Source organism: Magnolia sinica, chromosome 5, assembly GCF_029962835.1.
Source record: "Magnolia sinica isolate HGM2019 chromosome 5, MsV1, whole genome shotgun sequence".
Taxonomy (NCBI): Eukaryota; Viridiplantae; Streptophyta; class Magnoliopsida; order Magnoliales; family Magnoliaceae; genus Magnolia; species Magnolia sinica.
The window spans coordinates 76,029,264-76,101,352 of NC_080577.1; the positions used below are offsets into that span (position 1 = coordinate 76,029,264).

At 38.8% G+C, this 72,089-nt stretch overlaps 1 protein-coding gene across 1 annotated transcript; it reads left to right on the forward strand.

Moving 5' to 3' along the window:
- The first annotated feature begins 28,210 nt into the window (after positions 1–28,210).
- LOC131246165 (uncharacterized) lies at positions 28,211–34,972 on the forward strand. Its single transcript, XM_058246072.1, has 5 exons — positions 28,211–28,567; positions 33,481–33,517; positions 33,638–33,874; positions 33,983–34,030; positions 34,257–34,972. Exons 1-5 carry the CDS (start codon positions 28,266–28,268, stop codon positions 34,743–34,745), a joined length of 1,113 nt encoding a protein of 370 aa, XP_058102055.1. The 5' UTR covers positions 28,211–28,265; the 3' UTR covers positions 34,746–34,972.
- The last annotated feature ends 37,117 nt before the right edge of the window (positions 34,973–72,089 follow it).

Consider the following 72,089-nt stretch of genomic DNA (forward strand, 5'->3'; position numbering starts at 1 on the left):
ATGTGGTAGGACCCATTTGATGTATGTGTTTAAGGGTTGGAGAGGAGCTCATAGTGGCAGAGCTCCTCCCTCATACACACGTCTCTCTCTCTCTCTCTCTCTCTCTCTCTCTCTCTCTCTCTCTCTCTCTCTCTCCATATTTCGTGGCCCACCTAATGTAGGTGAGAGGGATCTAGACCGTCCAGCAGCAAGGATGTCCATGCTATCCAAGTGTTGGACGTCCAACGGCCGCACAGGCCTATTCTGAATGGAAAACCCAAGATTTGCTTGGTCCCGGGGACTGTGTGGCCCACCTACGTGGACACCACTGTGATGTACGAATTTTATCCTCACCGTCCATTCCCTGATCGCCTAAACAGTGGGACAGGCAGGCCACATTTTGCTGGATTGGCTGTTTTCCAGCAGCAAGCCCTGATGCATGTCTGGACGATTGGAAAACACGAATATCAGCTTGATTCAGCAACAAGTGGGCCACTCTATGGACCCTACCTTTTTGTACATGATCTACACCCACACCGTCCATCCTCAGATCATCAAGAACATGATCCAGCAGGTCGGATGGGCCGTGATCGGCTGCACCTGCTGCTGTTCAACAATAGTCATTGACGAAAGGTAAAAACAAATATCAGCTTGTATCCAAGCTAGTGGGCCACACGTGTGGACCCACCTGATGTAAGTGTTTTATCCACATCGTCCGTCCACTGGACGTGGCCCTCACATGATGTGAGTGTTTTATCCACGCTGTCCGGGCATAGTGGAATCCACCATGCTATATGTGTTTCATCCGCACCATCCATAGGATGGTGGGACCACCTTGATGTATGTTTCTATCCACGTCGTCTAGTCCCTGGACGTGGGACACACCTAGTGTATGTGCCTCATCTCCACCATCCAGCTGGGACGATGGGCCCCTGTGATGTATCTATTTTATCCACACCGTCCAGCTGAGGATGGTGGGACCCACCTGCTGTATATGCAAGGCCCACCTGCTGTATGTGTGGGACCCACCGTGACGTTTATTATATCTAGACTGTCCATTGGTTGGATGCCCGGCTAGCCCACATAATGTATGTATTATATCTAAACTATCCATCTTATGAGGCCCATTGTTATGTATATGAGGCCCATGTGATGAGGCCCATTATGATGTATGAGGCCCTTGTATGAGGCCCATTGTGATGTATAAGGCCCGGTATATGTGTGAGGCCTATTATATATGTGAGGCCCAGTTTGCTACATGAGTCTCATCCCGCCATTCATCCATTTTTTCCAGGTCATTGTTAGGCATGGTCCCGATCATCAGATGAGGTAGACCCCAATCATAGGTGGACCACCACCACCACAATGGTAGAGATTGAACCGCTACCATTGGAATCCATTGGGCCCACAATAGTTGTAGCATGTGAGGTCCCAACATAATGCATATTTACCACCAACCTGTAGGTAAGGCCACACAGACCTGAGTTAAGGGACCACACAATATCAATTTGATCCAAAGTACAGTGGTTCCCACCTCAAGTAGGGAGCCGTTGGGGTTAACCACTGTCAGAAATGTTCCAGGCCCACCTGGATGTAGCCCACTCTCATGTGGACCGTCTACAGGTGGGGCCCACCTTCTATTTATGATCATCCAGGCCATTCAAGTGTTGGACGTCTAGCAGGCCCAGATGGGCTGGACGTCCAGCCATTAGAGCCCACTTATTTTATGTATTCTATATACACGTTGTCCATTCTTTTTCGGGAGCACGTGGGCTACCCCATGAGGCCCACTATGATGTATGTGTTGTACACGTGGCCCACTCATTATTTCCAAGCCATAGGCCCACCTTAATTCATGTGTATTATGCTAGCCATGGGCTGCCTTATGCAGGCCCACCATGATCCATGCATTGTAGGTGCACTATCCACCCATTTTACAGACCACGGGCTGCCTTATGTAGGCCCACTATGATGTATGTATTATATACACACTACCCATCCATTTTTCCTAGGCTATGGGTTGCCTTGTAGGGCCCACCTTGATGTATATGTTATACACATATGTATCTACCCATTTTCCCAGATAGTATAAGGGTCGTGGGCCCCATTATGAGTTAGATCCCATATTCCAAATGGGTTGTACCTTAGGAGCAACGGTGGTTAAATGTCCATATTGTGAACCTCCTTAGGGCCCATTGTTAAGCCTATACCTTGTCGGGTTATCCCAAACCGTTGGGCCCCAATTGATGATTGTATTACCCATTTCCCTTATTGGGCTATCCCAAATCGTTGGGCCCCCCTTGATGTTAGAGATAAACACCATCCTGTATTGGGCTATCCCAAATCGTCGGGCCCCCATTAATGTAGTGATATCCATCTCGTTTTATTAAGTTAACCCAATCCCTTGGGCCCCCATTGATGCTAGTGCCTTCCACCACACCTTGTAGGGATATCCAAACCTTGAAACCTACCTTGCGTACCTATTGGGCCTCCATAGGGAAGCCTAGTTTATTGTATGATATAGGGTGAGGAAGCCTACTTGTTGTACTTAGTTTCACCCTCTTATCTCACCTTGTGGTAAACCCATTTGACTCACCCCATGAGGCCCTTCCTTGATGTAAGTATGTCATCTAGGTCATCCAATGTTTGTAAGAGAGTACATCATCACCCCTTGCCGTAGATGGAAGAATATGTGGTATTAGATTTAGTATATCCACTATTATAGTTTATTTTGATTCATGGGTTAGATCCACCGTCCTTTCAGTGGACCCCCGCCTTAAGATCCATGATACATTAGTACCTCAAGTAGGTTATGATAGTTTAACATGCGTCGTACCATATAGACTGTTTCATGCATAGTAGAGCATATCGTTCCGCTCCTACTCTTTATATGTGATATACCAGTTAAGGCCAATTATTGTTTGTTTACATCTGATAATCATGCTAGTATACTTAGCCTAGTAGGATGCACCGAGAACATGCTGAGTATTACATCATAGCATATGCCATTGGGCTGAGATGTTTATGGGACTCTCGGTGAGACGGAGTTGCCCCACATGATCGCATAGTACGCGCAAGTTAGATGCATGACTAGATGGTATGACTCATGCATCTCGCATTTTGTGTGACATGATTACTTTGTGCCCTAGCGACATCAGGGTTGTGGCCTCCATATGCATGTCGTGGATGGCCAAATGAAACACTAAAAATATTTGGGACTCAGCATATAGGCATTTAGTATGTTTATGAGTGAAAGCCTATAAATGCCCATGGCTAAGAGATGCTCCAATGTTTAGACCGAGTGGATACATGAGCACCCGGGTACGAATACCAGTAGGCGACGTCTCCCACTATGTTGTGGTTGGTTGGAAAGGGTGTGGCCTTATCCACCTGAGGGTAGGGGGCAAAGCTAGGCTGAGTTTGACCAGCTCGTAAATGGATCCGCTATCGATGAGCCAGGTAGGTATTGGTAAACTATTGTCCAGGTGGGTAGTGAGGTCTTTTCCACTCGCTAGGCTGTGCGGATAAAGAGGCGGCAGCCAGTTTAGAGTGTACTAGACCCCTGTAATGATCCCAGAGATGTACGATATTGATATTGTGACACCCCGTCACTGTTGCACACGTGAGCGGGCACACGTGGGTGAACGCTGATGTGGGTGGGATCTAAGGGCCTGGGCGAGCTACCAGTGGTTGGCAGGCTACTGTGTTAGTAAGCTACTATGCATATAGTGAGGTGGAACCTTATCCCACATCGAAAGTGTTGTGGCAGTCATATGTGGACTTGCTGAACAGGAGTTGCGTACTCGGCAATTCACTCATTCATTCACTATTCACTTGAGCTGGTGGTTCGCAACCAAATCATTATGTCTACCTTCGCAATGACCAGGATTTCGGTTAGTTGTGCGACCAACCTAAGATCAGGAGTTTACCACATTGAGTCTAGCTATTCAAATTTAGGTATAGGACTGGTTTGGAAAGAAGTTCCTTGTGATGAACCCCACAGCTTGCGATACCATGTACTATCATCCTGACTACACACTCCAGCTTCGTCATTTCTTTTGCATTGCATACTGCATTGCATCCTCTGTATATGACATTTAGTTTACTATGTTTCTACATTACATGGCCTAGATAAGGTTGATGGTATTCATGGACTTTTCAGGATTTGCACATTGCATTGCATCCTCAGCATATGACATTTAGCATGCTATGTCTTGCATCACATAGCCTTGTTATGGTTAACAGTATTCATAGACTTGCCAGTATTTTCGCTTACTCTGATATTTGTGTGCTTGGCACATGTATTGCAGACACACATACCACCCTCTAAGCTTCTCAGTAAGCTTATGCACGACCATTGCGTGCAGGTAACGTTAGGTTGTAGCAGCGTTGAGGCAGGAGCTTATGGAAGATCGTATTGGAGATTTTGTTATTTATGTATTTCCCTTTCAGCATTGTATTCTAATATTTATATTAGTGGATATGTGGTGATGATGTTGTTCTTGTGATTTGGGTATACTTGTGGTTATGCTTCTTTATAATAAAAAAAATCACTGAAAATCCTCCTTGTAGGATCCCAGGATCGGAATATGGCATATGGGTGTTGGGATCCAAAAATAGGGTACTACGGAAGCTGTCAGCACCAAATTCAGTGATCAGAAATTTTGTGAGCCCGGCTCCTAGGTTTGGGGCATGACACAAGTTAAAGAATACTCAAGTTCTATTGCTAGTAAAAGATCAAGCTCCTAATTCAAGTAGAAGAATCGTTCTATACACTTCAATGTCCAACATTGTAAGGTATAAATGACCCTAGAAAGACCTTAGGCTTAGGTTATTTTAAATGCCAAATTTATACATATTTTTATACTATTATTAGGATTTATTTCAACTAGTCTAAGCCTTAGTTTAATGACCAGTCCAAGATTCAAACTAAAAAATGGATAATTCTGGTGGTTTCTCGACCAGTTGAGCAGGGTGCTAGACCAGTCAAAGGGGGCTTGAGTCAAAGTCCAGCAACTGAATTTTTGTTCCCTCGACCAGTCGAAGGCAATGCTCGACCAGTCGAAGAGGGTCCTTGACCAGTCGAGCAAGGCCTTCGACCAGTCGAAGAACAGTTTTATCCAATCACGCTGAAAATTTAAAATTTTTTTGGATCTTAGATGAGTCGAAGGAGACCTTAGAGAAGTCAAAGCAACTGAATTTCAGCCTATAAATAGAGGCCTTCTCTCATTCCAAATGATTAAATTCAAGCTAGGAAAAGCCTCCAATGAGAAAGAGAGAAATCCCCCTTATCATCAAGCTATTATGTCGTATTTTAAATTTATGGTTATAACTTTTGTTTTGATTCTTTGATCTCTATGTCTATGAATCTTATTTTTTTAAAAAAAAGAGAGTAATCACTCTTCTTTTTGAGATCTAAAGGATTTAAACAAGTTGCCTAAGGTTTGATCTAATTTAAAATTAATTAGAATCTAGAACCCTTGATTGTATTACTGGACATTAAACATTCTACATCAAACGAAGTAGTTCTACGGGCTACATCAAGCAAGTCCTCAATAAGGAAGATAAGTATCTTACTGTACTTTTTGTTTTTGGTTTCTTGAGATATCCAAAAAATCTTTGTATTGGTTTTGATTGAGATAGCTAGAAAATCTTAGCGTGGGGTTTTGTTTGTGATAGCCCATCTGAAAACACAACTGTATATCTTTTAAAGTGAACCTGTGAAAACCTTGATTATTAGTGAATGGCAATATCATGTGGGTTGTGATTATTGGGAGTGGAGTAGGTGTGATTTTTTTAGAACAGTTAGTGTACACACCAAACCACTATAACTTCTGGTGTTTGTGGTGAATGGTTTAAATTCCTGTATATGTGGTGAATGATTGTAATTTGGTTATGTGGTGAATGCTTGTAATCAATAGCTCTCTATATTGTCTCTTGCTTAGTTTGTGATTTTGATCCTTACTACATTCATGAAATTAGGTTGTTCTACTTAAAACATTTGTTTTTGGTGTAAGGTTGTCCTATGAACAAAGTTTGAATCAATTACTCAATACTATTGCTATTGAGATCAGTGGTTTATTCTGATTCATTCATTGTATCTGTTATTTGAATTTTTATTTGGAATAGTCCTATTCACCCCCCACCCCCCTCTAGGACAGTTAGCTCTTCTCTTTCAAATTAGAATACCAAGTAAAGGCTACCCTAATGAGTGAATGGCTAAATAATCCTAATTTGTAAATTGGAATACCAAGTAAAGGCTATCCCCAGGCATCCCTTGATTCCTAGATTCATGAATCATATTCCTATTTTGACGTTTAGGACGTCTAAAATCTACTGGTGGTAGTGAATATCATACATCCTAGACAAGAACACGTTTAGGATGTCTAAAATCTACTAGTATTGGTGAATTTCACACATCTTACATCGGACCAAGGATAGGAACACATGGTATGTTTTGTTGTGCTAGAAGTGTTTGTGGCATCGGCTGAACTAGTGGCACAGGTGCCCGATTTCCCACAAAACTTGTATCGGCCAGCTGCTGAGGTGCAACAACTGCTTTATTAGTGAACAAAGCCATCAGGAAAATCATGCTTTCAGTGTGACCAACCATCCACCTATTGAAAGCCTCATCTTAAACTCGTGCTAGTTCTATGATGTACTAAATTCCCCTTTACACATCAACCATCCCAGATGACATAATCTCCAAATGTTCAAACCGGGATGTCGATGGTCTATCTGGATTTAGAGGAAAAAACACCAAATTAGGTGGTGGATCTCCTTGCTTAGGCACTTGTTGGACTTGGACCTCCTCCTTGTGAGTATGAGGCTCATTAGCCACAACAGTAGTTGTTGAAGTATTACAATCACCCGTTCGACTCATGATTCTGAATGATTACTGCACTGGAAAACGTACTTAAGTTAACCAAATGTTATGGTAACCAAGTAGTTTTTAGTCCCACTGGGCGTGCTAAAAAACTTAGCTCTTGCCAAAATTGTTGCACAACCGGTGTTTAATGAATTTTTCTAACAACTTGGTAGTTGTTAGTTCCACCAGGTGTGCCAAAAAATGTTGATCGCTCAATTTATTTTCAATTATGCAGGCGTGCTAGAATGGATTTGTTGAGAGTCAAATATTGCATATTATCCCCCATTTATATCTTGGTTTTATGAACATGATAATGCTTAATGTTCTATTTTACTCATGTTTGTGTTGCAAGGTGAATTTAAGAGCTTGGATTGAAAAGGGTGCTAAAAGCATGGATTTGATACTCAAGAATCATCAAGGCAAGGAATGGATCTTAGAAGATGAAGATTGGAGAATTCACATGCTAGAGATCTAAAAAAACTAAGTGAAAAATGAAGAGAATCAAATATTTAAAGTGAAGAAAATGAATCCTGAAATTGTCCTGAAAACAAACATATTCCTGAAATTGTCCTAAAAAGGAATATTCTGAAACTCTGGGTCATTCCGTGAAATTGCGCAGAGTTAAGTATATTCTGGGAAACTGCGCAGAGTGAAGTCTATTTTAGCAAACTGCATAAATTTAAGGCAGTTTCTAGAGTCTTCCAACTAGGTGCGAAAGTTGGAGTTCCACAACTATAAATAGGACTCCTTAGGATGCTCAAAGGCATGTTCTAGGGTTTAAGGAGTGGAGCAAAAGGATGGAGAAACCGTTGCTAAGAGTTTTTTTCTTCTTCTTCCTTAGTTGTTTTCATGTTTTTCTTAAGAGACTTTGGTCCAATCATGTCTATAATTAGCTAAACCTCTTTGCTAGGGCTAAGAGGTGAAGCTTGTAGCGTGATGGGATGTTTTTATTATTTCAATTCATGTTTATATTTAACTTTGATTCTAGTTTGATATTTAAGGAATACTTTCAGTTTTTAATGATTTATTGTGACTTAAATTACAGTAGATCTGCAATAGCTTTGAGTATCTTCTTTTCTTCTTTTGAGATTATGGGATTGGTAAATCCTGTTGTTTGTCATCGTCTCATGGGCATGGTTTGATGATGGAATCCCTACCAATTATCATAATTCTACTCTTTTGAGAATTAGGTCAAAGGAAGTTCAGATTTGATCTTAATTGCTATATCTTCCAATTGGATAGGATAGGACTCTAATTCCAATTGTGTTACTTGAATCAAGTATGGAATCACCCTTATTGCTACAAGTGGATCCTTGGAAACCCTAATTCCCACCTTTGAATTCTTAAGTTTCTAATTACACACTTCATAGTTACTCCATTTAATTCCAGATTTATATTAATATATTTTTGTAGTTCTACTTCTAGATGCTTTCAGAATACACAAGAGATTAGTCCCTGTGGATTTAACCTCGGTCTCACCAAGATTATTACTGTATCGTAACCCTACACTTGGGGTTGTGAACAAGTTTTTGGTGCAGTTACCGGGGACTAACAGTTGCATTTTTCTGATATTAACTAGTTTTGGAATTAGTTTAAAATTAGGGTTTTTCTACTTTCTATTTTTAGATTAAGGTCTTTTTTAAATTATTTTAGAAATTAACTTAGCTTTCTATTTCTAGGTTTAGAAACTTTCCTCTTTAAAAAAAAAAAAAACTAATTTACTTTCTAATTCTAGAATAGAAACTTTCTTAATTTGCGTTTAGAAACTAACTCATCTTTCTATTTTTAGAAACTTTCTATTTCTCTTTTTAGAAACCAATTCACTTTCCTTTTTCTTTTACAGGATCCTAACATAGAAACTTCTAATTTGGTAACTTTTTTCTAATTCTCGCTTTTTATATTTCTAGATTTTTATTTTCTTTTTTTTTAAGGTTTATGTTAGATTCTGAAATTGAGGGCTAAGAGTGTTTCATGCACAAGTGGGTTCGTGACAACACTCAATGGCTCTTGAGTGAAGGAGGATTGGTTGAGGGGTTATCTATCCATCACAAGATTAGACACCACTCGATATCCACAGAGTTATCGAAGTTATGGTTGCAAATTAACTAGCTAATCAACCTTTAAATCCACCCCAACCTAATGTGGAGGAAATCCAAGATGAGAACAAGGTGCATAGAGCACCCCCGCCTCGTACTTTACGAGACTATATACAACCAGCGGGGGTGAGCACCCTTTCTTATATGATTTTTCTAGAAAATACAGGAAACATGGACATCAAGCCAGGAGTGATCCAACTCCTTCCAAAGTTCCTTAGGCTTGAATCCAAAAATCCATATTTACACTTGAAAGAGTTTGATGAGATTATAGCAACTTTATACTTTCCTAATGTGTCTGAGGACACAATCCGGCTGAAACTCTTCCCTTTCTCCTTGAAAAAAAAGGCTAAGACGTGGTTACATTCACTACGTCCACAATCTATTGGAAAATGGAATGACATGACAAGGGAGTTCATAAAGAAATTCTTCCCATATCATAAAATAAACACCATCAGAAAGTCGATCATGAACTTCACCTAAAGGGAACATGAAACATTCTTCCAATGTTGGGAGCGGTTCAAGGATCTTGTCAGTTCATGCCCACAACACAGTTTTGAAATGTGTCGCATAACAAATTTCTTCCATAAAGGACTGACATCTTCCATGCACCAATTTGTCAAGACAATGTGCAATGAGAAATTCCTGAATAAAGATGTTGATGAAGTGTTGGATTACTTTCATAAACTTGATGAAACCGCACAATCATGGGGAATCTCCCTAAGAACGAGCATCACGTCTAAGCCTACTCAATCAAAGGATAGAGGTGGAATATATCTTTTGAAAGAGGAAGATGATATCAATCTTAAAGTGGCCAGTCTCACAAGGAAACTCGGGGCCATGGAACTTAGGAAGGATAAGGATAAGGAAGTTGTCTGCGGTATCTGTGCTTATAACATTCATACAATTGAAAATTTCCCAACAATGCCTGCATTTCAAGAAATATTGAATGAGCAATCAAATTTAGTAAACAACTACCAAAAGCCTTTCAAGGGACTTACTTCGAACACATACAACTCCAACTGGAGAAATCATCCGAATTTCAGTTGGAGGAATGGACAATCTATTACACCTTAAGGAATCCCTAATCAATTCTTAAATCAAGGGAAACCGCAAGAGGAATTGGTTCAAAATCCTCAAGAGCTCATCTAGCAAAGTACTCTTCAAGTCTTACAAGAACTCACAAAGGCTATATAAAGGATAGATTCACACATTACGGTTATGGAGAAAGGGATGCTTCCAGCCCAACCTATCCCCAATCCTAAACCACAATACGGAATTAGTGAACCAAGCTCTTCAAATCCAATGGAACAAGCAAAGCATATCACTACTCTTAAGAGTGGGAAGATAATCGACAAATCTATTCGAGCAAGGGCTGAGAAGCCTAGGGATTTGGATGTGGATGAGACTAATAGACCTAGCAATGCTCCACATGAGGTAGAACTAGAACTTCAAAGAAAATTGATTGCTCCATTTCCCCAACGGTTGATAGCACCAAAACCTCTTTCTAACTCTCAAGATATTTTAGAGGAGCTTAAGCAAGTGAAGGTCAACATTCCTCTACTAGATGTTGTGAAACAGATACCTTCATATACCAAATTTCTGAAAGATTTATGTACAACCAAAAGACGGCAAGACATTCAAAAGAAAATCTTCTTAACAGAAAAAGTGAGTGTCATCCTAAAGCAAGATGTGCCACAAAAGTACAAAGATCCTGGTATCCCAACCATCACCGATGTAATTAGGAATTACCGGATTAAGTATGCACTTCTTGACTTAGGAGCGAGCGTAAATCTGATCCCATACTTGGTCTGCGAACAAATGGGTCTAGGTGAATTAAAACAGACTTGGACTACATTATAACTGGCCAATCGCTCAATTCGTGTGCCGAGAGGGATAATTGAGGATGTGTTGGTCCAAGTTAATAAATTCTACTATCCAGTAGATTTTATCATCCTAGATACTCAACCCATTGTGGATATGAGCACTCAAATTCCTGTCATCCTTGGTCACCCATTCCTTGCTACATCAAATGTAATAATCAATTGTAGGAATGGAGTCATGAATTTATCTTTTGAGAATATGACATTGGAGCTCAATATCTTTTTCAATATGAGCAAACAGGAGAGGATGATGACGATGCCCACAATGTTAACTTGATTGATTCTTTCGTGGAAGATGGAACTCTGATGACCTTATCCTTTGACCCTCTAAAGACGTGCTTGGCTCACTCCCATAATTTACATGATGATATGATTAGGGAAATGGGTGCTATGCTTGATACTGTGCTAGTACTGGAAGTTAACCGATAGAGACCACAATTTGAAGAATTACCCTAAACGGATATAGTGCCACTACCGTCTAACCTCAAGGCACCGAAGCTTGACCTAAAACCTTAGCCCTCTGATTTAAAATATGTCTATTTAGGTTAAGATGAGACATACTCGGTAGTGATTTCTTCCCACCTTGAGTAAGAACAGGAGAGTATTCTTATTTCTACTCTCATTGAGCACAGAGGAGCCCTTGGATAATCGATTGCGGATTCAAGAGAATTGACCATTTGATTTGTACTCACCGCATTTATCTAGAGGATAATACGAAGACCTCCCGGCAACCACAAAGTAGATTAAATCCGAACATGAAGGAAGTGGTTAAGGCCGAGGTTCTTAAGCTATGGGATGTAGGTATCATATACCCTATATCCGATAGCTAATGGGTGAGTCTAACTTAGGTGGTTCCTAAAATGTCCGGAATCACCATCGTAGCCAATGCTGATAATAAACTCGCGCCAATTAGAGTTACTACTAGTTGGAGAATGTGCATTGACTATGGGAAATTGAATACCGTCACAAGGAAGGACCACTTTCCTTTGTCATTTATTGATTAAATCTTGGAAAGGCTAGCTGGTCATTCCTATTACTATTTTCTTGACGGATATTTGGGCTATAACTAGATAGAGATAGGCCCTGAAGATCAGGAAAAGACCACATTCACATGTTCCTTTAGCACTTTTTCTTACCAAAGGATGCCATTTGGACTGTGTAATGCCCCCGCCACTTTTCAGCGATGCATGATGAGTATTTTTTCTGACATGATAGGACAATATTTAGAGGTCTTCATGGATGACTTCTCTGTCTTTGGTCCATCCTTCAGCAATTGTTTGAAGAATCTTAAATGTGTGTTGAAGCACGCAAGGAAAAGAATTTGGTATTAAATTGGGAGAAGTGTCATTTCATGGTTCATAAAGGGATTATCCTTGGACATATCAACTCGTCCAAAGGAATTAAGGTAAATAAGGCTAAGATTGATCTTATTTCTAACTTACCTCCACCCAACAACATATAAGATGTGCAATCCTTTTTAGGACATGCCAGATTTTTACAGAAGATTCATAAAGGACTTTAGTCACCTCTCTCATCCTTTATGCAATTTACTTCAGAAGGATGTACCATACGAGTGGACTGAGCAATGCCAGGAAGCTTTTTCTAAGCTCAAGGACATGTTAACTACTACACCTATCATGCAACCACCTGACTGGAGCATTCCTTTTGAAATTATGTGTGATGCGTCCGATTATGTTCTTGGGGCAGTATTAGGCCAGAGAAAAGAGAAGAAGCCCTATGTTATACACTACACAAGTATAACTCTAAATCCTACCCAAGTGAATTACTCAACTATAGAGAAGGAACTCTTAGTTGTAATATTCACTTTAAACAAATTTACGTCCTACTTGATCGAATCCAAGATCATCATCTACACAGATCATGCGACGCTTAAGTATCTTCTTTCTGAGAATGATGCTAAGCCCCACTTAATAAGATGGATCCTCTACTCTAAGAATTTGATTTGGAAATAAAAGATAAGAATGGAGTAGAGAACGTAGTAGTTGACCATCTTTCCTACCTTGACCTCTCTGATTCCCTTGAGTCGATGAATATAAATGACATGTTTCCTGATGAACAACTATTTAAAGTATCCCATTCACCTTGGTTTATAGATATTGCTAATTATCTTGCCACAGGCTTCACGCCGACACATTAGACTGCGCAAGATAAGAAGAAATTTTTTGCCGAGGTACGCAAATTCTTCTGGGATGATCCATATTTGTTTAAATATTTCTCAGACCAAATCTTAAGGAGATGTGTGCCAAAAAATGAACACCAAAGTGTCATCTCCTTCTGTCATTCTCAGGCCTGTGGTGGTCATTTTTTGTTAAAAAGACCACAACCAAATTTTTATAGTGCGGCTTTTACTGGCCCACTATGTTCAAGGACACTCATGAGTTTTACAAAGCTTATGAGCATTGTCAAAAATTGGGAGCATTGTCCCGTCAAAATATGATGCCCTTAAACCCCATTCTGATCATTGAAGCATTTGATTGTTGGGGCATCGATTTCATGGGACTTTGAAAATTTGTATATTTTACTAGCAGTAGACTATGTCACTAAATGGGTCAAAGCGATCTCGTGCCGGAACAATGATCATCAAACGTTCATTAAGTTTTTAAAAGAGAGCATCCTTTCCTAGTTTAGAATGCCTCAAGCCATCATTAGTAATGGAGGTTCATATTTCTGTAACAGGCCATTTGCGAACTTAATAAAGAAATATGGCATCTCCTATAAAGTGAGCACTCCATACCACCCACAAACAAGTGGGCAAGCCAAAATTTCCAATAGGAAAATTAAACATATTTTGGAAAAAATGGTTAACCCTAACCATAAGGACTGGTCAATCCGATTGACCGATGCTTTATAGGCATACCGTACTTCATTTAAGACCCCTATTGGAATCTCTCCGTTTAGACTTGTCTATGGGAATACTTGCCACTTGTCTGTGGAGTTGGAACATAGGACCTACTAGGCGATTAAAAATCTGAACTTCAATTTAGACAACGCTGGCTCCTGCATAATCTTCAGTTGAATGAACTGGAAGAAATCTGAAATGATGCATATGAAAACTCGAGAATTTACAAGGATGAGATGAAGGTGTTTCATGACCAACACATTCTTCGAAAATCATTCGCACTAGGTTAGAAAGTCCTTTTATATAATTCTCAGTTACACCTTTTTCGGGTAAACTCTGATCTCATTGGACCAGCCCTTTCACTATTACTAATGTTTATCCTCATAGGACTGTCGAGATTCGGAATCCAAATAATGACAATGAATTCAAAGTAAATGGACATCGTTTAAAGCCATTTGTTGAAAATTTTGATTCAGAGGACATGTCAATACTTCTGATTGACCCTGTTTACCAGGATTGACCTCCTAATGTAAGCCCCGTATCCTAGACCGTACCGTTCCATAGGCTTCCGCGGTCGAATTCCAGCAACCTTCGACCCTTAATCGGTATTTACGCGCGACCTGGATTCTCATGCCGTCAACCCGAGTCGACTCAACCCAGGGCTTGTACCTTAGCGACCACGTCATCGCCGTGGTTCCGATGCCGCGACTCGCGCGCTGATGCGATGCTCTGGTCGGGAGTTGTGGGCCAGCATTCGGTGCGAGGAAACCCCGAGCGTACGAATTCTGAGGGAATCTCTACGAGGTGTCACATCAATCAATTAATTCCATCAATCCCATCATGTCAAGTACACATCACCTTTCACCCTTTCCCAAGCAAACCCCAAAGTCAAAAAGTTCTTACACCACCCATACCCTTTCTTACAACTTTTGCCAAAAAAGTCAAAAATCTCTTACACACCCATCCCTCTCTCTCCCATCCATCACTCCATCACCCATCACTCCCTCTCTCTCTCTCTCCCTTACAAGTCTCTCTCTCATTTTCAACTTTTCCAAGCAACAAAAATCCCATACGTATGAACCTCTCCAAGCCCTCCCATGGTGAGAAAAATGCTCATGTGTGGCCCACCTTTCCATCCCTAGATCTCTCATCTCAACCATCCATTTCTCATCTTCCTCCATCAAAGAGAAGCACAAGGAGCTAAGGAAGCCAAGGGAGTAAGAAGATCAAGCGGTGGGTGTCTTGATAGTGTAGATTTTGATGTTTTTAAGATAGGCTAAGTGAGGCCAACCGATCAATGGTTTGGATCTCACTTTGGACCCTAAGATGTGGCCGATGGCCCATTTGGATCATCATGATCATTCCATGATGGGGCCATTCTCTATGGACCCCATCATGATGTTTATTTCTTTGCATGCTTAGGGTCATCTAGACCGTCTATTTTAGTGGAGAAGGGATCTCCACCGTTGGATTTCGATTTCATGGACCCACATGTAATGGGACCCACTTGATGTATGATTTAGTGCAAGGGAGGGCCCATAGTGCCAGGGTCCCTCCATCACGCCGGTCTCACTCTCTATCCCTCTCTCTTTTATTTTATTTTATTTTTTTTTTGTGATGATAATGAGGTTATGTGGCCCACTTGAATGGACCCCACCATGAAGTAAGTATTTTACCCAAATTATTTATAAGTGGGGCTCACCTTATATGTGTAGTACCCCGCCATCCATCGGTGGTAGCCCTCATGAGTAGGCCCACCTTGCTCGGCCAGAGAGTCCAGCGTCCCTGGACGCTGGACGGTTGCTGAAAACACAAATACAAGCTTGTTTCCAAGCTAATGGAGGAGGCCCACTCATGTAGGCCCCACCTTGATGTATGTCTTCAATCCACGCCGTCCATTCCGTTCCAAACCTCAGGTTAGGCGTTGAACCAAAATATGGTGTCAACTCGAGCTCCTGGTGGGCCGTACCATAGCAAATGGTGGTTTGCACCATTGAAACCTTCCCTAACCCTTTTATACATCGAAATATGCCCAATATTGGGCTTGTTTTGCTTGTCGGGAGCCATGGAGGGCCATTGGACGGAGTGGATCGTTTAGATGTGGACCCCACCGATGAAAACCACATAAAAGCCAAAAATAAAAAAATAATAATAAGTAACACAGCAGCTACTGCTGCTGTGTCAGGACCGCAGCGGACGCTGCCTGCACACCAGCGCTCGGGCTGGCGGGCGAGCGTACAGCCACCACGGCTGTAGCCGTGGGCCCCACCTTGATGTTTATATGTCATCTAACCCATTCATAGTGTGGGCCACCCCCTGACGTGGGCCCACCCCAAAAATCAGCCTGATCCAAGACTCAGGCGGCCCACACCGTAGGAATCAGTGGGATTGAACCTCTACCTTTGAAACTCTTTTTGGGCCCACAGAAGTTTTGAATCAGGGTGAAATTTGTTTTCACCCTTCATCTAGGCCCATGTGGCCTTATCAACGGGTTAGATGGCATAGAAACATTGTCGTGGGCCCCACATGGAGCCCACAAAAATGTATGTGTTCCATTTCCACCGTCCGCCTGGACGGTGGAGCCCACTGTGATGATTGTGTACCCTTATGCGCTGCGTGTGTGGGTGTGTACGTGTGTGTGTGTGTATATATATATATATGGATATATCTAATATTATATTATATATAATATTTTATGTACTATATATATTATATATTATTTTATATATATTTTGCTGGTGATGGGAGGCCCATCTCAGTACTTGTGGCCCGTGGTCGAGGCCCACTTTGATATGTATTTAAGGCCCATCTCCACTTACCTATGGCCCATGGTTGAGGCCCACTTTGATTTATATGTAAGGCCCATGGGTCGAGGCCCATTAAGATGTAATGGGGCTAATGGGTTGAGGCCCATTTGATGTACATATGGGGGCCTAATTGGAGAGGCCCATTTGATACATATAAGGCCCATAAGATTAGGCCCATTTGATACATTCTAAGGCCCACGGGTCATGGTCCATTGCAATGCACATAGGGCCCATTGGTGCGGCCCAATGATGTGGCCCACTCGATGAATATAAGGCCCATATGATATGGCCCATTTGATGTATTTAAGGCCCAATGAGATGTACCTAAGGTCCATTGCAATGTACGATCCCAACATGAGTTATGTAATGATGTTTACGTCGGGCTATACCTTGGGAGCAATGGCGGTTTGACGTCCCCATTGCGAGTATAATGTTGGTTAAATGTCCACATTATGACTTTTCCTAGGGCCCATTGTTAGGCTCGTACGTGTTATGTGTAGGCCGTCTAGGCCCATCTTCGTTATGCACATCATCCATCCTATATAACATGTTTAGTTCCATGATTCATGATCATATGCATCATACGTATACTTGATATGAGAAATGACTGATCATAGCATATGCCTTCGGGCAGATTGTTTAGGGGCTCCCGTACAGGGGGTGTTGCCCTACATGAGCGCACGATACACGCAGGATTGCTGCATGACTGAATAGTGTGATTCATGCATTCGCATTGTGTGATATGGTTACTGTACGCCCTAGCGACATCAAGGCCGTAGCCTCCACAGACGTATCGTGGTTGGCAGGATTGGATACCGAAAATACTGTTCTACATGGGGTGCGATAGATATCCCTGAGTGAAAGTTCCTAAACCCTTATGGTACCAGGAGGTTGCTCCAACGTCTAGACCGAGTGGGTGCATGAGCGCTGAGTGCCGATTACCAGACGCTTGCGCTTTCTACTGTGTCGTGGTCGGTTGGAATGGGGTGCGGCCTTACCCGCCCGAGAGTAGAGGGCAATGCTAGGCTGAGTCTGACCAGCTCGAGGAATGGGTCCGCTATTGACGAGCCGAGCCCGATATTGGCAAGCAGATAGTGAGGTCTTTTTCACTCACCTTATTGCGCGCGATGGGGCGGCAATCTGGCTTGGAGTGTACTAGACCCCGGTGATATTCCAGATTTTGAGCTGTATTGATATGTGGACTTAGATGAGGATTTGTATGCTTGAGTTACATTTCGCATTGCATGGCCTTGGTATGGCCAACATCCTTCATGCTTTGCACCGCATGGCCTTGGTACGGTTATAGTATTCTTGGCATTCATCAGCATGTTCCGCATTACTCTGATACTGCATGGCTGCATTGCCACCTTGAGCATACACTTTCACCACCTTCTAAGCTTTCCATAAGCTTATGCACGACCGTTGCGTGCAGGTGACGTTGGATCGCAGCAGTGCTGAGGCTTGGACGCGTAGCAGATCTTTTTGGAGCTTTTGGTCTATCATCATTGTATTTCCCTTTATGCTCATTGTACTTGTAAAGTTTTTTATCATAGTGGAAATGTGATGGAGTTTTTGGGTTGTTGTTTGTGGGTTATGCCTTTGGTTATACTTATTATGAATTAAACTGATGTTGAAAATCCTCCTTGTAGCATCCCAGGATCGGAATCTGGCGAATGGGCGCTGGGAGCCGAGAATGGGGTTCTACGGAGGCTGTCGGCGCCGGATTCCGCGATCGGGAATTTTGTAAGCCTGGTTTCCGAGTTCGGGGCGTGACACCTAGTCTGACGGAGGTATAGGTAAATTTATATTACTTTCATATGATTTAGGATTAGGATAGTTTGTTTTCCACTATTTAGGATAGTTTGCTTTCCACTATTTAGAAAAGTTTATTTTTTGTTAGTTTAATTCTTGTGGTAACCCATCTTCACACTAAGATAATTCGAAAAGCCTCAAAATTTCTTCTTCAGGTATTATCTTTCCATCACTTCCCTTCTCTTTTCATTGCCTCTTTTGCATTACATGCTTATTTCTTTTACATTGAGGGCAATGTATATTTTTCAGTTGGGGATAAGGGATTATGTGAACTAATCGGTGTTTTCTCTGTTTTAAGCAAAAATTTTGAAAATTTTCAATGTTTCAAGTTGAAATCTGTTTGGGAAGCAATGAATTGTGTACTTAAGAATGCGTTGGGTATGATAAAAATAAAGATTGAATTTTGGATTGTTGGAGTTTGATCAACTAAGTAATCTATCACTTAAGTTCTTGTGCTCAATTGATTAAGAGATAGTTTGGAAATCATATTAATCTAAATCATAAGACACATTCAAGTTGTCTTCTATAAGACATGCTAGAAGTTCTGATTATTAGTATGTGAATCATTGATAGATGGTGAGAATCTACAAAATTTTATCCACCATAAAAGAAGAAAAGAACCAGTTAAAAAAAAAAGGAGATTGACAAAGAGGTCATGAAAAAGAATAAAAAGAATGAAAAATATGGAAAAGAATACAAAAATAAAAAGAATGAAAAAAAAAATGACCGTCGATATAAAATCAAAGACTGGAAAAAGAAGGAAAAGGGGATAAGTTCGGAATCAGTACTTGAGTTTCAAACTGATCTTGAAGTGATGAGTATGGCTAACATAATGAACTAATAGTATTCGTACAGGAAGTAAGTTGATTTTCACTGAGCACATTGAACAACTTGATATGTAAATTATGCTCGATTTAATGGACAAAGAATTTACTTGATTAGTTGCTTATGTGGTTCGGCTCTAAGTTTTCAAAACACCATTTTCGTATCTCAATTCTACCCATTCATACTTGAGTGTACAAAAGTGTAACGCCCTGAATTTCAGGGGCCAAGTAGGGAATCGGCTCCTGAATTTCCAGGTGTCACGTGTGCCCTAATGGCTTCAGATTTCAATTTCATTTAGATTATCTCATAAGCCATGGGGAGTTTAAAAAACCATGAAGCATAAGTAAGTCATAAAACAGTAATAAGTGCTGCTAGAAGTGTCTCAAAACGATTAGGGCCCTGGGCCATACCTGCGATCGTCCATACATAAGCTAGAAGGAGTTACCGAAGGTCTAGTAATACACCCGCTCCTCCTCATCGTCCACGCTGGCATCCTCCAGCGCATCCAATCTGTCGTCCCTGCATCTATGTCAGGTTCTAGTTGGTGTTTTGAAACACCGTCCCAAAGTGGGAGTGAGTGATCAACTCAGTGGTACCATTAATAATAAGTTACACAGATTATCATACACATGAATAAATTTAGTGAAAGACATACATTCACATAATCGGAGTTATATTGAAGGAGATATGAATTTCTGAAGTTCGTCCAAAATTTGAAATTTTTTGAAAAAAATCCGAAGGTGGCCCGCCGATCTAGCGGTGGCTCTACCACCCTCTGTGGTGGTTGGTAGTGGCCCCACCACCCTCTGTGATGTTTGGCGGTGGTGCGCCGTTTTAGTGGTGGCTCCACCACTCTTTGTTGGAAAATGGCGTATCTCACAAACCAGAATGAATTATTCAACTTGCCAATATGATTTTGGGGTAGGAGAAGCCACTTTATCCCAAAAAAAAAAACTAAGTTATTTTGTGAGATTCCATCAGGTTAATGGTCTAAAATCCATTTTATTTACATTTTTACTATTTATTGCAAGTTTTAGTTTAATTATAGCTCTTCATCCCCTGAGCTTTAGGAGTTGTGTCCAACATGAAAAGTTCTTAGAAAAATTAGAAGAATAAACTGGTGGAATGTTAGAATTTGTTGGCCTTGAGGAAGATGGGTTTAGGGAATAAGGGACAAGGTAAGAGGATGGTGTTTGGAAGGGAGTTTTTGTAGTAAGAGGACTTAGAGATGAAGGGAATGAAGGAAAGGAAGGCTTTAGGTGTTTGAAAATGGGGGATCTAAAAGAAGATGGGTTGTGGGTCTTGGGGAAAAGGTTTTGGATTGAAATGGGGTAGGGATGGAAGGTTTTTGGGGCTGTTGAGAAGGATAACTTGAGGAATTTTGAATTGGGTGCTTGCTTGGGGTGGAACTGGGTTAGAAAGGGAGGTTTAGAGTTTTAGGTGTTAGAAGGGGAAGAAAAGAGAGGCCCACTCGAGCTTGGTGATGACGACGGCCCATTCAAGCTTAAGGGGCCATTAGCTTGATTGTCTAGGTAAAGTAGAAGTCCTTCAATCTCAAGGTAGAGATGATCTGACCCGTCGGAATTGAAACAGACGTATGCCATATATTGGAGCAGGTTATCGGACATGCGATATATGAATTTGGGGTAGGGTGAGCTATCTTAGTCATTTGACTCTTCTATATCAGTTGGGATGATAAGAATTCTTTTGCATTCCTGACTAAGTGTGATTCAGATCATCGTTTAGCACTCTAAGCCTTGTCCTTAGTGTTATCCCCACCGTTCCTTCTAGCTTAAATCCCCTCTAAATCTAAATCCTAGACTAAGATCACAACTTTCTAAATAGCTAGAGGGCTCGGTCCTAGGGTCTGTACATATCACTAGGTTTGAACGCTCCCACCTAAGTCTAAAAAATTGTGTTATGACAGGCCCATTGCCCACGTCCCAGCTTATAATCTCAAATCATGCTTTGATACCAAGTTGTAATGCCTCAAATTTCAGGGGCCGAGTAGGAACTCGGCTCCCGAATTCCCGGGTGCCACGTGTGCCCTAATGGGCTTCAGATTTCAATTTCATTTGGATTATCTCATAAGCCATGGGGAGTTTAACAAACCATAAAGCATAAGTAAGTCATAAAACAGTAACAAGTGTCGCTAAATATGTAAAATATCTAAAATACAATCCCAAGGAAATCCAGGACAGGGAACTAGTCCCACCCATACAAGTGTCTCAAAATGACTAGGGCCTTGGCCCATACCCTATGATCATCCATACATAAGCTAGGAGCCACCGAAGGTCTGGTAATACGCCCGCTCCTCCTCATCATCCATGCTGGCATCCTCCAACGCATCCAGCTCCATCGTCCTTGTATCTATGTCAGATTCTGGTTAGTGTATTCAAACAACATCCCAGAGTAGGAGTGAGTGATCAACTTAGTGGTACCATTAATAATAAGTTACACAGATTATCATACACAGGAACAAATTTAGTGAAAGGCATACATTCACAGAATCCTAAATAGTTTGGTTAATGCAAATGCATGGTTCAATGATATGATGCATGCTCTCACCACAACACTCCCTCAAGCGACAATATCTAAAGATCGCAAATGACCAACACTCCAAATCACCAAAGTAACTAATGCAACGTAATGTGAATGTTAGCCAAGTTGACTAATTATGTCCATTCATCTAGCAATTTTGGGAAACTGAGATAGCCCGACAGATCAATACCCTAATCCGATCACGCAGCTCTGGCAGTCATGGTAGTATGGCTCACGATCCTTAGCCCGTTTAGGTTCATCATTCCCATAATTGAGATCATACGAAGACATTTAAGACAATTAAAGTCTTGCTCGTGGTCACTATGGGGAGGCTTGTCACCCCAATGTAGTCCGACAGCTCGGGCATAGTGTCTCATACCACTATCCCTGGCTCACGAGTTTAGTTTCTCACTGGTCACTAAGGGGAGACTCGTCACCCCAACGTAGGCCAACAGCTCGGGCATAGTGTCCCATTCCATCATCCCCAGCATGAGTCTTGTGGGCCGCAATTAATGGTTGTCAGTGGGCGCAAACGGGAACAGGGTGCCTCAGGTTCGAGCAGGCGTGTACAAACATGGTTAACATACAAGGATGACCAACCAGTGCGCCAAATCATCCGCATGATACGAACCATGAGTTGTACGGCTTGAGAGCAACGTCTCGCGTAGTCCAACTACAGCCGACAACTCGTAGTTTGGCTAGTTCGGCCAAACTTGCTCGTGGGCTGACCCGATAAAAGGGTTACCAAAGAAAATCCTGGTTAGCTGGTCGATCTGAAAAGGACGCAATGTATAAATATAAGACCAACAAGTCGAAGCCGATCTTCTCATAGTTGTGAGGGAAATCAAGCGAGTGTAATTATAGTCTGCATCCGAAATCAAGGTACAAGACATCGTTGTGCATAACTTGGGGAATTCTTAGTTATATACGTATGTGGGTCTAAGTTTCAAAGGATCGTGGTATGGGAATGAACACCACAGCTAGATATAGGGAGAATGCATCCTACGTGGTGTGGTGTGGGTAGTGAATTCTCCCATTTCAAATCTACGAGAAGCATGTGTACTAGTCTATAGTGTACATTCAGCAAATTCAGGGACATTCCTAGCTATGAGTTCCACAATTTCAGCAATTCTAGTACAAACAGCAATACACCAATCTACACGTGTAAGTTGCATGCAACAGAATCTAACTTATAAAATTAGCAAGATTGGGGATAATGCACATGCAACTTCATAATTTGATAGACAATTCAACAATGCATACATCAAGGAACTTAGAATTGAAATTCCTTTCCCAGTTTAGGGAAATTCTAGGCATAAGTTCTAAATCAGCAAATTCATACTAAAACAGCAACATGCAAGCAAATTTCCACACAAAATCACTAAATTTCACTCTAGGCATGATAACAGGCCACCTAGAGGTAATGGTTTGCACCTAGGTATGGTTCGACAGCTTGCGGAGCCGCTTCCAAGGTGCCAGTCCCACGGGATGGTGTGCCGAAGCCCTACGACGATAGTGTTTACATGTTAGATTACATGTAAGTGGTTTAGGACACATAAAATTGGAAGGGGCTGGACTAATTACCTTTCTATGGTTGGTGGGCTGCTCTTACGGCGAGGTGTCATGAACTCCAATGAGAGTTGATGCAAGAGAGTAAATTCCTCAAAAATCTAGCTCCTTAGAGCTCCCTCCCTCTCTACTCCCCCTCTACTCTCTCATCTCTCTCCCCACTTAGTAGGAAAATTCGTATGGGAGTGTGAGAAAGAGATTTTGGGTCTTTTATAACCTAGAAATTTGTCCAAATAGCCTTAAGAAGACTCATTCTAACATATATACCCTTAGTGGGTAGGTTTCTGGTCCGTGGGACCATCCTAGTGGCCCCCTGGCCCATCTATGCTATGGAACAAGTGTCTCATAGTCAGATGAAGGGTTGTCCCAAGTTTGGTGGTAAACGGATGAGTCAATTGATCGCAGGGGCCTGATTTGCGATCAACGATCACTGATGATCGATCGAGCCCACAATTATATGAATATGAGGAGGAAAATATCCCTAACTCATGGCCCAAGTTTAATTGCAATTCAACGGTTGAAAAGTCTCAACTTTGCCTTTTTAGTGGTGGGGCAACTCACTTAAATTTCAGGTTTCAAGTCCCAAAGAGTCTAGCCTTTTAAGCGCTACCTTCACGATCAAAGTTGTGCGGTTCGGGGCATTTTTTGGGCCCACCGTCCGCAGTGGACGTCAAGCCCAGTGAGATGGATATTATTGTATAATTTTTGAACTAGTGGCCCACTAACGAGAAGTATAGAGCTTGTTTAGGTGATCGGAGCATTTTTGAAATAAATTGGGTAGGGAGATTTCTTGGGCGTAGTTGTTAGGTTCTGGATTAATTGAGTTCACAGTGTGGCCTATTCAAAATTAGCGAAAATGGTGATTCAGTCATGATCACTCTAGATCATTGGTTCTTAGGCTAAATGAGTGACCGGGTTGATTTTGTCCATTAATCAAGATCTGGGCCATAGCTGACTTGGCTTTGGGTAGATCTTTAATTTAATTACGATTGTCTTAATTAGTTAGCGATGGGTCCATTAGATTTTGGGCCCTAGATGAATAAATCATAGGGCTAATCAAATGATCGGTTGGATTTGTTGGTTTTCTACAGTTGATCAATCTTATTTGTACGGTTCTTTATTAGTACCGGATGCATATAGGCTCACTTCAAGCGTCTAGGGTCAGTAAGTGACAATGTAGCTACTTATATATAATTAAAAAATTAAGGATTTTTGGCAATCCAAAATAGCAAAAATTCTAGGTGTTACGAAAAGATTATTTTCCTATAGAGGTTTTGAACATTAAGCATTGAGATTTATTTCACGCATACTTTGCTTGGGACTAACAAAATGCTGGTTTGGGATTGTGTTGAGGGTCAAATATTGGATATTATCCCCCATTTATTCTTGGTTTTATGAACATGATAATGCTTAATGTTTTATTTTACTCATGTTTGTGTTGTAAGGTAAATTTAGGAGCTTGGATTGAAAGGGTGATAAAAGCATGGATTTGATGCTCAAGAATCACCAAGGCAAGGGATGGATCTTAGGAAATGAAGATTGAAGAATTCAAATGTCAAAGATTCAAGAAAACTAAGTGAGGAATGAAGAAAATCAAATATTAAAAGTGAAGAAAATGAATCCTGAAATTGTCCTGAAAACAAACATATTCCTAAAATTGCCTTGAAAAAGAATATTCTGAAACTCTAGGTCATTCCATGAAATTGCGCAAAGTAAAGTATATTCTGAAAAACTGCATAGAGTGAAGTCTATTTTAACAAACTACGTAAATTTGAGGTGATTTCTAGAGTTTTCAAACTAAGTGCGAAAGTTGGAGTTCCACAACTATAAATAGGATTCCCTAAGATACTTAAAGGCATCTTCTAGGATTTGAGTGAAGTAAAAGGGTAGAGAAGCCATCGCCAAGATTTTTTCTTCTTCTTCCTTAGTTGTTTTTATTTTTTCTTAAGAGACTTTGGTCCAGTCATGTCTATGGTTAGCTAAACTTCTTAGCTAGGGCTAAGAGGTAAAGCTTGTAGCATGATGAGATGTTTTTATTGCTTTGATTCATGTTTATGTTGAACTTATTTTGATTTTAGTTTGATATTTAAGGAATACTTTCAGTTTTTAATAATTTATTATGACTTAAATTACAGTAGATCTGCAATAGCTTTGAGTATCTTCTTTTCTTATTTTGAGATTATGGGATTGGTAAATCCTGTTGTTTACCATCATCTCATGGGCATGGTTTAGTGATGGAATCCCTACCAATTATCGTAATTCTCCTCTTTTGAGAATTAGGTCAAAGGAAGTTCAGATTTGATCTTAATTGCTATATTTTCCAATTGGATATGATAAGACTCCAATTCCAATTATGTTACTTGAATTAAGTACGGAATCACCCTTATTGCTACAAGTGGATCCTTGGAAACCCTAATTCCCACCTTTGAATTCTTAAGTTTCTAATTACACACTTCACAATTACTCCATTTAATTCCAGATTTAGATTCATATATTTTTCTAGTTCTACTTCTAGTTACTTTTAGAATACACACGAGATTAGTCCCTTTGGATTCGACCTCGGTCTCACTGATTATTACTGCATTGTGACCCTACACTTGGGGTTGTGAACAAGATACATCACCTCGATTCAAACTGATCAACTTTGACCCCAAGCGCCAAAATAAGCAGGTACGTCCAATGTGAACATATATGACGAGATTATGAAAAGATTAGTCTCTTACTCAACGACCTGCAGAATTTGATAACAATCAGACAATAATCGAATGGTGGGATTCTTCCTCCAAAGATGGGTTACTTTTCATCTTCCACAAGAAAGGACTTTCAAAATACCAGTACAAATCAAATCAAAGGAAAAACTCACAATCGATCACTAAGAGCAACCGCAGGAATGTGTATCTTGAAATAATTGCTTGATATTGGATAAAGATCAAATCTATCGTATGAGCATGGACTTGGATTACAACTAAATATTATAACTAAGAATTACCACTACTTGATTACTACTACCTTACGATAAGCTGAGATAAAATAAATTGATAAATAAGTTTGTTTGTTTTTTAGATTATTGTGATTGAATTAAGTTCAGTTTTTCTCTGTCACATTCTTATGCTATTTATAGCTTTCTGTTGTAGCTTTTTCTTTCATATTCTTCTTCCATTACTACAACGATTCTTGCAGTCGAAAAGTCTCTTTCTGAATTTTTCTCTTATTATGTTTCTCTTTCATGAATGTTTTTCTTCCAAGTGCTTCTTAGCCACTTGCTTCACTTTTATAGGCCAAGGTTTTGTTTTTACTACCGTCCAGCGACTTTTATATCTTAAATAGCTTGACCGCGATTCTTGTATGTATACCATCCTCTAACGTATAAAAGTAGATTTACACAAACAGTAAACCTACAAAAAGTGCTCCAAGATTTTAAGATTTTTTTATCTACTTTCTATTTCTCTGCCACATGTCACTCATTTATTGGGGTTCAAAGAATTGCCGGAATTAAGGTATAGCGCGCGGATTAGGTACTACCCCACTTGTTCGAAGCTCGGGACCGGCGGAGGCTCCGACAGCCACTAAGGGGCAACCGTGATGTGTGAATTTTATCCACAACGTCCATCCGATTTTCAATATCATTTTAGAATTTGATCCCAAAAAATAGAGAAGATCAGAAGCTCAAATGGAGCACACAGTGGAGATTAAATTTCTACCGATGAAAAATTCCCAAGAACTACAAAAGTTTTAGATCAAGATGAAATTTGTTTATTTTTTTATTATTTTATTTTATTATTATTATTATTATTTTTTACTTCATCCATCTGTATATGACCATATCAATAGGTTGTATGGAAAATAAACAACACGGTGGACCCTACGAAGGTTTCAGTGGTGTATGTCCTTAGCACCGCTGCTTCCTGTGGTATGGTCTACTTGTGGATTGGATCTGACTTAATTTTGGTCCAAACTCTAAAATTATAACAAAAAATGAATGGAAGGTGTGGATAAAATTCATATATCACAGTGGCCCTTGAGCCTCAGCCTGTCCCGAGCTCCTAACGGACGGGGCATTTTACATAATCCGCGCCCAAGGTATAACAGTTCTAACATGAGTTGTTGCTGATGACGTGTAAAGTACACAGTCACAAAGTCATGGCACGCATGGGCTTCTTAATTTGTGGATTATGTAAGCTGCACATAAAAGAGGAAGAATGTGGGAGGGCACATGGAATTCAAGTAATTAAAATACACACCAAAGGGGCCACAGAAACTCAACTTTCCGTTTAAAATTGAAACTTTTTTTTTTACCTCTCTTTGTTGCAAGGATAAAATTCGCAAAACACAACTGGCAGCACAAATATTAGATATTATGGCAGTGTATCACGCCTGCCTCTGAAAAATGAAAAATTGTAAAACGTAATATATGTTAACTCAAAATAAACTGACTTAATTGACTGTGGTAAACTCACTATCCAAAATCAGACTGGGGAACCATTACTAAACTTTGATTTGTAGACATTTGTTTCTTGAAATAAGCGCATGGGTTATTTTACATTTTTAACTGTCCAGTAAACGTTCCATGAGCAGGTAATCAAATAATTACATGTTTTTTTTCTCTTGGTAACAGTTTAATTTAAACTACAAGTATACTCCGCATACAACTTGTAAGTAATGTCTAACTGCCTGGGCATCATCCAACACACTCCGCCAGAGTATAAAAAATTCTCTTTAGAATGCCACCTACAAGGCGGGACAGTTGTGATCATCCGCCCATATCTGGTGCGGGCCCCGCCGCCGCGACGAATGCCGAAGGAGCCTATGGTGGCGACGTTGGGAGGAACGAACTACAAGCAAGCAAATAATACCCTCTCTCGTGGCAGAGGAGAAAATAAACAGAGGAGAAGAAGAGCAGCTACAACTCAAAAGCAGCTGCAGGAGAGAAATGTAGAAGTAGAAGTAGAAGAAGAAGAAGAGCTGGAGTTATAGTCATACAAAGCTCGAGAGAGAGAGAGAGAGAGAGAGAGAGAGAGAGAGAGAGAGATGGGAGGGGTGACGTCAAGCATGGCAGCAAAATTCGCGTTCTTCCCTCCCAACCCACCTTCTTACAAGTTGGTAATGGACGAGGTTGCAGGGCTTTTCACTCTCAGCTGCTTCCCCCACCGAGAGAACGTCGACGTCCTCAAGCTGCCGACGCGCCGCGGGACTGAGATCGTAGCTGTCTACGTCCGCAACCCCATGGCCACTTCCACCCTCCTCTATTCCCACGGCAACGCTGCCGATCTCGGTCAGATGTATGAGCTCTTCGTCGAATTGAGCATCCACCTTAAAGTCAATCTCATGGGGTACTCTCTCTCTCTCTCTCTCTCTCTCTCTCTCTCTCTCTCTCTCTCTCTCTCTCTCTCTCTCTGTTTTCCTCTTTTTTCTCTTTTCCTTGATGGATTGATTGTTTGGGTATCTGGATCTTTTCTAAATGGGGAATGTGATAGTTTTGTGTTGGAGAGTGTTGGGTTTTTGGTGGATTTGATCTGCCCAGACTGATTTTGTAAATGGGTTTTAATGTAGTCTGTTGGGGCCTTTTGGTAATTAATCCAAAGGGAATGTTTTTGCTTGTTTTGGTTTCTGGGTTTTGTTTGGTTTATCTTTGTAGCTGAATTTGATTCAATGTATGGTTCTTTTGGAAATGAATTCAAAGCTAGTACTTTCTATGCTCTCTTTTTTCAGTATTTTCTGATTAGGTATCTGGGTATTGTTGGAAAATGGTGTTTTCGCAGAATTTAGATATATTTAGTCTTCTACCAGCTGTGGAAATTTTGTTGATTTCTTCACTGGGTTGCTTGTTTTAGTATATCAGTTTTGATTTATCGGGAGAATTAATGGATTTCATGTGAAGAATATTGAGATTGTGGTCAATTTGGTTCTACCCACTTCGAATCTTTGGATGGTTTTGAAACTAGCTTCTGGGGTCCTTTGGATATCATTCAGATAGAATTTCTATAAACTTTTCTTGATATCCTTTCAGCTTTTTTTGGCTTGATTATGTATCCTTTCTTTCTTTTTCTTTTTTCTTTGTTCTTGGTGTGTGTGTGTGTGTGTGTGTGTGTGTGTGTGTGTGTGTGTGTAGAACGATGTTTGATTGAAGGGATGTTGAACTCCTGCTGAAATTTTAGCTCTTTACCAATTTCAGAGATTTTGGTGATTTTTCTCAAAAAATTGATTATTTAATTATTTTATTTGATAATTGAATGTTCAATTATTTTGGTATGGTGCTTTTGTAGCAGACATGTTGGTATTCTGATGAATTTGGGTCCACTCAATTTGAATTATTTATTTTGACAGGAACGAAATTCAATCTTTGGGGTCATTTGGGATCTGATCCAAAGGATTGTTTACCAGTGGGGTTTTTTTTTTTTTTTTTTTTTGGGGGGGGCGGGGGGGGCGGGGTGGCTTTTCTGTTTCAGGATAGTCACGCTACACAAGCTGCCATTTTTCTTCTTAAAACATGCTTCTGCTTAAATCATGAGAGGTTATTTCTAACAGGACTTCAAACGACTCCTTTCATAATTCAGTGCTGAAAATTTCATTCCCTTTTGGATTTCAAATTCGAAAAAACCTGTGCTGTCCAAGCAGCACTTTTTGTTCAAATGCTAATTTAAAGAAAATGAGGGATCCCACTTAGTTGTTATTTGTGTCAACAGTAGGAATTGCCTTTTCTTGAACTTTTGTGCTCTGTACCGAGTGTCATTTTAGAAATTTGAGTGTCAGATACGAATGTTGTGGCATTTACAATACACTTAATAAGTATGATTTTGAAATCCACCATCCGATTCTGCATATTTATGTTATTTTTAAATTTTTATCTTACTAGAAATTGTTGATTACCATGTTATTCTGTTGCTGTTGTCAAATTCTGTAAAATATTACCCTTCAAAAAAAAAAGGAAGAAGAAGAAGAAAGAAAGAAAAAAGAAAAAGGAAGAAAAATCCTGTAAAATATTGATTCTTGAATCTTGCTTTACATGTTTCTTAAAATTACGTTGATATTGCATCCTATTTGGTTGTTACATACACTCAAGATACACTTAAGAATTATCAGACAAACTTTTAAGGATTTGATGGTTTCTAGTCAAGTTATTTCGAAATTAGGAACATCCGAAGTAGATAGTAATTCCAATATAATTATTATAATGCATGTATTTTATGATTTATTGTGTGAATGTTATGCACATGTTTCTGTGAAACATAAAAAGAAATAAACATTTACCAGAACCACTTTTCATCACTAGCAAGTGTTGGTCACTACGGGTTTTGCTGCCTCAGGTAGTGTTTAACAGCATCAAGAAATGCATCACGAAGGGGCTAGAGGCACTGGGAAAGTTGTGTGTTTAGGGTGTTAAAGTGTGTCTCAATTCCATAGCAAACTTTTATTTATTTTAAATAATAATAATAATAATAATAATAATAATAATAATAATAATAATAATAATCAATCTTTTGGAGTGGAGAATGAGTGCCCATTTTCATAGATGGACCTCAGATGCAACCGGTCTATATATGACAAATTTACACGTGATTAAATTTCTAGAATGTATTTAGCTTTATGTGTCCCAAATAGTTTAGCATGGTTGGTCTGTTGGTGGTTCCAGCTGTGAACTTGTAGAAGAACGAGCATGGAGAAGAAAGGCGTTGAATACTCCCTTCACAGTCACTTAATGGTTCATAAATAGAAATAATCAGATCGCTATACAAATGTGTATTGCCTTATGAAGATTGTGGGGACACTATTGGAGATTTTGCACTTGTGTGGGGATTTTGAGGTTTCTTTCCATCAGTGAAGCTAATAAGGAAGTGAATGCTAGCCAAAGGAAGTTTCGGAGATTTTCTTTAGTTATTGGGCTTCTTAGCCTTCACTTTGTTTGAATTTATTTTATTCTTTGCATCCTTGTCACTGGTCACTTTTAAGTCTTGTTATGATCCTCATTTATTTTCTAATGGTGCCTCTAGTCGTATCCAAGAAAACTGCCTGTCATTGTCTTATTGATTACAAGAAAAATCAATTCTTGTTACTCTTCAGTGTACATGCATTCCAAGAATTAGAGTACAGTCTTTGGTGTATGTGCGTTGCAAGAGTTAAGAGTACATTCTTTGATGTGTGGAAGAGAGTAGGGATTTGAGAGAGAACGTGTTCTCTTTTTCTACATGGTATCATAGCTCATCTGATGTCATTTTTGTTTTGAGAGTCCACCGTCCATTCCTCTCTCCTTAAATCCTATATGATGATGAAAGAGGAATAGATTTAGACTCATCATCATCATATTGGGTCCCCCAATCCCCTTCATTGCTTGTAGAATCTCAAAGGGTTTTTTTTCTCTTTCTTTCTCCTTCTGGAAGTGCATCAAACCACTGGATTTGTCTTCCCAACATCAGATCTACCAGCCGGCATATCTTCTAATTCTTAACAAGTCCTTGATTGGTCATTATTCAGATTTGGAACTTAGATTTGAAATCCGCTGTGAGTCCTTTATTTCTTGTAGCCTGGGTAGGCAGCTACAAGTCCATCTAAAGGTGAAACCCAGCTGCCTTGTTCCATGTTGCAGCATGGCTATGAGACCATCTAAGGTGTAACCCAGCTGTGATTTCTTCCTTGTCGCTACCTGGCTAGGGAAACCTCCTAGAGCCATTTGTAATGCTGCCAGATCATTCTTGAGCCACAGGAAGAGTTGCTGGAACATGCAAGAGCTGGAAGAGCTGAAGGAGCATGCTAGAGTTACCAGAAGTGTTGCTGCATACATAATATAGCTCACAGCTATATCCTGCAGCCACTGGAAGAATGATCAGTCCTTCCCATAGCCACCAAAAGTGTCTATGACTCACATCCCACCCGCCAAAGGCATTGTTAGTTGTTTCAGCAGCCATCAGAAATGTTGTGATTCAAATCCCAGTGACCAGAACCATTGTTAATCTATTCAGCAGCCTTCAAAAGTGCAAACCCTTCTTCAAGAAGTCTTGAAAGTGCAGGCAAGCCTCTTTCATAACCTCCGGAATCATCAGCAATCTGGGCATGTATGATATACATATTCCAGCTTGAAGGGGACTGTTAGAGTACACAATCTTCAGTGTATGTGTGTTGCAAGAGTTAAGAGTACAGTCCTCAGTGTACATGTGGTGCAAAATATTTTAGTGTGATAGTACACATATTTGGTAGTAATATGGTGCACCATATCCTTGGAGATAATGCTGTATGTTTTAGATTTCATTCGCATTTATTTTGAGGCTGTATCTCTTGTAGTCAATTTCTGTTATAAATGTGTGTTGGAGGGGATAGAGATTTGAGTGAGAGAGGAGTCTTCTCCTTTTCTTCTCCTTCACACATTTCTCTTTTACTACTAGTGCCACGCACTTGTAGGATTCTTTTTGGCTGGTCATAGGCATGCTTCTTTCAGGTCAAATATAACTAGGCTTGGTGTTCCTATTATATTCTAAAGGATACCTGTGGCTCAAAAGCATAGTGGTGTGATTTTTCTCAAGTCCCTAAAAGTTATGCAAGTGAAGGAAGCACCTGTTTCTAAATAACTTTAGCACAGCATGTAAGACTATCATAGATATGTATGTCAATGTTGGGTACAATGACTTCTTGTTGGACACTGCCACACCAGGAACCAAGAGAACTAAAATGTATATGCAGACCCAAATTGATGTTTAGGGACATGTTATAATATAAATATCATCACTGTCATTATCTTTCTCCCAACTAATTGGGGTCAGTTGTAAGAATCTTGCTCTGGAATTCCACTCTATCAAGGACTATCTGCAATTAGACCATAGGTCATCAACTCTTTTCTTACTACCTCCACCCAAGTCCTTTTGGGCCTTCCCTTTGTCCTTTTTAGAGCCTTCAACTTGAACCAACTCACACCTAACTGGTGAAGTACTTGATCTTTGTTGCACATGGCCAACTCATCTAAATATACTTTCACTTACTCCCTATTGGTGCTACTCCTAAGTTCCCTCAAATGCATTCCTTCCTAATTAATTTATTCATAAATATGAGCACATAAAAACAAGTAAAAATGGTGAATGATTCTTGAGCTTGGTTGCCATGTTGAAATGTGAGTAAAACACAGCTTTCTTTTTTATAAGCTAATCTGAAATGGTAACATATCTTTTGTTTTGCACATGTGTGGCTAGAAGTTATCTTTGCTGATATCTGTAACGTGTGATCACTTACTACAGTTGTTACATGTTGGCATTTCATGCAGGTACGATTATTCTGGCTATGGGCAATCATCAGGAAAGGTTAGTTGAATTTTGTCCTTGAAATAAGCTTGATGAGAATCGCACTTTATGTAAATCCTGTGATGCAAAATGATATTAAGTGAAAATGACATCTCAACTCATGCATGTGTTGTTTGGTAGCCAAGCGAACATAACACTTACGCAGATATCGAGGCTGCTTATAAGTGCCTTGAAGAGAACTATGGTGCCAAGGAAGAAGAGATTATTGTTTATGGTCAATCTGTTGGTAGTGGCCCAACTTTGGATCTGGCGACTCGCTTACCTCAATTAAGAGCTGTTGTTCTGCATAGTCCAATTCTTTCAGGCTTACGAGTCATGTATCCTGTGAAACGGACGTACTGGTTTGACATCTATAAGGTTATCTTATCCCAAACCTCTGGTTGTTCATGCTTTGTCATCGGTTGATAATACATGATATTAAACAATTATTTTCCATTGATTTTCCTTTTTTTTTTCTTTATACAGAACATTGACAAAATCCCATTGGTTAATTGTCCTGTACTGGTAATTCATGTAAGTATTTCTACTCCAGCATTAGATTGAGAAAGAACCAGTCATGTATGCATTTTTATCTTAAAACTACTGTCTCTATTTTGAAAATATCTGAAAGTACCTACATTACTACATGATCTTTGCATATGAATCCATTCACTCTTTACCAACTTCTTCGTGGGTTCTTTTTTGTCTTCCAATGTTTTCTAACTGCTACAAACATATATCTCTTTATTCAATTATTCAGGGAACCTCTGATGAAGTTGTGGACTGCTCTCATGGAAAGCAGCTTTGGGAGCTGTGCAAAGAGAAGTACGAACCACTGTGGCTCAAAGGAGGAAACCACTGTGACTTGGAGCTTTACCCGGAGTACATTAGACACCTCAAGAAGTTCATATCAACAGTCGAAAAATCGCCTTCTCAAAGGCACAGTTCGAGGAGAAGCACAGACCAGTTCGAGCCTTCCAGGCGGAGCACCGACTGCTTCGAGGCATCAAGGCGGAGCACCGACCGGAGAGAGAAACCAAGGGCTAGCACAGACAGGCCCGGAAAGCTGAAAAGTAATGACTTCAGGCTGACGAACGCTGACAGGCTAGAAAAACTAAGACTCTCTTTGGACCACACAGAGAAGTCCCGGAAAAGCATGGATTGCCACAAGAAGAGTAGGAAGAACATGGACCAGCTGGAGAGAGGACGGAAGAGCGTCGATCGGTTGGATAGAATACAGGCAGGGTAGATCTTCTCATAAAACTCAATTGTACAAATCAATCCATGGGTGTGGGTGTGGGGAAATTTATTTACATGTAGTATGTTAGGGAAGTCTCATAACTGTGTTATGAAATGAAGATGTTTTTAATGATAGGATGTATTATTATGGTATTTTACTTGGTTGCTTGCTTGATGGGAACCATTGTGAGAAAATGACTCATTTTGGTAATAATTCATCACAATTCTTATTCTCAAGATGAAGTTTCTAGTCTTTTAGGTGCACATTGTTTGGGCTTTATTTTCTTCCTTTTGAATATTTAGGACCTATTTGGTTACGATCAAAGATTTTCTTCCTTTTGAAGATTTAGGACCTACTATATAACCCCAATGTCTTTGGACATTTTTGTTCACCATTAGTTTTCAAAACATTGGGTAAAAGGGGGTAAATCCATCATAAAAATGTAGTTGCTTGGTAGGGAAGAGTTGAGATTTTACCGTGTACAGATTGCACTTGCTTCCTTTCGTTTCTTTTAATGTGTGTAGATTGCACTTGCTTCCTTTCCTTTCTTTTAATGTGTGTAGTTCGTGCCAACCTCTCCTCTTCCTTAATTAAACACATGACATGGAGACCCGAAGATAGGATTTATTGGGCCCTATCTTAATGATTTTCTAACATCTAATCTGTACATATGTTGTGTTGACTCATATGTTAGGACATTAGTTCAAAATTCAGGCAAGTTGAAGACTCAAGTCAACCACAACAAGGTAAACAATGAGGATGGGTTGCATATTGTTTTCCTTCTCTCTCCATATGTAACATGCACCAACATGTAGCCCCACCTTGCTCTCTACCTCTCTCTGTTTTTTTTTAACCTCCGAATACCTCGCCATTCTCTTCGTCTCCTCCATGCTCCATGTGTGTTGAGGTCATGCCTTAACCATGGTATATGGTGTTTACACCCATTTTTGGCACCCTGACGTAGACCAATGGAAAGCTGCCACGTGTAGACATTATAGGTTTAGTACTCACGGAAATCCCGCTTGTACTCAAAGATATATCCAACGGATCTTCCTTCGACAATACACATTCCGTTATTAATGCGATGACACAAACACTTGCGCATGCTACGTGGCCACGATTAGCGAGCCAATTAATATGGTAGTGTGCCCAGCATGTCTAACCCACCTAAAGAGAACTCCTATCATAGATTAGTTATAATATACTCAATAAGGTTGTCTCTCACAGTCCTAAAATGGGAGATTTTCTTAGAGACATTTGGAGAATTTACAAATGCTTCAAATATCTCGAATATCCAAATATCAAATCTATAACCAAGCAAATCTGGTTGTGGTTTGAACTCAAATAAGGAGAGATTAGATATCAAGCAAATCGGGTTCCAAGTTGTACAATAATTGAAATTAAGAAAATGGGAGAGCATGATGAAAGATCTAATCCAATCCATTTGATAACAGATCGGGATCAGGTGGCCCCACTCCATCAACCCCTCTAAGATCCCTATCAGAAGGGAGAGAGAGTTCAAGATAAATGCATGGGTGGTTTGATTGGGCCATCAAGACGCATGATCATGATTGATTGGAGGTTCGAGATCAATTAGAGAGATTTTCTTGATGGACTTATGAACCCAGATGCGGATAATATAATTGTTTTCTAAAAGGGATTAACTATGAGAAGAAGATCCGAGAAGCCAAAAATTTTAGATCTATTCGGATATCTTCTTATTTGGAATGCATGCCGAAAATGTAGAAGATCCATTATCAGCAAGGAAATCCAGCAATGGTTTAGTGTAACGCCTCGAATTTTAGGAGTCGAGTACACACTCGGTCCCCAACATTCCATATGTTAACTTTTAACTTTTAGAAGCATAGTTTAGTATAATAATCAAATTATATCAAACCCAAACGTTGAATATATAATTAATTAATTAATTAATTAATTAATTAAACCAACCTGTGTATTAAGTTTGAAAGTAAAAAATTGCCACATTAAACACAAATTATTCATAACTATTCTCCCAGCAGTCTGCAAAGTCTACTCAACTAAGAGCTCAATATACATGCCCATACTCTACTAAGTGTCCAAATACTCCAAATAACTACTACAAGGGAAACAGAGAAGCGGAAGCATGCTGGAACTATGCCTGCTCATCGAGAATCTAGAAGTATAGTACTTCCTCTACCGAGTCCACGTAAGCCTCATCTAACTTAGCGACTTCTATGACACCTGCATCAATGACATTTGGGTGGTATTTTAAAATACCATCCTAAGATGGAGTGAGTGATCAACTCAGTGTTATCATTCTCCCAAGTTGCTCGTACTATCTGTAAGTGCTATAGTTAATAGCCCCTTTTTTGTTGTCAAATTTGTGGTGCTAAAGGCACTGTTATGAAGCTTGCATATGTGATCTACTCAAGATCAGCTTTGATTGACAAGCACTGTTCACAAGTCAAGACTCGAGAAAGTGAGATTGTTCGGCTTAATTCAAGACAAAGATAATGCAAGATCTCAAGAAGCTTTCAAGTTTGAGCTGCATTAAGACTTCGAGCTTCATTACTTTCAAAGGTCACTTGTTTCTAAGTTTCAATGTCCTTACTTCACTATTGAGGTATAACTGACCTTAGGTTGACCTTTAAAGTAGGTCATTTATGATACATAATTCATATGTTTTATATAAGTGAGTTTAGTCAGTTCTAAGACTAGTCTTGGACTTTGTTCGACTAATCCTAGCACTGCTTCAACCTGTCTAAGAAATTTCTGGATCAGTCGTAAGTTTGTTGCAAAATTTGAAAATTTTCTGTTAGGCTTCGACTAGTCGTATGAATAGTGTCGACTGTTGCTTCGACCAGTTGTAGACCTACGACTCAAAGTACAGTGTTAAAATTCGGCTAGCTTCGACTACTCGTGAGTAACCTACGACCAATCGAAGAAGACCTACGACCAGTCGTAGACCACCTACGACCAGTCGTGAAACTGCCAGATCTTATTGCACCTGAATTTTCAAATATCTGTTGGTTCTACGACCAGTCGTAGAGATCTTTAGACCAGTCGAAGACGTGATTTACTCACCTATAAATAGAGCACAAATCTCAGAATAAAATATGAAATTCAAGCTAATTTAATTCAGCCTTCTGAGAGATAAGTCTATGCTCCATATAAGCTAAGTGTGTGTATTTAATATTCTCTTTCTTTAGCTTTTCAAATTGATTTTGTTTCTTGTATTCCAATCTGATCTGAAAAAGAGGAAGTTTCATTTTTCCTTTTTCTGGAATCAAAATCAATTAGAGCTAACCCCATTTGGTTTAATTTAAAATCTATTAGAACCTAGAACCATTATAAAGTGAGTGTTGAACATTGAACTTTGACATTCAAATCTCTACTCTGACTTGGTTCTTCTGAGCTGCTACAATGAAAGAGAAATTCAGGTATTTTACGTTTATGTAATTTACTTTCATTTGGTTCTCTTTTGAGATTTGCCAGAAAAAATCTTATTGTATTGGTTATCTGAGGAGAGCCAGGAAAACTCAGAAGAGGGTTTTTTTTAATTGTGTAAGCCCACAAAGAAAGACACAATTGTGAAGGTTTTGGGTGAACCTGGAAAACCTATCTTTGATAGTGAACGCTAATATCCCCTATGTGAGGATATTAGGAGTGGAGTAGCTGTGTGGCTGCTTATTAACAGTTGGTATACACACAGGCGAACCACTATAATCCCTTGTGTTTTGTGGTTGTGTGATTTATATTTCTTATCTTTAATTATTCATTTGTGGAATGTATATGTGGATGTAAATGTTGTAATCATTTTATTTCAAGCTCAGTGGGAATGTTGTAATAGTTTAGATTTATATTTCTGCAATTTATTCCTTGCTATCTCTTTATCAGTTTGAACTTTAGTTTCTCTATTTGTTCTAGTAAGGTTGCCTTGCCATTTTTATGGTGTATGGTTGTCCTTAGAACAATCAATATTTTGAGATTGCATTCAGTATTGTGTATTGATTTAATTATTTGTATATCTCTCTTTCTTTATTTCCGCTGTATTTATTTTAAATTTGACATAGTCCTATTCACCCCCCCCCCCCCCCCGGACATAAAGCTTGGCTATTTCACTATCAACACAATCAAGTACAGGTAATGAAAACACAACATATTAAGTAATTATCTAATCTAGTTAATTAGATGCATGCATGACATGATATGCGAATGCATGTCCTACGAAGAACCGACGGTTATATGGCTTGTCACTGATATCACCAGCAATATAAATAAAACCGACAGTAATGTGGCTCATCACCAATATTACCCGCAATGGAAATAGAACTAATAGTGATACTGAGGATATCCATCCATGTGAAATGACCACAACAAAAGGTGGGACTGTGTAACACCTGCAAATGCAATGACATGCATGTTTTAGCCAATCCTTTATTAGTCCAATTACAAACAACTGTATTAGGAAAGGTAAAATAACATAATTATATCAAGAGTCAAATAAACAAGATCACGTAGCTCGTTGCCAGTGTTACTTAATTCAAATTAGGGTTTGTCACCCGAAATCAATTAGGAATATTCAATCTAAAGGTGTGGGGCTTATCGCCCAATGATTTAATCAACAAGGTAAGGGTTCATCACCTAAGATCAAATAAGAGAGTGGTAGGCTCGTCACCTCCATTGATGCTTAATGGTCACTTTGGGGGGTTCGTTGTTCAGTTGTACCCTAAGGGTAGGTTGCGATGTAGTAATAATCTCGGTGAGACCGAAGTCGAACCCACAGGGATTGGATATGTGTACTTTTCTAAACTACTTTAAAACTAAAATTAATAACCAAAAAAAGTCAGGAATTTAAGAAGTAAGTTGTTGTGAAGTGAAACTATTAAAATAATGGAACTAGAGCATCAAGGATTCACTTGTAATCATCTTAATGCATCCTTATTTGATTCAATCAGAATTTCGACAGGAATCGAAGTCCTAATCTATCCAGTCGGATGATTTAGTAATTAAAAACATCAAAAAATAATTCCAATATAAATATAGACATTCATAGCGGCAATTCATATATAACAATCTTAATGAATTGATTGTGGAGCAATTAAAGCATCTACCATGCCCAGAGTCGATGGTAGATTAATGATTTCTACATATTAAACAATTACAAATAGAGAAGAAAGCATTCGGGAAGTTCCTAAGCATCCCGCATGCCTAGAGTCGACAATAGATTAAAGTAAATCCAAAAATACCTCTTTATTGAATAAAAAACCATGAAATATCCATCATAAAGATCAAAAAACTTGAATCAAAATAAGAGAGACATTAAAATAAACTACAAGCTTCACCTCTTAGCTCTAGCTAAGAGATTGGTCAATCCTAGACATGATTGAACTAAAAACACTTAATAAAAACATAAATTGCCAACTAGAAGAAGAAGAAGCCTTCACTACTCACACTACTCTTCTAAACTTAATTCATGCTTAGGAGAACCTAAAAAACCACTTAAAATAAGCTTTGTTCGAACGACTTTGCAAACCGTCTTAAATTTATGCACTTTACGCACCTTCAATGAGTCTTCAATTTCATCAAAGGATCGAAATCACATTGGAATAGAATTTGGAAATTGCCCACCTTTCGCACTATGTAAGCCTTTGATCTCATCGCACGACCTTCGATGTCATTGAACTGACTTCGATGTCATTGTAAATCATCCAAAATTTTCAAGCGAGTTGAGCTTGAAATTCCTGAAATAATCGATGTCATTGAACTGGCTTCAATGACAATGAATTGTTCTTCGATGTAATCGAAGGGTTTTTTTATGAAATTGACAATTGCTCCCATATGTGCAACAACCTAACTTGATTTTATCTGAATCTTCGATGTGATCGAACCTCCTTCAATGTTATCGAACACTTACTTCGATGTCATCGAAGCGTGTTCGATGTCATAGAATAGTCAAATTCAGCAGCTCCTAAATTCTGCACTTTGCAATCTCGATTTCCTTCCTTATTCACTTGGTTTTCTTGGATCTTGGACTCTTGAAATCTTCATTCTTAGTCTCCAAAGGTCTATCCTTGCTTTGGTAATTCTTGAGCACCAAATTCCATAATTTTAGCATCATTTTCACCTTAAGCTCTCGGAATCACTTCGCAATACAAAACATGCACAATTAGATCAATTAAAAACTATCATGCTCATAAAACCATGGTATAAATAGGGAGAAATATGCAATATTTCACACTTAACACATAACCCAACCAATATTTTGCTAGTCTCGAGCAAAACATGCGAATCCATAATCTCAAATTTTCAAATTTCAACCTTCCTTTGGTCAGCAATTTTCTGTGCAATTGTCATACATATGAGTGATGTTCAAAGAAATAGTGATAAACAAAGGTAATCTAGATCCTAATAGCTCTAGCAAACAATTGAACTAAGCTTCTCATTCATCACTTAATCAATAGAATAACTTCGAACATCAAGTTCTTATGGTGTTTAGTGATCTCTAATTTCAATTTTTTATGAAGTTAGTTGCTTTCATAATGTTAGCCATGTTCATCCCTTAAAGTGGACAACTCCACACAAGTACTAATTCTGAACTTATTTTCCTTTTTAACTTATTTTCTAGCTTTTGATTTTGCATTAATGGCTTTCACCTAATTTCATTCTTTATTTCTTCTTTTCAGCAATTATTCATCAAAAGCTCAAATAGTAGGTAGCCAATTTTTATCTCACTATTTTTTTAGCAGGTTTGGTTTATTCTTTTTAATCTTTTTAGGTAGATAACTATCTCTAGACTTGGTTCTTAATTATTAAAATCAACATGTTAACACTAGAAAGTAAACAACTTCACAAATTATGAATTATGTGTAAATCATGAGCTAGACTCAATTGATGTTTAAGATTTTCTACTAATCAACTAATTAGGAGAATTCAATCAAGAGTCTACTAGCTAATTAGATTCTGGATTTCCAAAGTTGTATTCCATATCTTATCACAAACTCAACATGCCTTTAGATGACACAAAAATCTACTTTCCAAAATAGTTTTGAAACAAAAAATTAGGAAAATTTTTGAAAATTTTGAAAATTTCTCAAAAAGTAGAAAAATGCATATTAGATCTATCTAATCTCACCCCCAAACTAAAATTTACATTATCCTCAACGTGTAAGATATAAGCAATCAACTCAACACGAGACAATGGAAATAAAAGAGGAGAGAGTAGGAATGATATTACCCGAAGAAGGTAATTGAAGTGATTTGAAGTTTGTAACAAATAAAGTGGTTAGCACGAAATTAGACAAAAGCAAACTATCCTAGTCTTAAATCCTAAGAAAGCAGTAAACCTAACTATACATCCATTAGACTAGGAGATCAATCCTGATACATATGATTAATCAGAGGGATGGACGTCACCTCTAAATCAAAATATTCCTTGAATGGTTTGAGTTGATGATTGTTCACAACCTCAAGTGTAGGGTTGCGATGTAGTAATAACTTGGTGAGACTGAGGTCAAATCCATAGGGACTAATCTTGTACGTTTCTGAAAATAACTAGAACTAGAACTAGAGGAAGATCTAAATCTAAATATGAAATAATAGAGAGAGTACTTGTGAATAATGTAATTGAAACTTATCAATTTAAAGGTGGGAACTAGGGTGCCAAGGATCCACTTGTAGCTATCAGGATGCTACCTTACTTAATTCAAGATATTCAACTGGAATGATAGTCCTATCTTATTTAGTTGGAGAAAGAGATGGTCAAATCTTTCAACTTCTCATTAATATAGCCTTAATGGAGGAGAATTGTGAAGAATTGGAAGGGATTCCGTCACCCAAACATGCCGAGGAGACGATGGCAAACAACAGGATTTACTAATCCCACAATCTCGAATAAGAAAAGAAGATACTCAACGGTATCGCAACGTTTACTGTAATTTGAGTTACAATAAACCATTGAAAACTGAAAATATTTCTTAAAATTAACTAGAAATCAATGAAGTTCAACATAAACATGAATCAAAGCAAAGTAAACATCCCAATCACGCTATAAGCTTCACCTCTTAGCCTAGCTAAGAAGTTTAGCCAACTATAGACATGATTGAACTAAGAACTCTTAAATAAAATATAAAAATAACTAAGGAAGAAGAAGAAAAAATCTTGACAGCAGCTCTCCACCCTTTTTCTCCTCTCCTTAAACCCTAGAAGATGCCTAGGAATGTCCTGCGAACTCCTATTTATAATTGTGAAGCCCCATCTTATGCAACTCCTTGGAATTTTTGAAAACCGTCTTGAATTTATGCACTTTGCTTATGTCCCGCGTGATGCTTCGGTGGGACCAAAGTTGGGTTTGGTCGGACCAAATTAAGGTTGAAAATCTCACTTTCTCGCTGGACTATTCTGCGTGATTTTGGTCGGACCAAAGTTGATGCTGAAAAATCTTGTGTAGAAAATTTGTCAAATTTAGGTTGATTGACTCCAACTGAAGCTTCAATCGGACTGAATTATCCTGTTTTCTTGCTGCACTGTTTTCTGCGATTTTGGTCAGACCGAAGTTGGCTCAGGTCAGACCGAAATATCCTATTTTTTGCTGCGGATTCTGCATTCTTTCAATCCTTTCTTCATCCTTGTACTTGGTTTCCTTCGATATTTTGGCATGTGAATTCTTCATTCTTGATATCCTAAGATCCATCTTTTACCTTGGTGATTCTTGAGCATTAAATCCATACTTTTAGCATTCTTTTCAATCTAAGCTCTTAGATTCACCTTGCAACACAAATATGTATAAAATATACCATAAAGCCTTATCATGTTCATAAAACCAAGATATAAATAGGGAAAAATATGCAATATTTGACACTGAACAATGATTGTTTACCTTGAAAATGTTACCATTCATCAGATTTTCAATCTCGACACCCCCATTAGGATATACAGTTTTAATAATGAAAGGGTCGATCCAACAAGATCTCAATTTCCCCAGAAATAAATGAAGTCTATAATTATACATAAGGACATTTTTATTTGGCATAAATGTTTTCTAAAGAATGTTCCACTCATGGAATTTCTTCATCTAGTCCTTATAAATTATGGAACTCTCATAAGCATCGTTCTGGATCTCTTCGAGTTCATTCAGTTGTAGTTTGCGCAGCGATCCTGTGTTGGTCAAATTGAAATCGAAATTTTTGATTGCCCAATAAGTCTTATGTTCCAACTCCGTAAATAAGTGGCAAGCTTTCCCATAGATGAGTTTAAAGTGAGACATTCCAATAGGGGTCTTGTAGGCGGTACAATGTGCCCATAAAGCATTAGTCAATCAAATTGACCAATCCTTATGATCAAGATTCACCGTTTTCTCCAAAAGTTGTTTGATCTCCCTATTAGAAATCTCTGCTTGCCCGCTTGTCTTTGGGTGATGAGGAGTACTCACTTTGTGGAAAATGCCATATTTTTTCATTAACATCTCAAGTGGCCTAATATAAAAAATGTGAGCCTCCATCATTGATAATGACTCGAGGCATTCCGAACCGAGAACGTAATGACCGTGCGATGGTCATTATTTTGGCACGGGATCGCTTCGACCCATTTGGTAACATAATCGACCACAAGCAATATATTTGCATTTCCAAAAGATTAGGGGAATGGTCCCATGAAATCAATGCCCTAGCAATCAAATGTTTTAATAGTAAGAATGGGGTTCAAAGACATCATATTTTGATGGGACAACCCTCCCAATTTTTTGTAATGCTCACAAGCTTTACAAAAATCATTTGTGTCTTTGAACAAAGTAGGCCAATAGCACTGTATACTTTTGGCCGTTGTCTTTTTCACAAGGAAGTGACAACTATGGGCTTGTGAATGATAAAAGGAGATTACACTTTGGTGTTCATCATTTGGCACACATCTCCTTATAATTTGATCTGGGAAGTACTTGAATAAGTGTGGATCGTCCCAGATGTACTTGCGCACCTCGGTGTAGAATTTTTTCTTATCGTGCTTGGTCCACTACGTCGGCGTGATACCTGTTGTAAGATCCGTAACCCTGTGAGACCAACCATACGCTTCATTTTTGGTGTCATTATATTTGGTGACCTAGATCAAAAAGTTTTGATTATTACCCTATTTTTGTACCGCAATACCCTGACACTTGTACCGTAACGACCGCGCAGGCGTTACGATTCCAACGTTGCGCGACACGCCCCATTTTAGTCCCTAGATTAGAAGTTGCAATTTTGGCACAATTCGAGATGTATCGCACAATGCACACGAGCCCACTTGCACAAATCTCAATATTGTCAAATCAATCAACTCATCCATCACTCATGTCACTCTCTCTATTAGTCAAACAAGCTCATGCCTTTCTCATGCAACCCATACCCTTTACCCATTCTAGCAACCATTCTTTCCTTCGTTTTCTCCCCATTTTATCCTTCTCTTTGAAAGTGCGTTTGTTTGTCAATTAGCGTGACGGTTGAGTCAGTAAGTCAAGTGAGCCCCATGTGAAGATAATACAAGATGCCGCCTAAACTGGATGGGTGAATCAAGAATGTTAAAGGTAAATTAAGCCTCACATTCCATGTCCAAAAACCCTCAGGTATAGAATTCCCTTTAAAAATCGTAGAACAACAAAGGAATTGAATACTTGAAAACTTGGTGTAAATAGGTAAATTTTCTAATTTTTATACAGGTCACTTCAAGCCATCGAGCATGGGTCGATGACATTGAAAAGTGACCCTCATATGTCCAGCAACCACAGATATATTTGGACTGAAAATTCGATTCATCGAACATACCTTCAATGACATCGAACATGTGTATTCGATGACATCGATGGTGATTCGATGAATCGAAGAACTTAGAGTTTTTTCCCAGCAAGCTTCTTGGAAAATCTTCTAGAAATTTTGAGGAATCGAACTAGTTTGGATGTCATCGAGATTCAAGATTCGATGACATCGAACAAGGTTCGATGACATCAAAAAAGGTAAAGAAAATGTCCAGTGTGCTTCAAAGGAAAATCTGTTAAAAAGATCGAGGAATCAAAATAGTTTTGATGACATCGAGATTCAAATCTCGATGACATCGAATCATGTTCGATGACATCAAATTAGGATACGAAATCGTCCAGTAAACTTTGAACTAAAATCATGAATATATTCGAGGAATCAAATTAGATTCGATGACATCAAAATTCAAATTTCGATGACATCGAATCAAGTTCAATGAGATCGAACACAGTCAGGTTTTGACAATTATATTATCGTTGGACATTTTGCCTTTATAAACAGAAGCTCGGTTCTAGTGTTTGTATTGAGAAAAAGAGAGAGCTCCAAGGGGGTAACTTCTTACCTATCATCATTAATCCTTCGTCTCATGGAAGTTCATTCCCCAACGCTTTCTTATTCATTAAACACTCAATAAATTGGATTGGACAATGAACTTCACCATTCAAGGATCTTCCAACAACTTCTTAATGGCAAATCATTGAGCTGGAGAATTTCTTGAATGCACAACTGTGGAATCTCTATGTCTCTTAATGATTTACATTTAATAGAGTAGATTCCACAAAAGAAAAACTTGACCCAACCCTGGCCACTTATATTAGAGCATCTTCAATTGTTGTAGTTTAAGGGAGCTGAAGAATCTCCGTCATCAGGGGAGATTGTCTTCATCATGTGCTAAACGGGGCTCACCTACTTACAGGTAAGTGTTTAAGAGTCCACAGAATCTGGGGATCCTTTCCTGTGTAGGATTGATCTCTAGGTTGTGTTTGTCACAAACCCACTAAGACCTTTTACAGGCCTCCGATGGGAGAATACGTATAGTGTCCTTGTGTAGGACCTATTGTGCCTTGTGTAGGCATTGGTTGTATGCCTTGTGTAGGCATGATTAGTTGTCTTGTGTAGACACTTCTAGTTGTCTTGTGTAGACACTTTTGGTTGTCTTTTGTAGACACATTAGAGTGCTTTGTGTAGGTACTGATTGCCTTGTGTAGGCATGTGTGGTTGCCTTGTGTAGGCTTCCTTAGGAACCTTGTGTAGGTCCTAGTGTCAACCTTGTGTAGGTTGTAACAGTTTGAGTTGAACCTGATTTAAAACTTCCGTTAGTGAAATCCGATACACTCAAGGGTTGAGTTTGTCTACCGAGAGTGGAGTAGGCACATAATTGAACCACTATATATGATTGTGTTTGGGATTGCTATTTGCGTATTCATCTGATCATGCTTATCTTGAATGTTTAAAATGATGCATGTGAATGATTAGAACTAGTAAGAATCACATCTCAACCCCTCATACATTTTACATAGACTAAATGCTTCAATAGTTCATCCTAAGTAGTCGATTGTTTGGATCCTCTACTTGGCTTGGAAGCCTGTAGAGTTAAGGTTACTACATCTTAATTAATTGCATATTAGTTTAAGATTAGGAATTAGGATTTTAAATTGGCATAAATTTTATAAAGTCCTATTCACCCCCCTCTAGAACACTTCGACCTATTCCATACTTCTAATATAGCGATCTAAATCGCAATTTTCAATTGCTAGTAGAGCAGGTTCTTCTTGAAGGGTTTAATCACCTATAGGAAGATCTTGACTGAAGTTGGAATTATGGGCAAAGGAGATGGACCATCAGTTTCACGTCCTCCCATCTTTAATGGCTTAAATTATGCATATTGGAAAGCAAGAATGATCTACTTCTTACGCACCTTAGATCATGATATTTGGCAGATAGTTGAGAATGGATATGTTGCTCCCACTGAACAGGTGGTACTTGAAAATGGCACAACTATATCTAAACCCAAACCATAAGAGAAGTGGACTTTATTTGATAAAGAAATGAGGATGTGCAAAGCTAAAGCTATGAATGCAATTTAATGTGGAGTTTCCCTAGATGTGTTTAGTTAGATAAGTGTGTGCATAAACTTAAAAGCAGCTTGGGAGTTACTAGAAACTATCCATGAAGGAACTAACACAGTAAAAATGTCTAAGCTGCAACTTCTAACATCTCAATTTGGGCATATAAAGATGGAAGAACATGAGACATTCATGGAGTTTTATACTAGGTTAAATGGCATAATTAACTCCATGGGGGGTCTTGGGGAAAGAATTTTGTATCTAAAATTTGTAGGAAAATTCTGAGATCCCTACCGGAACGATCTAACCCCAAGGTCACTACTATAGAGGACTGTTGGAACATTGAGGAAATGAAAGTGGAAGAACTAGTAGGTTCCCTACAAACCTTTGAATTACACCTCAAACCATACACCAAGTCCAAAAATAATGCTCTTAAGACCTCTAAAAACATGACTGTAATAGAGGAAGAGGATAGTGAAAGTGAAGGAGGTGATGAGGAGGTAGCTCTCTTGGCTTAACAATTCAAAAAATTCTTCAACAAGAATCATGGAAAATTATACAATAACAAAGGGAAACAACAAGACAACAAGCGCCAAATAGGCAAACCATTTAAAAGGTCCAGGGGACCTCAATGTTATAACTGTAGGGAATATGACCATTTGTCTACCAATTGTCCTACCAAGAAATCAAAAGGAAAAGTAATGGCAGCCACATGGGATGACACAGATGAATCCAATTCAGAAAGTAGTGATTTTGAAAGTGATGGAAACCAAAAGTCCTTAAAAATACTTATGGCTTTCACCACTGCAGTTATTCCTAGCTCTAGGGATAAAGAGGAAAGAGATGAATCACAAACCAAGGAGACACACTCCTCTGATGATGAGGATGAAGTAGAAGAAGAAGAAAAGGATGATATCCATGATGCTTATGATCAACTTTATATCCATAGCATCAGTGTCCTTAAGAAACTTGGTGTTGCTGAAAATAAAAACAAACAGTTACAAGATGATTTGTACAAAACTCTGGAAATCAATACCCACTTGATAAATGATCTACAACAATACCACATTGAAAATGACAAACTAGAAAGGAAAACTACTTCCCTCACATCTGAAATGCTAAAATTAAACAAACAGATTGAACTCTTAAAATCTAAAAATATGCACCTAAAGAATGAAAATCATAAACTTATTTTTGATTTAGGTAAATCAAAACAATCTATTGAACTTAGTCATAGATTCTCCCAAAGCAGCAAAAAACTAGAAAAACTTCTAGGAATGGGAAGAACACAAAATTTTAGGAGAGGCTTAGGCTATGAATCTTGTAAATCAAACTCCTTTCCTACACCACCTATGATTAAGAAAAATGTGGCATCTAGAAGCAATACTAAGGTCACCCCTATATGTCATTTATGTGGAGACTTAGGACATTACATGTTTGAATGTCTTACATTTGGAAGGTCTCACTCCACTTTCGGTCTGAACTTTTCTAGTAAATTTAAACCAAATGGAAGAACAATGCAGAATGCCAAGAGTCCTTCAATATACATACCAAAAGAAGGAAAGAAACATCCTACTCCACCCAAAATAACAAAAAGGATGGAGGAGTTATTGAATCAGGTGTCACAACTAAATCAGAAAACCAAAGAATTAATGAAACAAGGAAAATCTAATTCAATCGCCCGAAAAATCCAAATAGGCCCATGGTAAAGACAAAGCGCCTTCACCAAGAAAAGTTGTCACCAAATGGGTAGTGAAAAACAAGAACACTTGCTTGATAATTCATTATGATCTTAATATAGGTAATGGTTCCAAGTGGTATTTAGACAGCGGATGCTCTAGGCACATGACTGGTGATCGATCTCACTTCTACAACTATTCAAAATTTGATGGTGGGGTGGTCACATTTGAAGATGGGAGCTTTACTAAGATAATTGGGCAAGGAACAATTGTTGGCCCTGAGATGACCATGATTGAAGATGTGTTTTGCATAAAAGGACTAAAACACAATCTTCTTAGTATCTCACAAATATGTGACAAAGAACACATGGTCATGTTCTCTAAAGAAGAGTGCAAGATCTCAGACCTATCAGGAAAATATATTATGAAGGGTCTTCGCACAAGTAACAACTGCTACGAAATTGAAAGTAGTAGAAAGAATGATCCGTTTATCTGATACCACGTGACCAAGAATGATAAGTCCAAGTCATGGCTTCAAAACTTGGATATGTGTGAAATGATGCTTTTTATGGTCTTCATGATATATTAGAGTATTTTAAGCCTCCAAATTCTTTTTGAACATAAACATAGTAAATGTTTATAATTTTGACTCTCACACCTTTTTACATCAATTTTGTTGAGTGTACAAGTTGATAAAAAGAAAAACTATGAGATACATCTCTTTGAAACATCTTGAAGCACCTAGAACAAAGTTGAACTTATTGCTTTGATGATACATTCGATGAATCGAATGACACTTCAATGACATAGAAACAATTTTGATCAAAGAAGTAATAGGAACTGAAACGTCGGACACTGCTAGCTGTCATCGAACACCTCTTTGATAACACCTTACTCTGATTGATCGATGTCATTAAATCAGTTTCGATGACATCAAAAATCCCCAACTTATAAGAGTTTGGACGAGCGTGAAAATTCACTTTTTAGGCAAAAAGTCATCTTCCTCATCTCTTTGCTCCATTGAAGCTGTGATGGTGGTCTTAAGCTCAAATTGAAGCCTTTCTTGGTAAAACCTCACATTCTCTCACTCTATTTTGTACAGTTAATTTGAATCTAGGTTGCATTGCTCCTAGGTTAGATTTTGGGGATTTTCTTTCAAATCATGTTCTTCTTAGTCCGTTTTTTTTCTGGGAAATCTCTGTCTTATCACACATTGCCGAAGGAGAATCTTCTCGACCAACAAGGAAGAAAACCCTAGCCCCTAGAGAAAGGGCCAGGGCATCGGATCAAGGGTCTCCTTCTCCCAAATGAGGCAACACTTCCTGACAGCCATCGCAAAGTGAAATTGCAGTAATGACCGCTTTAGTTGAAGTGGGAATATACCAAGATGTCCTAGAAGGGGGGGGGGGGGGGGGTGAATAGGACTTTTTAATATTTTATGATAATTTAAAAACCTATCACCCTATCCTGAATAAATATGAAAATATCAAGATTTCTTCAATATAACTCTAATGGCTTCCAAGCCAAATAGAGGATCCAATCATAAGACTATTTAAAAGATAAATAAGATGTACACTATAGTTCATGATGGATGTGACTGTGTGTGAGGTGTGATTCTACTTAGTTCCAGATAATCATGTAAGAATGCAATATGAGAACATTCAGAGAAATCACACAAGCAGTAGAAGCAAATGACAATCTCAAACACAGTCATTTTGATAGTGGTTCGACTACGTGTCTACTCCACTTCCGGCGGACGCACTCAAACCTTGAGTGTACTGGATCTCACTACTGGAGGTTTCAAATCAGGTTCACCTCAAACCAGTATAAACTATACTAAGCTGACTCTAATGTGTCTCCACGACACAAGTTTATGCCCCACATAGGACCAAGGGTCAACAGACAACACCCAGATTTTAGGCCACACAGGTCAATGATTCACACAAGGAACCTAACAGTTTATGCTCCCATGAGCAAGGGTCAACACACAGCACCCAGATTTTAGACCACACAGGTCAAGGACCTATATAAGGACATAAGTTTATGCTCTCCACAGAGCAAGGGTTAACACACAACACCCCCACGTATACTCCATCGGAGGCCTCCTATGAGGACTTGAAAGGGGTGAGAAGCACCTTTGACCTAATCCAACAGAAGGAATGATCAAAAGGGTCTCTGGACTTTAATAACTTATAAATAAGTAGATGAGTCCCATTTAGCACATTGATGAAGATCTCCTCCTTTGATGACGAAGAATCTTCATCTCCCTTGAACCGCAACACAGATGATGCTCTAAGTAAGGCAACGGGTTGGGTTAAGGTTATGTTGGAATCCTACTCTATTAAATGTTTTCCTATATTAGAAATAGAGTGATTTTAATCATATATGCATTCAAGGTATCCTAGGTCAATGATTTTCCATTAAGATGGTAGCTGCAGGATCCTTGAATGCGGAAGTTCATTCCCCAATCCACTCTATTGAATATCAATGATAAGGGTGGATTGGAGGATGAACTCTCATGGGAGAAAAAGGCTTAGGGTATATGATCTCGATTTAAACACTCAAAAGCTTTATGTATTTTCTCTACAAACAACCAAAGGCAAGCTCTCATTAAATAGGCAAAAAGTTTCAACGAAAACAAAACAGTCATATTTTTTACAGAGTTCAATATCATTGTGTAGGGTTTGATATCATCGAGCGTATACTCTCGATAGCATCGAATGGCCGCTCAATGACATGAACTCAATCTATCAAATTCTTTTGAACCTTTTTGCCAACTGGTCGAGGAAATCAAACACTCTTTGATGTCATCGGATTTTGAACTCAAATTTCATTGAAACAGGGTTCGATTCCTCGATATTTGAAAATAAGAGAGCAGTTGCTTTTGAAACATAACAGGTATTTGATATGATCGAGCAACCCTCGATATCATCAGAATTTGAATATCAATGATATCGATAACGGTGTCGATTCATTGATATTTTCAAGAAATTTTCCTATAAGCTAGCTGGATCGTTTATGTCTTATTTTGATGACATTGACCTGGTCTCGATATGATTGATATTTGAATATTGATTTTATCGAGTGATCCTCGATACTTGAAATATTTTACCTGTAAGCTTGCTGGATAGTTTTGTGTCCCAATTCGATATCATCAAAGGTCTGTTGATATCATTGAGATTTGAATTTCGAGGATATTGAGGCTCTCTTTGATATACCGAGAATCACATGTTTTGCTTTAACAGCATATTGGTCACAATTGACCAGTTGTCGATTTTATCGAGCCGTCTTGATGAACTCGAGGTTCAAAATTCGATGATATCAATTAGTCCATTAATTTATTGATAATTCAGTCCAGAATTCTTTGTAGTTGCTGGACATCTGAAGTCCTCAATTCGATAATATCAAGTGAGTTTCGAGGACATTGATAATAGGGTTTGATTTCATCAAACCACGTATTGATAAATCGACAAGGGCAGAAAACTTAGAGATTTTCCTGATTTTGCAAATTAGTTTTCTCACCACAAACCCTAAGATGTTCTATCCATTTTTAAGGGTTTTATATACCTGGTGTTTTGGTTCATGGGATGTGAGGCTAAGGTTTACCTTTGACAAGTTCGGGCACACATCCTGTTGAGGCAGATGCTTGAACAATCTTCCTATGGAGCTCACTTGTCTTGTTGACTCAACACTCATGCTAATTGACAAACCAGGGCACTTTCACAAAGTACTGGTCTGCTTGCTACTCCTATACTTCCTGTTGGATCATTGTTTCCTCCACCCAATGCCAACCTATTAGAAAAATACACTGGGAGACTGCTAGTGCATGAGAGACAAATTGATCAAGAGTGTATTCCAATTTTTGAAATTGAACCTCTTTTATTGGCCATTGACTGGATGCCACTGTTGGATTTTGGTGGATCATGTCATGATGAGAGAATCTATCATTTTCTGCCCTATTGTCACTCTCCAGTTTGGACCCACCTTTTGTAACAATCACGTTTGGGGAGACTAGTGTAGAAATCACTGTCGAAACTATTACTAGTCAATTCCATCTCACTCTATCCCCGATTGGTCTCTTTGAACTTGATATCAATGATCCTACGATTCGTTCCCTAATGACAAAATTCATGTGTTATGGTAGAGACATCCCTTGGCACCAAGGAAATGCTCTTAAAACCAAATACATGCTACCAAAATATCGAGTTCTCCATGGCATCCTCTCTACAAATGTATATCCAAGAGGGACAAATCATGTTGACCTAACCCCGTTTATGCTTCTAGTCCTCTATAGTGTTGCATCCGGTGTGAAATTGTGCCTTCTCTCCTTGATTGTTCACCAACTTGCTGTCGTCGTTCACTCTTCCAGACCCACTCAACTCCCATTTCCACACCTTATCAATGTTTTGAGCAATGAGTTGGGCTTGCCTATGATGGATGATCCTGAGCGTCCTTTATAACGCTTCACCAAACTGAACATCAGAAGAATGGATCTCAAATTTCATCCACTTTCGGGAGAATAGGAAGAAGAAGAAACGCAAGCCAAGACGGAGATGGGGGAGACAACTGCAGCAACTGAGGACAAAGCATGGCCACCACCTGTTATCCCAACCACTCCTGATTCCATGCATACATAGCACCACAAGCACCATTAAGATCGTGTTGGGACAACATTACATGGACAGGCGCGACTAGCGGACCGGTTTGACAGACAGGAGGAGCGCATGGGGTGTACAGAGGAGCGGCCCTCTAGATTGGAGTAGATGGTTGCGGCTCTACAATGCACTACCCAACACATTGTGGATCTGCTGACTTGCAAGCATGACGACACTACTCCATCAGATATGGCCCCGGCGCCATAACATTTTTATTTACCTCATCACATACACTAGATTGTCTATTGATGCTTAGGGCATAAATATCTTTTTGAGTGCACTAAGTATATGTGAGTGTATGTGATGACTCACTGACCTAGATAGGCTAACTTTTTGTGTTGTGTCATGTCCTTGGAAGGGCTAAATGTTTTGAAATATTTCCTGTTGGTTGGTTATGCCCATGGATGGGCTGGATATATATATATATATATATATATATATATTTGGAATGTTTTGATAATTAAATGATGAATATCTGCCAAACTTGGGTAATAGTTTTTTTTATCTTACTCATATGTCTGAATTCCTACATATCTTATCTAAGTTTGTTGATAATTGATCAATGCATATATAACTCTTACAATATGCAATGATGGTTTAAAATGCATTCCTATTCCTCCTACATTTTTTGGTTCTCCTCTTTGTAAGTGCAACTTCAGTCATACATATATGATATTGATCTACACTGACCCTTTGCCAATCACTGACAAAAAGGGGGAGAACAATCCCACCATGTAAAATCCATGGTTGTATGTTTTTAGAACATGGTGATGCAGGATGATAGGGGGAGTAGCTATAAGATGATAGGGGGAGCAGCTACAAGATGATAGGGGGAGTAACTACAAGAAAAAACATTATGGTTGTGTGTGTATTAGCTAGAATCTTTGTAAATTTGTGTAAAGTTGATGTACACACAATTTAGGTTATTGTACTAGGGTTTTGTCATGTACTTGACAAGGGGGGAGATTGAAAGTGCCTTTGTTTGTCAATTAGCATGACGGTTGAGTTAGTAAGTCAAGTGAGCCCCATGTGAAGATAATACAAGATGCTACCTCAACTGGATGGGTGAATCAAGAATGTCAAAGGTTAATTAAACCTCACATCCCATGTCCAAAACCCCCAGGTATATAATTCCCTTTAAAAATTGTAGAACAACAAAGGAATTCAATATTTGAAAACTTGGTGCAAATAGGTAAATTTTCTAAGTTTTATACAAGTCACTTTGAGCCATCGAGCATGGGTCGATAACATCGAACACTTGTGTTCGATGTCATCGAACATGGCTCGATGACATCGAAAAGTGACCCTCATATGTCCACCAACCACAGATATATTTGTACTGAAAATTTAATTCATCGAACATACCTTCGACGACATCGAACATGTGTATTCGATGACATCGATGGTGATTCAATGAATCGAAGAACTTAGAGTTTCTGTCTAGTAAGCTTCTTGGAAAATCTTTTGGAAAATTTGAGGAATCGAACTAGTTTCGATGTCACCGAGATTCAAAATTCGATGACATTGAAAAAGGTTAAGAAAATGTCCAGCATGCTTCGAAGGAAAATCTGTTAAAAAGATCGAGGAATAGAACTAGGTTCGATGACATGGAGATTTAAATCTCGATGACATCGAATCAGGTTTGATGACATCGAATTAGGACATGAAATCGTCTAGCAAACTTTGAAGTAAAAATATGGATATATTTAAGGAATCGAACTACATTCGATGACAATGAAATTCAAATTTAAATGACATCGAATCAAGTTCGATGACATCGAACGCAGTCAGGTTCTAACAATTATATTACCGTTGGACATTTTGCCTTTATAAACAGAAGCTCAGTTCTAGTATTTGTATTGAGAAAAAGAGATAGCTCCAAGGGGGTAACTTCTTACCTACCATCATTAATCTTTCTTCTCATGGAAGTTCATTCCCCAACCCTTTCTTATTCATCGAATACTAAATAGATTGGATTGGAGAATGAACTTCACCATTCAAGGATCTTCCAGCAACTTCGTAATGGCAAATCATTGAGTTTGAGAATCTCTTGAATGCACAACCATGGAATCTTTATTTCTCTTAATGATTTACATTTAATAGAGTAGATTTCACCAAAAAACCTTGACCCAACCCTGGCCACTTATATTGGAGCATCTTTAAGTGTTGCGGTTCAAGGGAGCTGAAGAATCTCCATTATCAAGGGAGATCATCTTCATCATGTGCTAAACGGGGCTCACCTACGTACAGGTAAGTATTTAAGAGTCCATAGAATTTGGGGATCCTTTCTTATGTAGGATTGATCTCTAGGTTGTGTTTGTCACAAACCCACTAAGACCTTTTATAGGCCTCTGATGGGAGAATATGTATAGTGTCCTTGTGTAGGACCTATTGTGCCTTGTGTAGGCATTGGTTGTATGCCTTGTGTAGGCATGTATGATTGCCTTGTGTATGTATGATTAGTTGTCTTGTGTAGACACTTTTAGTTGTCTTGTGTAGACACTTTTGGTTGTCTTGTGAAGACACATTTGAGTGCTTTATGTAGGCACTGATTGCCTTGTGTAAGCTTCCTTAGGAACGTTATGCAGGTCCTAGTGTCAACCTTGTATAGGTTGTAACGGTTTAAGGTGAACCTAATTTAAAACCTCCGTTAGTGAAATCTAGTACACTCAAGGGTTGAGTGCATCCGCTGAGAGTAGAGTAGGCACATAGCTAAACCACTATATATGATTGTGTTTGGAATTGCTATTTGCATATTCATTTGATCATGCTTATCTTGAATGTTTATAATGATGCATGTGAATGATTAGAACTAGTAGGAATCACATCCATACACTCATACATTGCACATAGACTAAATGCTTAAATAGTTCATCGTAAGTAGTCTATTGTTTGGATCCTCTAGTTGACTTGAAAGCCTATAGAGTTAAGGTTGCTACATCTTGAATAATTGCATATTAGTTCAAGATCAGAAATTAAGATTTTAAATTGGTATAAATTTTATAAAGTCCTATTCACCCTCCTCTAGGACACTTTGACCTATTCCATACTTTTACTATAGCGATCTAAAATGCAATTTCACTCTTTTCATAATTCCCTATCTACCTAAAAAGTTCTACCATAAAAGCTTCCAAACCCCTCTCATTTCTACAAAATTTCCTAGTAAAGGAGAGTGACAAAAAAAGATTAGAGAGAGAGAAAGAAGATATTTGGGAGAAAGAGAAGAAATTAGAGAGATATTAGAGAGAGAAGAGAAAGTGCTTAAGTTGGCGAGGCAAAACATACATACCTCCCTTCTCTCATGATTGAGTTGGCTTAGAAGTGGTGGGCCTTGGCGAGGTGTACCATGATTGCACGTTTTCAGTGAGTATATGAAAACAATCCCATGGATCATCAGCCTCCTTGTTCATGAATCCACAATTACACATTATCTCTACAAACTGCCACACGGGCGAAGTCAGTCCATTATAGAAAAAGTTTATTACCCACCATATTTCATACCCATGACGTGGACATGAATTTATGAGATCCTTGAATCTCTCCCAACTTTGGAAGAAGATCTCTTCCTCTTTTAGGGCAAAATTGATTACCCTCCTTAAAGTATTTGTTTTATGAACCGAGAAGAACATTTTAAGGAATTCCCATGTCATCTCAACCCATATATTGAAAGATCGCGACTTTAAAGAGTGCAACTACAACTTAGCCTTCTCTTTCAAAGAAAAGGAAAACAACTTCAGTCTTACAGTGTCATCAGATATGTTCGGAAAGTGCAATGTGGCAACTATCTTATCGAATTCTTTTAAGTGTAAGTATGGACTTTTAGAGTCTAGTCCATGAAATTTAGTAAAGAGTTGTATCACTCCCGGTTTGAAATCCACTTTTCCTGCATTAAGTGGGAACACCATGCAGGAAGGTGTACCTGCCCTCCCCAGTTGTAAATAATCTCACAAATTTTGAGGCGGGAGAGCATGATGCACCTCATTCTCATCTTGGATCTCCTTAACTAGATGGTGAGGTTGATTTGCAGCTATTGTTTCTATTGACTCAGAGGATCTCAAGTGGTGTCTGATCCGGTGATGGATAGGCAACCCTTCAACTAATCCTCCTTCACTCAAGAGATGTAAAGTCTTATCATGTACCCACTTAGGCATGTAACACTCAGCACACCTCTAATTCTAAATAACCCAAGCCTAAATAAAATTCAGAAACTAGAAAATCTGAAAGAGAGAAATGAGAAGGATATTACTAGATGAGACTTGCTAAATTAGTTGCTACAAAATAGAGAAATTAGATTAGTACTTAGTACTAACAAGGAAACAATGTCAATCTAAGAAATCAGAAACTAAAGTAAGAATTCTGGAAAAATTAGATCTAAATCCTATACTAATTCTAAAACTAGAATAATTCAAAAAATACAACGTAGTCCCCGGCAACGGTGCCAAAAACTTGTTCACTTGTACCCTAAGTGCAAGGTTGCGATGTGTAATAACCTCGATGAGACCAAGGTCGAACCCACAGGGACTGGATATGTGTAATTTTTTAAACTACTTTAAAATTAGAATTAGTAACCAAATAAAATCTAGAATTTAACAAGTATGTTGTTGTGAAGTGAAACTATTAAAATAATGGAACTAGAGCATCAAGGATTCACTTGTAATCATCTTAATGCATCCTTATTTTATTCAATTAATACTTTAACTAGAATTGAAGTCCTAATCTATCTAGTCAGATGATTCAGCAATCAAAAACATCACAAAGCAGTTCCAATATAAATCTGGAATTATAGAAGCAATTCTGTAACATCTTGAATTTTCGCTATTTTAGATTGCCAAAAATCCTTTAAATTTTTTTTTATAACTAACCCACGTTGTCACTTACTGACCCTTAACACTCGAGGTGAGCCTATATGTAGATGATACCAGTAAAGAACCACACAAATTTGATTAACCAACTATAAGAAGATAACGAATCCACCTAATCACTTAAACCTCAAGTTTAGTCTCGTAAATTGTTCATCTAGGGCCCAACTCTAACCAACCTATCACTGACTAATCACGACAACCATAATTAAATTAAAGATCTACCCAAAGCCGAGCCAGCTATGGCCCATATCTTAACTAACGGACCAAGTCAACCTATTTACTCATTTAGCTTAAGAACCAATGGTTTAGGGTTATTATGACTGAATCACCCTTTTCGTTAATTTTGAATATGCCACATCATGAACTTAGTTAATCTAGTCCTAACAACTACGTCCAAGAAATCTCTCTACCTAATTCATTCAAAAAATGTCCTGATTATCCGAATGAGCTCTAGAGCGCTCGTTAGTGGCCCACTAGTTCTGAAATTATAGAATAATATCCATCTCACTGGCTTGATGTCCATTGCAGGTGGAAAATCAAGATAATACCTAGAATTGCTCAACTTGGTCCAAAAGCCAAGTGCTTGAAACACGCGAATCTCCTAAGTTGAAATATGAAAACTTAAGTGAAATAGATCTTCCGCTCTTTCACAAAGTTGTGGTTTTCTGACCATTAGATTGCAACCAAACTCGAGCTATGAGTCAGGGATATTTTCCTACTTATATCCATATAACTGTGGGCCCGATCGATCATTAGTGACCGTCGATCACAAATAAAGCCCCCGCGGCTAATTTAGTCATCCGTTTGCCACTAGACTCAGAACAACCCTTCATCTAACAATGGGACACCTACCTCATGACACAGATGGGCCAGGGGGCCACTAGAATGGCCATAGGGGCTAGAAACCTACACACTAGGGATATATATATTGGAATTAGACCACCTAGGGCCATTTAGACTAATTTTTAAACTATATAAACTCTAAAATCTCTCTCCCACACTTCCATACAAATTTTCCTACAAGTGGGGAGAGAGAGGAGAGAGTAGAGAGGGAGTAGAGTGTGAGGAAGAGCTCCAAGAGGCTGACAATTGGGGTATCTCCCTCCCTTACCTCAATCCCGCGTCAGAGCTTGCAACCCCACCGTTGTGGGAGCAGCTCACCAGTGATCGGAAGGTATCCTTCCAACACTCTTTTAGTTTTTAGTGTATTAGGCTACTTATATGTGTCCTAACATGCAAATCTTATTGGCACAGGGCTCCAACACAAATTCGCAGGACCGACACCTTGGAAGTACCTCCGTAAGCTGTAGAACCATACCTAGGTGCAGACCATTATCCTTAGGTGACCGATTATTGAACCTAGGCTAAAGTTAATGATTGTGTGTGTGAATTTGCTGTGCATGTTGATTAGTAAGAAATTCGTTGGTAGTTACTTCTCTTTAAATTTGCCTAACCATGTTTAGAATAGTCAATGTTTGCTTACATGTTAGATTAGGTCAATATATTGAATTGCTACCCTTCTTTACTTCATTTTTTGTTATATGAAATTGATTTTTATGTATCCCCAAATATATGATGATTTGGGGGTAATGTGCTTGCAAGTCGTTAATATGTTTCGATTGGGTTGAATGTCTATGTTTATTGATATGCATGCCGAAATTTTCTATGACTAAGAGTAGTTTATGATCTCCTATATAATGCTAAATGATTAAATCATTTTTTTGGGTTGGCCAGCAAAACTACAAGACCCGTATAGCCAGCCCCGCCGGTTGGGCTATCCAACGACCAATTTGAACAATTTAGGTTGAAAACATATAGTCTGTAGTAGTTGGACTATGTGGGATGCTCGCACCTAATGTCGGGTGTTCCACAGTTCACCTAAATTGAACAAATTGGCCCACTAACTGACCAACCATGTTTGTTAACCATGTATGATCGCGCCTGTTTGAACCTAAGACACCCTACGCCCATATAACGCCCATTGGTAACAACTATGATGCGATCCATAAGTCTCGGGAGTCGGGCATGGTGGAATGGGACACTATGCTCGAGCTGTCACTCTACACTGGGGTGATGAGCCTCCCTGTAGTGACCACAAGCAATCCAGGGTACAAACTCGCCTCATAAGCCAGGCATGGTGGAATGGGACACTATGCTCAAGCTGTCAGCCTACGCTAGGGTGATGAACCTCCCCGTAGTGACCGCGAGTAAGCCTACTTTACAATGTCGCCTTTCGTATGTATTTTTCATGGGAGTGATGAACCCAAAAGATCAAGGATCGCGGGCGCAAGGCCGCCATGGCCTCGCGATTGGGATAAGGGCATTGACTTCGTTAGAGTGTTCCAATTTTCCCAAATTTTTGGATGAATGAACGTAACTAAATACCTAGCTAATATATTTACATCACATCGCATTAGTTAGGTTAGCGACACGGCAGTCGAGGTCGCATTGAGGGAGTGTTGGGCATTACGAATGTAAGATGGTGTCATTTGAGGGAGTGTTGGATGGCGAGGGCATGCATCATATCATAATAACATGCATATGCATTAAAAAGAGTAACTAGAAACTTTGTGTTTAATACTTTTCATTAATTACGCCCATGGAATTGATAACATGTGTAACTCATTGCTAATAGAACCCACTTAGTTGACACTCACTCCCACTCTGGGACGGTGTTTTAAAACACCAACTACACCTTATCTTAGATGCAGGTGTTACGGAGCCCGACGCACTGGATGGGGCGAGTATAGGCGAGGAGGAGGAGCTCTCTTATTTTTGGCTTTTGGACAGATCTCCATAGATTACCCTAGGACTAGTGATGGGACCTTAGGGCAATGAGACATTTGTACATTCTTTTAGACCATATATTTTATTGGGACATTGTCCCATATATCATGCATACTGTAAGTGTTGTGATGTATAAAGCACCCTTATTTGTCAAATTTTGATGATACAAAATAGTTTATAGTATGACTTATTCATGTGATGGAAAGTTCACCTTCAAGTGAAGCAAGATGGAAAGTTCATCTTCAAGATCAATATATAAAGTTGGAAAGTGCAAGACATGAATATGGTACTTCAAGTTTGAGTTCTACTTCACTTCAAGTTCAAGATCAAGCTACAATTACAAGTCTACTTCAAGTAGAATATCTATTGAATGCTACTAAAGATTCAATTGGTAATTTCAAGGTATATACTTCAATGTCCAATAATTACAGGTATAACTGACCCTAGAAAGACCCTAGACTTAGGTCCTTTCATATGCTAATAATACATGAATTTTTATACTTTGGTTAGGCTTAAATTTGACTAGTCCATGCCTAAGTTCGACTAGTCCAGGCTCTGGTTTGACCAGTCCAAGAAATGCTTCGACCAGTCCAAGATTCAAATTCAACAATTGGAATTTTCTGGTAGTTCCTCGATTAGTTGAGCAGTGTGCTTGACCAGTCGTGGACACTCACTCGACCAGTCAAAGGGAGCTCAATTTGAACTCCAGTAACTGAATTCATGCTCCCTCGACCAGTCAAAGGCTTTGCTCGACTAGTCGAGCAGGTCACTTAACCAGTTGAAAGACGGTTTTATCCGATCGCGTCGAAAATTTAAAATTTGGTTGATTCTTCGACTAGTCGTAGGAGACCTTAGACCAGTCGAAAGAACCATTTTTTAGCCTATAAATATAGGTCTTTTCTTATTCTAATTCATTAAGAAAAGCCACAAAAAGCCTTCACTTTGAGAGAGAAAAGTCTTCATCATTTTCAAGCTATAGCTCGGTAATTTAAGATCTTTTTTTTATATATCTTTTGTTTTTGTAATTCCTTGATCTCTATTTTATGAATATGATATTTTAAAGGGTGTTTTTACTCTACTTTGTGAGATCTAAGGAATTGAAACAAGTAGCCCCAGGTTTGAGTTAATTTAAAATCTGTTTAGAACCTACAACCCTTGATTATGTTTATTGGACATTGAACATCTATACATCAAGCGAAGCAGTTCTATCGGCTACATCAAAGAGCGTCTTCAAAAGAAAATAAGTATTTATTTATTTATTTTTGATTTCTTGAGATATTTAGAAAATCTTTGTATTGGTTTTGACTGTGATAGCCAGAAAATCTCAGTACAGGGTTTTTTTTTGTGATAGCCCATTTAAAAACACCAGTGTATAGGTTTTAAGGTGAACCTAAGAAAACCTTGATTATTAGTGAATGCAAATATCACATGGGTTATGATTATTGGGAGTGGAGTAGGTGTGGTTGTTTGAGAACAATTGGTGTACACACTGAACCACTATAACTCTTGGTGTTTTGTAGTGAATGGTGTATGTGATGTATATGTGTTGAATGATTGTAATCTTTTCATTTACATGTGGTGAATGCTTGTATTAGATATCTTTCTTCCTTTGTCTCTTGTTTTAGTTTGCAATCTTGATCCTTATTGCATTCAAGAAATCAGGTTGTCATACCTAAAAATCTGTTTTTAGTGTAAGGTTATCCTTTGAACAAGGTTTGAATCAATTTCCCAATACTATTACAATTGAGATCTCTGATGGATTCTGATTAATTTAATCTTTCAGTTTATTAATTTTTTTATTTGGCATAGTCTTATTCACCCCCATCTCCTCTAGGACTGAGAGCTCACCCATTTCACATACTACATTTTGTTGACCATACGTTTTCTTAGTCGCACTTAAATTCAGTAATTTAGTTGTGGTTCTTGTCACATGATCCATTTAATTTCTCAATTGCTCATATATCAATTATATTATACTCGTAATATGGCAATCTGCAAGTCATAAGTAGCACCAGGAAATTCGGGAGTCGAGTATCTTCTCGGCCCTAAAAATTCAGGGCGTTACAAATTTATATATAACAGTCTTATTAATTGATTGTGGAGCTTTTAAAGCATCTACCATGGCCAGAGTCAATGGAAGATCAATGATTTCTACATATTAAACAATCACAAATAAAGAAGAAAGCATTCAGGAAGTTTTTAAGCATCCACCATGCCCGGAGTCGACGATAGATCAAAGTAAATCCAAAAATAGCTCTTTATTGAATAAAAAACTATGAAATATCAATAATGAAGATCAAACAACTTGAATCAAACTGAAAAAAACATTAAAATAAACTACAAGCTTTACCTCTTAGTTCTAACTAAGATATTAGACAATCATAAACATGATTGAACTAAAAACTCTTAATAAAAACATGAATTACCAACTAGAAGAAGAAGCCTCCACTACTCATTGCACTACTTTTCTAAGCCTAATTCATGCTTAGGAGAACCTAGAAAACCACTTTAAATAAGCTCTGTTCGACCGACTTTGCAAACCGCCTCAAATTTACGCACTCTGTGCACCTTCAATGAGTCTTTGATGCCATCGAAGGATCGATGTCACGTTGGAATTGAGTTTGGAAATTGCACACCTTTCGCATTGCGTAAACCTTCGATGCCACTGAAGCAGTCTTTGATGTCATCTTAAATCATCTAGAACCGTCCAGCGAGTTGAGCTTGGAATTCTTGAAATTATAGACGTCATCGAATTGGCTTTGATGTAATCGAAGGGTCTTCGATGAAATCGAGAATTTCTCCCATATGTCCAGCAACCAAACTTGATTTTCTTTGAATCTTCGATGTGATCAAGCCTCCTTTGATATCATCGAACACTTACTTCGATGTTATCGAAGTGTGTCTGATGTCATCGAACAGTCAAGTTCAGTAGCTCCTGAATTATGGACTTTGCCATCTCGATTTCCTTCCTTCTTCACTTGGTCTTCATGGATCTTGGACTCTTGAAATCTCTCCAAAGGTCTATCCTTGCTTTGGTAATTCTTGAGCACCAAATTCTATGCTTTTAGCATCCTTTTTACTTTAAGCTCTCGAAATCACCTCACAATATAAAACATGCACAATTAGATCAATTAAACACTATCATGTTCATAAAACCAATGTATAAATAGGAAAAAATGTGTAATATTTCACACTTAACACTCATCACCCAGCATAGGCTGACAACTCGAACATAGTGTCTCATATCATCGTACCCGACTCTTGAGACTTAGTATATAGGATTATAATACACACTAACAGTTATAAGTGGAGACTGTAATACAATGAAATTATGGTATTATAAATCCAATGGAGTGCTTGATCAATTTAAATTAAATAATCAACTCTGAATGAAATGTATTTAGTGGACTAAGAGAATTTCCACAAAACCGGCATTAGGTGTTAAAACAACCCATGTATCCCTGACTACAGTTGGTCAACCGTGTTCTGCCTCAGTCGACCAAATAAACATGTGATGGCCAATCGTATGATATGTAGTCCACTGGTCAAAATAATTTACAGAGCTTGATCTACATTATTCCAATAATAGTATATCAGGTACATAATCAAAATCACACATCATTCTAGTGCTACATTACAATGAGACAATTGATGTTTAAGCACAAGCACTTGATCAACAATCAAGCAAGCACATATGTTCATTACGCAACGAATATTGACACAGATAGTTCCTAATATCATGATTTCATTCAGATCAGGCAATTTGTTAAGCATATTATCGATAACATAAGGAACATGTTAATGAAGCAATTCTAGCAATCTGTAATATAGGCAATTTCAACATATCCCAAGTATCACTAACTGTAGCTATCAAGGGATAGATGAAAACTTGGTAAGAATATTCCTCACCTTTGAGGAGAGTTCCTTGCCCTGAATGCACCCAGGGTTTGAGACTTAGAAATAGCCTAAATTTCCTATATCAATTTCAAAGCAACTACAAGTAAGCTTCGAAATTTATAGTTTATTCCTCATTTGCAATATTGGAGACAAACTTACCTCCAACTCAAGTTTGAGTTGCTAGGGTGGGGATTTGGTAGCTATAATGGTATAATTTCAATAGCACCCTCCCTCCCCCTTTCTAGCACAAAACCCCAATTCACAAGCCCTCTCTCTTCTCTTAAACATGCACTCTCGCCCTCTAATACACCCTAACCTCAATTAATTAGTTAAATTTTTATGGGAGAGGGGTTGATCATAATAGGGTATTTATAGACATTTTTAGAGTTTTGGTTGTCTTAAGATTAGGGCTAATGGTTCATTACTATAAAGGTTGGTTGATTTTGGCTTTTGAGGCTCATTTGTAATGAATTGGACGATCCAAGCCATGAAATACTTTAGGTGACGATCTATGCAAGGCTACGCTCACTTCGCATTTTGATCACACTGATCAATGGATACAATTAAGGGATCAATCCAATGGTAGCCGATCGTCGATCGGGGTTACAACTATAGGAATATTCGTATAACAGTAATTAAAGTTGGTATTCACGATTTGATTGTAAACTAATGGTTTGAACGCCTCAACTTTAAATAATTCCAAATTAGTCTAACTAACTTTCCTTTTTAAAAATATTTAGAAAGTTTCTTCTACTTAGGGTTCTTCTTGCATTCCCATGTGCTCACTTGAGGCTCCAAATTGAGTGATTTGACAAACGATTTCAACCATCTAATCCACATGGGATGTTAAACCCACCAAGACAAGTGTTTTTCTATAGCTTCATGGTTTATAGCCCACTAATGAGCGGCCTAAAACTCGTTTGGTTAATAAGGTTATTTCTGGGGTGATTTGGAAAGTAGGGTTTCTTATGTATGATGGATAGAGTGTGGATTATCCAAGTTTATCATTTGGTCTTCACGATGTTAGTGGAAATGGTGATTTGGCTCTATTTATCCTAAGTCATTGATTCTTAGGCCACGAGGTAGTTTGGTCAATTTGGGTTATGTACATAGGATAATCAAGATTCAATCCATTATTTATGTTGATTTTAGATGGATCTTCATTAAGATTTAGTTTTTTTGATCAATTGACGGTGGGTCCCTTAGATCTCAACCCTTAATTCATAAATCACATGGTTAGGCACAAGATTTAATTGATCAGGCTGATCCCTAAGCTTCTTAAAGGTATTTAGTCAAATTTGTATAGTTCTTTAGTAGTAATATCCATGTATTTACTAGGATTGAGTATGGTGAAATATGCAGGGTGTTACAATCTCCCCTCCTAAAAAATAATGTCCTCAAAATTTTACCTGATCGTAGTCCTCGAGTAGTCAAGGGTAGTTCTTAAGGCCTTCTGTCTCTCTCTCCCACATGGCTTCTTCTTCCACATGGTGTGAGCACAGTACCTTCACCAGTGGGATGACTTTGTGTAACACCTTAGTTTTTGTAACTCGAGTATAGGACTCTAGCAATGAAAATATGAGTATTATATATCTTGGGAAAATATTACATGCATATAATTCATATTTGTAACGCCCCGAACTTTTCGATACTTGAGCATCGAAAGTCCTCGAGTGTTACCGTAAGATACAAGGTAACATATACATGTAAGTGTCGCGAATTCAACTATTTTAACCTTACACCCTTGCTCTACACTAACTCAACCAGTTGAAAATGACCTCCATACGTAAACCAAGTCATCCGACCACTAGTCACATGAATTAGTACACGTAGACTTCCTTGAACTAAACCAAAGTACGATCTGCCATCTATAAGGACCTGGACATAGGTTCTTTTATAAGAACAACTTAGAATCATAACTACTAACTTGAAGACACACAAAATTAGTAGATTGGCCCCAAGGCCATTAACATTGATCCCGTGATTCTAAATCATAGGGTTCCCACCGTCCGTTGGAAGCAGAATTCTACACCATGGCCTTATATCACATATTAACCATACATATCAAACTTTGATCCTTAGAACATCGTAAAAGTAACCCAATGAGTAAGATCGGCTAACAACCATCGATTTGGGCCACATGACCTTTGGATATACCTCCAATTTAGTCCAAACCCTTAATATTTGGTGGGAAACCAGATAGATAGAGCAGATTTCCCTACCATCGACGTGGGCCCCACATCACATGGCCAGTGTACATAGTGGAGTATACCCACTATGTACCAGACCAACACCGTCGGTCAATTTGCGCTGACTTGCAGGATCCTGAAGGGATTCAAATTCAGAAACTCCCGCCGCATCAGGGAGCTGCGGACCTCGTCAGTGGGCCACCAAATCAATCCGGAAGCTCCATCCGGACCCTCCATTTGAACTGGACAGTGGGCCTGACCAAGACCTAGGTAATATTGGTCTAGATTGCATCCAAAATCGGCTTCTAAGATCACCGAACGGTGAAAGCAGCACCGCACGATCGATCGGGCAGGCCGCATCGACGAGAAGACAAAAACCATCCATTTGAACCAAAATTTTGACACGAGGCTGAGGGACAGAACAGATTCCTCCAAATACAGAAGGTACAGGTTCCACCAGCAACACGCAGTAATCTTTATGCAAGAGGAGGAACGTCCGAGTAATCTGGACGTTCCGGTAAGTTGATCACATAGATGATGGACTGGAAGGCCGATCTAAACTGTCTATCCTTTAGTGAAGGAAGTTTCAACCCTTCCCACAAAGCCTGATTGAATGAGCTAGATGGTATAATCGCTCAAATTAGAATAACCGCAAGCTTGTTTCGCAGCTTGCATAAGATCGTTAGGTAACCGGTTCTCACAAGAAACTTCCAGAATAGATCTGCATCAGAAAATTCCCAGTCTGGATTGGCTATAAAAGCCTTGTCTGCTACATAAGGAGGAAATAAGAAAGGGAGCGATATCGATCATGGAGAGAAGAGAGAGAGAGAGAGAGAGAGAGAGAGAGAGAGAGAGAGAGAGAGAGAGAGAGTGTGTGTGTGTGTGTGTGTGTGTGTGTGTAAGCTGTCAGCCTTGCTGTTGTCCAGCAAGGAAGAAAGGAAAGAAAGAAAAGAAAGGAGAAAAAAAAGAGAAAGGGAAAGAAAAGAGAAAGAAAAGAGAAAGAGAAAGAGAAGGAAAGAAAGTTAGAAAGGAAGAAAGGAAGAAAGATAGAAAGAGAGGAAGAGAACCTAGTTGACTCGCTGAGTTAGAGTTGAGGTTGGGTGAGGGTTTTATCCTTTAGGCTTACGTTAATTTGATTGAATGTTTTACCCCACTTTTTCATGCATTCATGTATATGATTTTTCCCTTTTATAACTTTATTTGATTTAGCCTTTTCGTGCCTTCATTTATTTAGTTCGCCTTTTATGCATTACTGATATTTTCCTTTGTTTTATTTGAGTTGATGCATTTTATCTTCCCCTTCCCCTTGCCTTTACATGCCTTTCGCCTATGATGAAATTGCTATTCCCTCTAGTTTCATTTTAATATTTTATTATCAACTATTAACCCTTTTTGAGATTTTACATGACATCTATTATAAGAGGCTTTCTAGATTTATGAGAGGCTATGGGTACAATCCTTGCCTTTGCCTTACCATTGATTTGGCTCTACCACTCTCCATTACCAAGAATTAACGGTGGTCGCTCTTCTAATTATGGAGTTGGCTATTGCGACCCTTATTAAAGAATCGGCCGTTGCCGCTCGAGTTGGCTTTAACCTCTCTCCTCATCCTCGAGTTGACCCTTGTCACTCGCCTCTTATTCGAGTTGGTTATTGTCACTCACCCTTTGTCCTTAATGGCTCGGCAGGTGTCTTGATATTCTTAACCTTCTATGGATAAAGGAATTCTCTCTTGATGCAAGTACTATGTTGGGAATCCCTCCTTAGCGATTGATGAAATATCGTGGACGTAATGTGCTTTCGGTAGCGGCCCTTGGGGTGACACGTAAATCCATATTTCATGGGTAGTGGTGCACAAATTGGTGCATGTAATTTGCAATGCGTGTTACATCGTTTTCGGGATTGGATGCTGCAAATAGTCGCTCTATGAACAAATCGTGTCACGTAATTCTTACAGGCATGTGTTGTGTTTGTCTCGGGGTAACTGCATAAAACCATGTTAAGCATGGGACACGCTGGTGAATATCTGTAGTATGGTATGCGGGTCGATTCGGATAACTTTAATCATATTCCATATTGTAGCGATCGCTAAGAGTGATATACTGCATATACTTTGCTAGGCATGCATCTCATATAGATGACTAGTGCATTGATACCTCTTGTAGTTTGGAGTACTTAACATATCAGAACCCTTACATTGTTCTATGAATCTCTTGAATTACTGCTAATCTTAAAGTTCATAGTGACTAGCTCACACCAATTCGGGCCAATCGACAGTGGTCTGGGAGCTAACAAAAATACCTTAGGAGGGTACATGCTACCACGACATCTAGATTAGCCACTCAATACATTGCATGCCATGAATGCATGATTAGTCTGGCCTTTATTAGTCCAATTTACATACAAAGAACCCTTTCAACTAGTGGCCTTCCAAGTCAATAATAACACGATAAATCTTGATATCCTTCCATTGCCAGTCCAGTTATGGACACAACGAGGGCTTCAACCCACAAGACATTTAAAGTAAACAAGTCCATTCAAGGACACAAGTAAGATTTATTCCACCAGTCATATTGGCACAATATATCATTCAAACCATTTTCAATGATAAAGGTCACTAATTCAAGGTACCATTCTATGTAAGTGATCACAACATTTAAGTTTGCGTTCCAATTCTAGTTTTCTATGCCTGAGTTGAAACTTTCCCAAAATAATTCACAAGTCACAAGAATGTGTTCCAATCGTCATATTAGAACAAGGAAATACGTCAATTCCGCATTCTCTAACTTTTTAAATTCAAACATGTATGTTCAGGCATGCGAGAATTATTACAAGGTGAGCCTACATTACGTACATCATGTACATCATGTGAGTACTTACACTAATCGCAAGTTACTCATATAATTTGAGAATTTATTTGAATAACTAATACATGTAAGGATAAGATTAAGCTAATAATTATCAATAGAAATTGAAAGGTAAAAATATCACTTGAACTAATATGAAGGCAAAAAGCTCAAGGGAAAAATCATCATCTTATGAGTAAAATTTTCTTAACTAAAATACTCCTCTAGACCTGATTCAATTCGAAAGCCAATATAATAACTGGAAAGAGGATTTTTCATTCAATCAATGATCTAACTTGATTAGGTTGAGCTACTAATAGGAGGATTGAAGAGGCACCTGCATCAACTAGTTGGTTTTTAATCCAACCTTGACCAAGTTCAAGATCCAATGATAATATATGTAAACCAACACTCCTACAATTCAATTTGGAATCAATATCATTTTTCCTCAATTTATAATATGGTTTGAATTCAACAATTCTTGAAATATGAGTTTACCCTTTGCAATTTGATTTTTATTTCAACTCGAATGCCACTAGATGAAGGACCAACTTTCACCAATAGTAGGAATGATAGCAGGATTAATTATCCCTAAATAAATACATATGGATTAGGTACAGCCTGCTACAAACATATTAAAATTTAAGGAGAAATAGGTAAAGTTGGCTGAGTTTATTCAATACTAGATTCAGCGATTATTAGCTTGCTACACAATCTCTGCAGGTGTTGTTCATACTCCATCGCTAACTGGGTTGCCAACACAAGACCGGATTAGTTCCCATAACAATAAGGTAAACACCCCACCCAGGCCAAACTAAACACCAAACTCAGTCATGAGTAACCCAGCCAACTCGGTTGGACGGTACGACTGTAGAACGGCCTTTCACCCTAGCTGCCTTCCATAGATCTTCCCCTCCAGCTTTTAGACTGACCAAACAAGGTCTGGGCCTGGCCTCTCTTGAACAAAACTCTCCTTCCAGAGAGTAGGCACAACTCACACACGGCACTTCGGTTCGACTCTATGCTGCAAGGATTCAAACGCCCAACCACTCTCTTCTCCTACAACCTATCCTTGGATTTACCAGACTCAGGGCTCGACCAGGCAACTCAGAGAAGCTCGACTCGGTGATGAGTCACAGTCACAACGCGACCCGACTCGAAGTAGTCTGGCATAAGTTCGGACCTGCGCCCGACTTTCTCCCCCTCTCACTAGCCTCTAGGGTTTTGGGGATGGTTTCCTAATTTGGAAAGAGAGCTTATATAGCTCTCAAACTTTCTTCCAGAAGCTACGGTCGGAACTAATCAGAGGATTATTTATCGATTCAAACCTCCTATTTGTTTCCTGTTAGAGGGGATAAGTCCAGATTTCACATGCATGAGGGTAATCTAACGTCATAAATGTAACATTGGCATCATGACCCACCAAATGACTGTACCAGATTGAAAATTGAGGCCCACTACTCGATGATGGGTTTCAAGGCTGAACAGAGAAGATTGTTGGAACGTCCAAACCAAATGGACTGTTCAGATGCTCCAGCAACCTCTGGAAGTTTTCATGGGCATCTGAAAAGTCACACGTTATGGCTATTGGAATTTCCACATGTTG

What these genes read in the sequence shown, in the direction of transcription:
- LOC131246165 (XM_058246072.1), top strand. Translation starts at nt 28,266, where the DNA reads ATGGGAGGGGTGACGTCAAGCATGGCAGCAAAATTCGCGTTCTTCCCT. An exon ending in ATGGGCAATCATCAGGAAAG is followed by an intron (nt 33,518 to 33,637) that starts GTTAGTTGAATT and finishes GTTGTTTGGTAG; the next exon opens with CCAAGCGAACATAACACTTA. An exon ending in GTCCTGTACTGGTAATTCAT is followed by an intron (nt 34,031 to 34,256) that starts GTAAGTATTTCT and finishes TCAATTATTCAG; the next exon opens with GGAACCTCTGATGAAGTTGT.